We start from the raw sequence: 71,723 nt of genomic DNA on the forward strand, positions 1-71,723 counted from the left end.
GTGTTTCGCAAAGGTGCTCCCCAGGTGCTTTGCGAGTAGATTCAACACCCCACTGACATCAGAGCCACCAGCCTCCACTGCAGGAATTTTTTTTTACATGGATGACTTCTGTGAAGCCCTGTCTCCTGGCACCACCTCCTCCACCCCTCAGTTTGGGGTCTAAATCCCAGCTGTTGTAAGTAATTTATCATGGGATCTCTCATACACGTGCTGTGTTTCTGCTTCCTCCAGCAAGTGCCTCCATTTCAGACTTTCCATCAGCCTATCGCTCGCAGGGAGGTAACGCGCCATGGGGCTGGACTTCAGGAGGCCGTGGATATGCGTGCTGCTTCTCCTCTGTGGCTTGGTGGCCCTTTCTAAAGGAACAAATCCCCCTGGGCCTTTTGTGAAAATTGACCCAATTACAATAGAACACAGTAAGTGAAATGTAAATTGCCCCTAAGCATAGACATACTTCCACTCCTCTCCTTCATGGCTGAGATCTTTCCTGGGAAGATGGAGGACATCCTCAGAAGCACATTATAACGAATCATTGTACCAATTAATTGATTAAAGTTGTATTGACTGATGGCATGTACATACCACCCAGGAATCATGGTTGAAGGAGTCATATAGACATCCCTAAAACAGCCTTCACCACCCTGGAACCTTCTACATATATTGAAATAGAAGTCCCATAATCTCCCAGTGGGTGTTGTTGTCCAACATATCTGGAGACCACCAGGTTAGGGAAGGATGCCTAAAGCAAAAAACCAAAAGCTCATCCCTACTAATTCTTGTCAATAATTTAGGGCCAAGACAAAATGGCCCCCACTTTACCCCCTCGTTCCTAGGCAGTGAAATGAGAGCAGGGGGTGGGAGACATTTCTGCCGTTTTTCTTTTTTGGAGGCAGTGAGATTTGGGAGTGAGGGGAATCCAACCCCCCTCCCACTGCTAGAGTTCCTTCCAGCAGTTGCTGACTGGCCACCCCCACTCTTTTCTCCCCAATGCCCCCTTGGCTGACACACGTTGCTTGGCACCTGCCTGCTCATGCCAAGGCCCTAGAGGGCCCATTGCTATCCCTGGAGCTTCCTGGCTTTGTTGCCCCTCTTGCCCCTTCTGCTGCCTTTTGACCGGCCCTCTCTGGGCGAGTGAGCAGCGACAGGAGAAAGAGCAGCCACCTCTGGACACATCCCCCGCCCCGCCCCCCGCCCTGTCTCTGTCCCTGGGGGATTATTCCAATCAGACCTTGTCGGACAGGGCAAGGACACGGGCAGCAGAAAGAACCATGAGAAGGAAGCAGGCTCCCTGGGGGGGGGGGGCTGCTGCAGGATCTTGAACCCTGGAGCCAGCACGCTGCAGCAGCATCCTGACAGGGGCCTCTGGGGGGGGGGGAATGTGACTTCCCCACTGCAGGGGTCATCCATGCAGTGTTGCCACTCCACAGAGCAGTTGGGAGGGGGGGGGAATGGACCCACCCAGCCAGCTGCTGGCGCTGTTGGGAGGAGCTCCAGCTGTGGGCAGAGATTTTGCCTCTTCAATTTCACCCACACTCCCCATGGCTGGGGGCGGGGGGGGGGGGTTCACCCTCTGGCACTCACAGAAATCTCTACAGAGAACTGTTGGCTCAGTACAGCTAACATTCACCCCAAGGGCTGAGAGCAGGTTACTCCCACTCCATTCCAACTGAGCAGGAAATCCCACTGAAACACAGGGATGGTGTCCTCCACCCCAAAATCAAGGGTTAATTCTAGCTCATCCATGATAAAAACCACCACCCTCTTTGGGGATTAGAGTTCTTTTTTCATTTTCTTTTTCAGATGGCAAATATAATCTTGTCTCCCTTAACTGAAGTTAAACTCCGAGCTCCGACATGAGCCACCAGCTCCCTCCCCACCCCCACCCCAGTGCCTGGAGTAAATTTCCCCTCCCACCATATGCTCCATACTGTCCTGCTGCATGTCCCTGTGCCTCTATTTTGTCCTTGTTTTGCCTGTGGGGGGGATGCCTACTTGAACACTGGCTAGCGTGTGCACACGTATGTCCTGGAAGAGTGCCCATTCCTCTTCTTGCACGCTTCCTCCCCCTCAGCTTAAAACCTCCAAGTGAGAAAGAAAGCTGCATTATAACTGCAGAGTTATAATGTAACTGTGCGCCCATATAAATGCAAACACAAGGACATTAAGGCACCATATAGTACAAAAGAGGCCATCAGAATCAGGCAAGAACCTTTAAGGTGAGAAGAAGAGCGGACGGTATCATTAGTGCACAGTTCAGCTTACACAGGTTCCCAACTTCATCAGGATTTAATATCAGACTATGAAGTGGGTTCACAACCCCAGATGACCTACCTTCACAAACCCTGGTTTTAAATCATGGTTAAGGAGGCAATCTGACTAGACTTAGGACACAGTCCTATGGGTTGCACCCTCGATGATCGTACACCCCCAAACTTGGAGGCTTATGATCATCCAATGCAGGGCAGGAGGAGCGGTGGAGGCTAAATAGGCTTTTCACTAGATGGGCATTTTTGCCTGTCTAGCTGGGGTGCTTCAGAGGGGGAGGGAAGGAGGGTAGAGAGGCCTCAGGATAACTCATATCCTGGCCTCTCCATTCCCCACCCCACCCACTGAAATGCCCCCTTCTGCACCGGCTGAGAGGTGGTGGGATGGGGGCGGAGGTCTGACCCCCCCTCTGAGGCCAGAGCACCGTCTCCTACCTTGGATCGGGAATCTGAAATATCCTGTGACCCCTGGACACTCTCTGGGGACCATAGGATTGCGCTCTCCGTTGCTTGGGGTGGGTGGGTTTAGAGACGGGAGGGTGCACAGCGACAGAGAGAAGGACTCACACTCCACTCCTTCTGTAGTGCTTCATGGAATGCCATGTCACGGCCGCTCTAGACCTGCTGGGCTCAACTATGGCCTGGTGAATCTCTTTCAGCTGCAAAGAAAACCATGACAGAGAGCAACATTCTGGAGGAACTGGCAGAGGCGGCAACAAAAAATCAGGGTGGCGCCAAAGCTATCAAAGGCATCAAAGGGTGAGATGGTTCTCCGTATTCAGGTGACTTGCAGGAACCTACTCGGGAAGGATGGCTGTGTTAGTCTGCAGCAGTCTTCCTGCAGAAGGGTGTCCTCCCAATCAGTCGGACTATAATGCCTATCATTGCCAGGCTGGAAGCAACAAAGAATGAGCATGCCAGTGCTGCAGGACAGCATATTATGCATTCATACAAAAATAAAACCAGTGGCTTTTTCTTGGCACAGAGGACATTCATATGGGAAAAGATGCTCTTGGTAGTGCAAATACTTGGGTAGAAAATTCAGACACAGGGCATCAAACATGAAGTACACAAGCACATATTTTTAGTCCTGTGTGCCCTTAGATGACGTGCATGTAGCCACCAGCCATGGATTAGGCTACTCCTCATGTGAATTTCAAGGAAAACCTGGGCTAAAAGGGCACAGCTGCACATTTCATATTTGAGATGCTGTTCATGTGCTTTACTTTGGGTGTACAAAAAATCTTGTAAGGACTGGCCCTCAGAACTGGCTGTTGGGTCCAGGCTGTAAGAACCCAGTACATCAGCTGGAACGTAGACATGAATTAGTCATGAATGCAGCTGCCACCAAGTTGGTTGAGCGAATGAGCACATTCTTGGCTCTCTGCTCCCACCAGCCCAGACACCTCACCTTCCATGGTGGAGTTTGTGGAGAAATGCAACAGTTCAGCTTAATTCCAGATGCGTTAGAGGAGTCCTCAACTCCACTTACTGCTTGTATTAGCCAGTTGCAATGTTACAGGGGCAGAGGGGGGTGCCCCCTTACCTTTTGTGATAGCCCCCAGAACTACTAATTTTAGAAGGATACTAGTGGGGGAATGATTAGCTAAAATGGGGGGGGGGAAGCAGTGAGGCTTGTGAATGTCATTACCCTTTCATAATAATTAATTTCGTCTTTGTTTAAGATGAGTTTCCCACTGAAGGTTATTCAGCCCCCTGGGCTTTGCCTTTTCAGTTCTCTCCATCAGCAGAACGTATCTCCATCCGTAACCATTGTGTGTCTTTGTCTCGTAGGCTGAAAGTTAAAGATATCCGACCACCTAACGTTACAACGAACTTTATGCTCAACAGTGGAATGGCAATATCTGTATTATCTCAGATAACAATTGCCGGGAAAAGGTGAGTGAGACCCTGCTTTTGTTATAGGTCAAGATCCTGGAGGGTGACTTAGAAAGAGATGAGTCCCAATCCAGAGATCTTGTTTAAGTGTCCTCCGAGGACACACTTGGCCTCTGCCAGATCAAGGTCATTTTTGTCCTGAACAGCACAAGCGCACCCTCTCCACATATTGGCTCAAAAACAGCTTCCTAAAATAAAGTGGTGTTTCTGTGCAGTCCAGAGAACAGTGAGCACTTTTCTTTTTAAAAAGACCCACTGCTAGGCAATTATCTGGATTGGGCATTACATCTGACTGATTCCCTCACTTAAGTTTTCTTTGGTTTATTATCTTCCTTCCACAACCTAGAACACTGCAGATGTGTGGAACTACAGCTCCTAGAATGCCCCAGCCTGCCTTTATAGCTGGTTGAATAGTTCTTATTCCTTGTCTTTTGTAATTTTATCATTATCGAATTGTATGTTTCTTAATAATAGTATGTACACTGCCAGGGATCCCTTGTGGATGAAATGCTGTTTATAATTTTAAAAATAATAAATAAATCCACAGGTCTTTGAGCTTTTCTACATGAGGCTGTTAATCTGCTATACCTACTTTTGGTTTCATCACAGAATTGAGATCTGTGCACTATGAAAAGCATTTCCTTTCATGCTTTTCCACTTCATAACCTCTAGGTGGCAATATGTTATAGCAGAATAGCACAATTACACAAGTAGAAAAAGTATTTTCTTTGTCTTTCACAAATAATACTGCATTTCCTCTGCTTTAAAAAAAACGTGCAGAATGTTCTGTTTAAAAACAGAAGCAAAACTGGAGAGTCATGGCATTGTCTAAAGAACCCATAAACAACTGTGAGTAGGGAATGATGAAAGCAAAATAAATGCCTCATGTAGAAAAGTTCTTTGTTCTCCCAGGGAGCTGTAGCCCAGCTCTGATTAACACCACATGCCTCTGATATACCTCCTTACAGTTTTCCATCTTGTTTCCCCTTGACATAGTGCAAAGCAGGAGATTATAGACTGCAAGACAAGACTTAGGGTGCTTCCAGATGGAGGGCTCCTAGTACTAACCATTAAAAGCCATTGTGCAACCATTCTGTCCTGTTTTCCTTAACAGAATTTTTTTCTGGTAAGAAAAAGAGGGAAGAAGCAGTGGGAAAATATGAGAGGGGATACAAATTGAAAATGTCATCATCTAGAATCCCCATTAAATTCCTTGAATGAGGCAGGATGATTTCACAATAAAAGCCTCATCTGGAAACACCCTTAAATGCTAAAAAGCATCCCTGCTCATGGGGTCAACAACAGATTGGAAGCAAAGCATTTTCTTTGACTTGGGACATTCAGGCATGGAGCCCTTTCATCATCATGAACAACAACAAAATTTCTATACTGCCCCATAGCCAAAGCTCTCTGGGCAGTTTACAAAGGTTAAAACATTAAAAGTACAATATGAAAAATTTAAAATATAAAAAACACACAGACAGTATATACACAAAGACAACATATATCTAAAAACAACTTTGAGCAATCAGCAAAACCATAAAACAAATCCAGGATCAATAATAACTCATCATATGATGCCAAATGCCTGGGAAAAGAGAAAAGTCTTGACATAGTGCCAAAAAGATAACAATGCTGATGCCAGGCAGGCCTTATCGGGGAGATAATTCCACAGTTGGGGGACTGCCCCTGAGAAGGGCCTCTCCCTTGTTGCTGTCTTCCAAGCCTCCCTTGGAATAGGCAGCCAGAGGAGGACCTTAGATGTTGAGCACAATGCACGGGTATGTTTGAGCCGGGAGAGGCGCTCTGCCAGATATTGCAGTCCCAAGCCATATAGAAGACAAGTCCCACCAGGTCCTACATCAAACTAAAAGGCCCATGCTGAAATACATTTGCATTTCAAAATCCCATTTTTAATGCAAATGTAACACTACAGAATATTACAGCACCTAGCAAAGTGTTGGTGGTCTATGTTGTTCACTTCAATAGATTTTGAAATTATACAACCACTCATTCACTGTAGAGTACTGTATAAGTCAGGTAGCTCAGTGGTAGAGCCCCTGATTTGCACACCGAAGGTCCCAGGTTCAATCCCTGGCTTCTCCGGGTAGGGCTGGAAAGACCCCCCGATGAAGCCCCAGAGAGCTGCTGCTGCCAGTGAATGTCAGCAATACTGGGCTAGATGGATCAAGGCAGGTCCGACTTGATAGAAGGCAGCTTCCAATGTGCCTTTATTCCAGGTATTACTGGAAAGGCCAGGCATGTCAGGAACCATTGTCCCAAAGTAACCAGATTTGATTTTGTGCAGTTTTATAGGTGGCACTATGGAGATCACTGTGAAATCCAACATGACAACAATATGTTCCTTAAAATCGGACCCAGTTAAGTACATCATACTTGAAATAAAGAACTGTATTGTGGAACTTATGGGCTGTAAAACCAACCTTCCCAGCAGGTGAGAACCAGAATATGGGCATGTCCTTCCCGTTCAGCCATATTTCATACATATTTTCTGGAGGGGTAGTAATGGGGACAAATTGGAAACAGTGAGGTCAGAGGTAAATGAAATATGGAAAGTATCAAGACTGAGAATTACGATATTAACCGGAGCCATTCACAGAATAGTTGTTAGTGATAAGACAGACATTCTGGAATTGGTAAACTAACTCTAACTAACACATGCAGTGTGATGAGAAAACCTTTATCTTGAGTCACACCACAGGTGTATTTTAAGAAGTTTTTCTTTTAAAAGAAATCACAGATTAATGCAGAAACAGAAAGGAATGGTGTCATGGGCAAAAACATGCAGACATGACACAGACCCAAAAGAGAGATTGGCATACCTCTATTTTTTTGCATCAGAACTTCTTTAGAATTCATATGCACATTTAATCAATCAGTTAATTGATTAATCATTGATTAATACAAGAGGGAAATTATGACTTCATAAGATAGGTATAACTGAGACTTGGTGGGATGACTCTCATGACTGGAATACAGCAATTGAAGGATATAACTTGTTCAAAAAGAACAGGAGGAACAGAAAGGGAGGTGGGGTTGCACTATATGTGAAAAATACATATCTCTGCACAGAAATACAGGAGGAGGAGCTTGGTAGCCCCATCGAGAGCATCTGGATCAAAATAAATGGAGCAAAGAATAAAAGGAACCTGATCGTCGGAGTCTACTACCGGCCACCCAATCAAGGAGAAGATGAGGATGAAACTTTTGAAAAGCAAATAGCCAGTGTTTTAAGGAAGCATGATGTAGTAGTAATGGGGGACTTCAATTTCCCTGATATTTGTTGGGAGACAAATTCTGCAAAACATGGCCCCTCCAGGAAATTCCTGACTTGTGTGGCGGATAACTTCCTCCTACAGAAAGTAGAGGAAGGAACTAGAGGATCGGCTATCCTCGACTTGATCCTAACCAACAGAGATGACTTAGTGGATAAAGTAGCAGTTGCAGGAACTCTGGGGGAAAGCGACCATGTTGTACTTGAGTTCTTGGTTCTAAGGGAAGCAAAAGCCGAGTGTAGTCAAACGCGTACCCTAGATTTTAGGAAAGCTGATTTTCATAAACTCAGAACAATGATCAGGAAGGTCCCATGGCAAGTGACGCTAATGAGAAAAGGAGTCCAAGATGGGTGGGAGCTTTCAAAAAAGGAAATTCTCAAGGCACAATTACAAACCATTCCAACAAGAAGAAAAGGTGGAAGACAACAGATGAAGCCAATGTGGCTTCACAAAAAGCTTAGAGATGACCTAAAAACAAAAAAGGACACATTAGGAAGTGGAAAGAAGGCCAAGTAACAAAGGAATAGTACAGGCAGGTAGTACAGACTTGCAGGGATGGCGTGAGGAAGGCTAAAGCGGAGAACAAGCTGAGGTTAGCGAGGGATGCTAAAAACAACAAAAAGGCTTTCTTCAGCTACGTGCATAGTAAAAGGCAGAGGAAAGAAATGGTGGTTCAGCTATTAAATAAGGATGGCAAAACGATAACAGATGACAAAGAAAAGGCAGAGGTGCTCAATTCCTACTTTGGTTCAGTCTTCTCCCAAAAGAGGGTCTATGACCCCCCTGGCAAAGGCTGAAGGGGCAGGATTGCAGCTTGAGATCGATAGGCAGATGGTCAAGGAACACCTAATTACTTTGAAGGAGTTCACATCTCCAGGGCCAGATGAACTGCATCCTAGAGTAATAAAGGAACTGGCAGAAGAACTCTCAGAACCACTGTCTATTCTCTTTGAGAAATCATGGAGGACGGGGGAAGTGCCAGCTGACTGGAGAAGGGCTCATGTTGTCCCTATCTTCAAAAATGGCAAAAAGGAAGAACCTGGGAACTACAGACCAGTCAGTCTGACATCAATCCCTGGGAAAATTCTGGAGCAGATGATAAAGCAATCTATCTGGAAGCACCTTGAAAACAATGCCGTGATTACTCGAAGCCAACATGGATTTGTCAAAAACAAGTCCTGCCAGACGAATCTGATCTCATTTTTGGATCAAGTAACCTCCCTTGTGGACCGTGGGAATGTTGTAGACATCATATACCTCGACTTCAGCAAAGCTTTCCACAAAGTGCCCCATGATATCCTGATGAGCAAACTAACTGAAAGTGGGCTAGATGAAACAATGATCAGGTGGATCCACAGTTGACTACAGAATCGGACTCAAAGAGTGTTTATCGATGGGACCTTCTCAAACTGGGGAAACGTAACAAGTGGGGTACTGCAGGGCTCAGTCCTGGGCCCAGTGCTCTTCAACATTTGTATTAATGACTTGGAGGAGGAGGTATCCAGCCTCCTTTTGAATTTCATTCTGTTGTTTTCTGCCCAGCACTCCAGTCTGTCAAGATCACCTTGAATTTTGTTTCTGTCTTCCAAAGTATTAGCTATCCTGCCCAATTTGTGTCATCTGCAAATTTGATCAGCATTCCCGGCACCTCCTCCTCCAAGTCATTAATAAAAAAGTTGAAGATCACTGGGCCCAGGACTGAGCCCTGCAGTGCCCTGCTTATTACTTCTCCCCAGTTTGAGAAGATCCCATTGATAAGCACTCTTTGAGTCCAATTCTGTAGCCAACTGTGGATCCACCGGATCATTGTTTCAACTAGCCCACTTTGAGCTAGTTTGCTCATCAGGACATCATGGGGCACTTTGTCGAAACTTTGCTGAAGTTGAGGAATATGATGTCCACAGCATTCCCACAGTCCACAAGGGAGGTTACCTGATCAAAAAAATAAGATCAGATTTGTCTGGCAGGATTTGTTTCCCCCGTCCTCCATGAATGCTCAAAGAGAATAGACAGTGGTTCTGAGAGTTCTTCTGCTAGTTCCTTTATTACTTTAGGGTGCAATTCATCTGGCCCTGGAGATTTGAACTCATTCAAAGTAATTAGCGTAGCCTATCACATATCCTAATTTGTGTAGCCTATCACATGAAAAATAAGCAGGGACGCAAATGGTGTCCTCAATGCTGTTTGCGGCCGTAAAGGTCTTAGTTTAAGCTAAATGCAGCCATTTACGGCTGCATTTACCTTAAACTAAGACCATTACGGCTGCAAATGGCATCCTGGATGCCATTTGTGTCCGCAGTCAATACCCCTCAGCCAGGTTCCTCGCATGGTGGCCATATCGCTGGTGCTCCAGAGTCGGAGGAGCCGGCTGAAGAGGATTCTGCAGGGAGGCAGAGGTAAGTGCTCCGTTCCGCCACAGACTCCAGGGGGGCGGATTCTTTAGAATCCAGCCTCATTAGACTCCATGGCGGAATTCTCCGCCATCCCTAGGATCAAGTCAAGGATATCTGATCCTCTTGTTCCTTCCTCTACTTTCTGTAGGAGGAAATTATTAGCAACACAAGTCATGTTTTGCAGAATTTGTCTCCCAACCAATATTGGGGAAATTGAAGTCCCCCATTACTACTTCATCATGCTTCCTTGAAACATTGGCTATTTGCTTTTCAAAAGTTTCATTCTCGTCTTCTCCTTGATTGGGTGGCCAGTAGTAGACTCCAACCACCAGGTTCCTTTTATGCTTTGCTCCATTTATTTTAATCCAGATGCTCTCGATGGGGCTACCAAGCTCCTCCTCCTGTACTTCTGTGCAGAGATAGGTATTTTTCACATATAGTGCAACGCCACCTCCCTTTCTGTTCCTCCTGTTCTTTTTGAACAAGTTATAACCTCCAATTGCTGTATTCCAACCATAAGAGTCATCCCACCAAGTCTCAGTTACACCTATCAAGTCATAATTTCCTTGCTGTATTAAGAGTTCAAGTTTGCTCTGTTTGTTTCCCATACCCTGGGCATTAGTATATAGACATCGAAGACCATGTGCTTCATGGTCTGGCTTTCTTCCTACATGTTTGTGAAGAATATTATTGGGCGCTATTAGAGCTGTTTTCTCCATTGCGGTGCATGAGCCTTTATCCATTGTTACCCCCCAACTTTACATCTCCCTTCCCCGTAGGATTCAGTTTAAAGCCCTCCTGATGAAGTTTTTCATGCTGTGGCCAAACACATTCTTCCCAGCCCTTGTGAGGTGCAACCCATCCCTTGCCAACAGTCCATCTTCCAGGAAGTATAGCCTGTGGTCCCAGAATCCAAATCTCTCTCGTTCACATCACCTTCATAGCCAGTCATTCACCCGGTGTATTTTCTTTCCCTTTCTATCCATCTTCTGACTGCTGGAAGGATGGATGAGAAAACTATCTGCCCCGAAAGTTCTTGAGTTTCCTTCCCAAAGCTTCACAGTCTGACATGATTTCTTCGTAGCTCCGCTTGGCGGTATCATTTGTTCCCACATGGATGAGAAGAAAGGGATACCTGTCAGTGGGCTTTATGAGTGCAGGCAACCGTTCAGTCACGTCTCTAATCCATCCTCCCAGGAGACAGCATACCTGGAGAGTCCACAGGTCTTCATGACATACTTGGGTTTTGATCCCACGCAGCAAGGAGTCTCCCACTACTACTGCACTTCTCTTCTTGTTGTTGTAGGCCTTGGTTTCATCGCCTTTGCTTGACTGACCTTCAGCCTCTTGCTCACTCTCATGCAGGTTCCCCTGTAATTCTTCTTCTGCAGGCTGTCCTCCAGTCTCATCCTCAAGTACCTGAAAATGGTTCCTTAGTTCCACTGCCTCCACTGATGCAGAGTGGCTTTTAGTTCTCTGCTCCTGTCACCCTTTTCCAAGGAGTATCTTCGACTTCATTTTTCCTCACCTCAACATTTCCCTCTTCTGCCTCAGCTTGCTGTTGCTCTTCTAACTCCTGTACTTCGTTTTGCTGCCATAGTTCCACCATTCTGTCCAAGAACTCTTCGCGTTCTCTTATTCCCTGGAGGGTCGACAGTCGCCACTCCAGTCCACTTACTTTTTCTTCCTGCAGCGTGATCAACTTGCACTTGTTGCAGGTGTAGGCCATGTTGTTCTCAGGCAAGAAAACAAACATGGCACACACCTGGCAGGTCACCACCACTGGCGAGTCTTGTCCTTCCATAGTCTGTTTTCCTTTTTGTGTCTAGCTTTCTGATTGTTCTAGAGTAGCCTGTGCCTGGTCCTCTACTCATTGGAGATTAAAAACAGAGTCCCACTGGAATGGAAGTGTGTGTTACAAGACAAATAAATGAAAAAAAAAGTTTTTTAAAGAAAATGTTAGGGGCCTCCCCCATGACCTCCGCTGCTGAACTCCCCTGTCCAACTCCTGTTTGCTCCCCCTGTTCGCTCCCCCTGTTCGTTCGCTCTGGTCGCTCGCTCTCTGGGAGCTTGCTTGCTTCTGTAGTCCCTGGACCAGCTGGAGCAGCTTGCTCTGCTCTGCTCTGCTCTGCTCTGCTCAGCTGGGAGGTAGGAAATGGACTGAAGCTCCCTGCCCATACAGCTGCTGGGAGTACTCAGATGTCTCTGGAATCACATCTGTTTTGGCCTTGAACTGATGGCTTGTGGAAAATCAAAATAACAAGAAACAGCCTCAGACCCCTGTGATCCATTGATGAGTTGAAGCATTTGGCTGGGTATTGCTGGCATCAAAACAGATGAATGTGGTTGGCAGCTTGAAGTAACAACTCTTCTGAGCTTAGATTTCCTAACCCCTGGTGTTCACATGTCTCTTCCTCCCCACAGCATGCTTCCAAAGATAGTGAATAAGTTTCTGAATTCTACCCTTGTGAAAGTCCTGCCAGGAATGGTAAGTCTCATGGTGTGAAGACAGCAACTGTTTATCATCCAGTAAGTTGCTGGGATGGTGTGTTTACTTTACTGAAGTTGTGCAGAAGCACAGAAAAACAGCCAGAGAACTGTATGCAGTGCAATTTAAATGAAAACATGTTACAGCAGCAGAAACTGCTTCAGTAGCATTTTGGCTGTGGGAGTTTGCTATTCGTTTCCAGCATTGCCTCTCCTCTCCCTTCCAGATGTGCCCAGCAGCAGAGAAAGTGGTCAGCTACTTGCAGGAAAAACTGAAACTCATCTTTGGTGAGCTTAGCTGGCTTCTTCTGTGCCTTTTCCCATCATGCCAAGCAGTGTCACTCTTCTAAACTGCCTCTTCTCAGAATTCAGCTCCTAGGGGTAACTGGTCATCACACGGGAAGGAAGGCCCCGTGCTTGTGCCATGACTGCAGGAAGAAACTGCCCTGCCAAGGCGGGAGGAAAGGGATGGCTAATAACATGGCAGTTGTCGACAGCATGGTGGATGTTCCATAGGGATACAGTATTTCAGAGATATCTGTCAAACCAAAGGGACAAACTGGAATGACTGTTTTGGCACAGTGAAGTCTGGCTTGATGTTAGGAAAGGGTCATAGCTCGGGGCAGAGCACATGGCCTGCGTGCAGAGGAACCCAGGCAGTCCCAAGGGCCCCAGAGATCTCACTCTGCCAGTGGGACATTGCCAGCCAGAGCAGATAACAATACTGGGCGAAGTGGGCTGGTGGTATGACTCAGGGCCAGACCATATGTGATATAGGAGATCTGTGGTAGCATTTTGCCCCCGTGGCAAGTAGCAGCTGGGAGGCCCCTGTAGCCCACCCCCGATGAACTATCAAGACTTTAATAGCAACTGTGAGGACTGAGGCCACTGCATTGGAGGAGAGGGTTGCTTGGCGTTGTCTTCCAACATCAAGTTTGGAAGACAACGCCAAGCGACCCTCTCCTCTCCAGTGCAGTGGCCTCAATCCTCACAGTTGCTATTAAAGTCTTGATAGTTCATCGGGGGTGGGCTACAGGGGCCTTTACATCAGATTTCCCATGTCTAATAAACCTGTTAGTCAAATGTATTCAAGGGAGAAACTATTTTATTTATTCGTTACATTTCTGTGCTGCCCAGTAGCTGAAGCGACTGCGGCAGCACAAGCTTCATATGCCACTTGCAGTCAGATTGACATTAGCTGTTGGTGAATCATTTAGAAGTTGATTTGTTCAATTGTTTTGGATGCCCTAGAATTCAGGTTGCTACACTGATGATGAAAGTCTGTCACTGATAGTCAGCATTCCTATTTTTAGGAGGGGCGCTTGAATTTTGTTGGTTAGCATCCTCCTGTATGGGGGGGGGGGGCAAACCAGGGCTAAGATGACCAGTTGTGATAACAAGCTCTGTGGCGGCAAGGCCCTATTCATTCTGGCCAGCTAGTGTGTGTGAATTAGCTTTTAAATAAATACCCAAGCTCGTGGTTCTCAAACTTTCTGCCTTTGGGGAACCCTTTTTTTCCATTGGCTTACCTGTCAAGGAACTCCTGCACATTGCAGAGGATTCACCACATGCTCTAGGAAGCTCTCTTTCAGCAAACATTTCTTGAATGTAAATCATGGAGAAGACACCAACAACTGAGAAATCCACAGAGAACATGTTCATTCATTTAGCTCAAACTAAACATATACTGAGTCCTTGCTCTGAAACTGGGCTATGTATTTCATTTCATTTTATTTATTTATATCCTTGCTTTCCACTAAAAGTTCAGGCACCTTAGTCCTGCCTCTGGCATCATTCTTATTCTCTCTCAGACCAGTGACACCCTATTCCATTTGTGGAGGGGAAAGACAAAATAGGGTGCTCCATTTCTTTATGTCTTTCTCATGTCTTTTTCCATTGCCACCAGATAAAAATATCTTTTCCCACTGGCTGCCTCCACCAAACAAGACTTAAAACTATCTTTGTCTCAGGTATTCCCTTTTAGGTAGTGTGGAGTTTGGCTAATAGATGTAGGGCAGGCAAATCAATCAGAAAAGAGACCACAAAGTTTCAAACAACAAAGATTAAAATTTTACTGAAGTAAAATCTCGATAGGAGAAAATATTAAAATCTGAAAGCATACACACACACACAAAGACCATATGAGCAACAGGGTAAAAAAGTAACCAGCTAACCTGGTCATATGCATCCAGCTAACATAATCAGACTGTGTTCCTATTCTATCCAGGTCCCTTATCCAAGCAAAATTTTACTGTCATAGGTCCAGCACTATCTCAACCAGTTCTCCAGTTCCAGCAGCTCTGATTATTTCTGTCCTCTTCTTCCCTCTGTTTCTCTTCTTTCTGTTTTCTCTGCTTTTCTGCTATATACTTCTATAGATTAAAATTCATTTCCTCCCTCCCAACTCCAACCAATTGGGGGGCGGGGTCCTTTTCACATTTGCAACCTTAATTTCTATCTCCAAATTTTCTATTTCTGACCTGTTGAAACTTCGGCAAACCTTATTATGTCCTCTTCCTTTTACCTTCTGTTGAACCTCCTGCAAGCTTCATATTTCATCTTCTCTTGACCTTCTGTGGAATCTCCTGAAAACATCTTTTCTTTCCTCCTTCTAAGCAGACATCCTGACTCCTGTAATCTCATTAAAACCTCCCACAAGCCTTTGGCTTCCTGAGCAAACATCCTGATTCCTATAATCTAATTAAACTTTTGACTTCTTGGCCGAAACTGACCAGCACACAATGTCATAATAATAGCTAAATCCCAAACAACAAGGTTTGAAGGCCATCATTATATCAGCCATGGCCATTTGCACTGTGAAATGTTGCAAATAATTATCTGTGTCCTTTCACAGAACTCTACCACATTGGCCAATATGGAAAAATCCAGTATGTCATGAATGGCCCACCAGTAATAGCAAAGGATTTCATCGGCCTGCCTTTCAAGGTAAGTGCGGGTGGCTCTGCTAGTATGTGTATAGGTGTGTGAGAGAGAAAGGGCAAGCATATTCTTGCCAGAGGGGCTATGTGCTGTTTAGATCTTCTTGAACTTGGCGGATACAGAATTATTTTTCGCATGACCTTAAGAACATACAAACATAAGAAGAGCCCTGCTGGATCAGACCAAGGGTCCATCTAGTCCAGCATTCTGCTCACACAGTGGCCAACCAGCTGCCCAAGGGAAACCCACATGCAGAACATGAGTGCTACAGTATCCACCTGCCCATGTTCCCCACCAACTGATGTACATTGGCATAGAGCCTGTGATACTGGAGGTTGCATATAGCCATCAGGACTAGTAGCCATTGATAGCCTTCTCCTCCAGGTATTTATCTAACTCCCTTTTAAAGCCATCCAAATTGGTGTCCATCTTCTAGTAGCGAATTCCATAGTTTAACTATGTGCTGTGTGAAGAACTACTACCTTTTACCTGTCCTGAACCTCCCATCCATAAGATGACCCCAGGTTCTAGTATTGTGAGAGAGGCAGAAAAATTTCTCCTTGTCCACTTTCTCCACACCATCCATAATTGGGGATGGACAGACTCACCTCTGTCTGGAGCTCAGAGGAGCTCAATGAGCTCCCCCCCACCCCCGCAAGTACGGCTCAGGCCTGCTTGACGAGCCTCCGTGTTCACCCTGCCCTTCCCCACGAGCCTCCCCTCTTCTGTGCACTATGGACTCCAGCAGCCAACCCCTTGTGTTTTATGTGCACCAGGGCTTGACTACCAGAGTCCTCAGTACCATGTGTGCCCCAAGCACTCTAGCCAGCTCCTCCTCATGAGGAGGAGATGGCTAGAGCAGGAATGTCATGAGTGTCTGGTTGGAGCTTGAAGCCCGGCGAGAAGTTGCCGGTTTGGCCCCGCCAGCCCCCTAGGCATAATGTTGTGCACCTCTGCCATGTCTCCCCTTACTCACCCTTTTTCCAAGCTAAACAATCCCAGATGTTATAAACTTCCCACATCATTGCTCCAGCCCCTTGTTCATTTTCATTGCCCTTTTCTACCCTTTTTCTAACTCTACAACATCCTTTTTAGGCGCCGTGACCAGAACTGTATACAGTATTTTAAGTGGGGTCTCACCATATATTTTTATGAGGGGAGTATTAAGTTGGCAGTTTTATTTTCAGTTCCTTTCCTAATTATGCCTAGCATGGAGTTTGCCTTTTTCACAGCAGCTGCACACTAGGTTGACATTTTCACTGAGCTGTCCACCTCAGCTCCAAGATCTCTTTTTTGCTCATTCACTTCTAGCTCAGATTCCATCAGCTTATACTTGAAGTTGAGATTTTTTGCCCCAGTGTGCACCATTTTACACTTGCTTACATGGAACTGCATTTGCCATTTGGATACCCATTCTCCCACTTTGGAGAGATCCTTTTGGAGCTCCTCTCAATCCCTTTTTGTTTTAACCACCCTCCCTAAATAATTTGGTGTCATCAGCAACCTTGGCCACTTCACTGCTCACTCCTAATTCCAGATCATTTATGAACAGGTTGAAAAGCACTGGTCCTAATACAGATCCCTGTGGGACACCACTATTTACATCCCTCCATTGGGAGAATTTACCATTTATTCCTGCTCTCTACTTTCTGTTCTTCAATCAGTTACTAAGAGCATCAGTGAGAACTCTTACTGGATCAGAGGATAAGAGGATCAGTGAGATCTATAAGAGGATCAGTAAGTAAGGATCCATAAGACCTTTCTGAGCCTCCTTGCAGTTTTGGGGAACAGAAAAAGAAAGGGCTCAGCATAGGCTTTTTTAGGGACTGGCCAACATGTTCTCCCATTCTGTAGTCTAGCCTTATGCAAACTGATGCCATCCAGATGTGATGGACTGGGGCATGACGGGAGTTGTAGCCCAACACATCTGGATGGTATGAGTTTGGGGAATGTTGCTGTAGCCTATATCCTTTGACTTTAATGAAAGGAGGAGAATGGTAGAGCACATGGCCGTAAGATCAAAATAGCAGTTGCTGCTGAAGCAGATCAACCCAATGCATCTGGGAAGCCCCAAAGCAGGACATGGTGAGGGCAAAAGCCCTCTTCTACTGCAATTCCCGAACAATTGGTGTACATAGGCACATTGTCTCTGATAATGGAGGAAGCATATAGCCATCAGGACTAGTAGCCACTGACAGCCTTATCCTCGATAAATTTACCTAATTTCCTTTTAAAGTCATCCAAATTGGTGGCCATCACTACATCTTGTGGAAGTGAATTCCTTCCACTTTGGGAGGCCTTCTGCTCTGAAAGGTGGCCTAGAAATATTTTCATTAATTTTTTAAATATACACAATGCCATCATATACATTCATTCATTCATTTATTTACAGTACTTTTAAACTGCTCACTAACCAAAGTTCTCTGGGTGGTGTACAATACATTAAAAACAAGGTACAAACATTAAAGCAAGATAAACCATGCAGAATAAAATCAAGATAAAACCAGCAGCAGAGAATAAAACCATTACTATGTCATAAGACCAAATTGAAACCAGTGGTAGAATAAAGGCACTACAAACCATTCTTCAAATGCTCCGGAAAATAGAAAAGGTCTTCATCTGTCACCAGAAAGACTGCAGTATAGGAGCCAGGCAAGCATCCTTGGGGGAGTGCATTCCACAAATGGGGTGCCACCACTGAAAAGGCCCTCTCTCTTTTAGCTATCTGCCTTGCCTCATTTGGCAGAGGCACCTGGAAGAGGGTCTCAGATGATGATCTTAATGTCTGTGTAGGTAAATATGGGAGGAGACATTTCTTCAGGTACATCCTTTGACTATGTGCTATGTGAAGGAAGCCTTCCTTTTGTCTGACTTCCCTACCATGTAACTTCATCGTATGACTCCTTGTTCTAGTATTATGAGAAAGGGAGAAAAAGTTTTCTCCCTGTCCACTTTTTTCAGTCAGTACATAATTTATATACCTCCATCATGCCCCCCTTCACTTACCCCTTTACACACCTTAGACCTCCTCTGATAATCTTAAAGGTTGGCTGGGTATATATAAGGGTTCCAGTGGCCAGGGGACGGGGTTCTAGGCCCTGCATACCTGCTTCTCCCCCACTTCCAAAAGATAGCAGAAGAAGCAGAATGAATCAGGGAGGATGAGAATTTGGTTTCTTCTCGGAGCAGAGGTTAGTTTACCACCACAACGCAGAACTTGGATTGGGGGCAGGAACACAGAATACACAAAGATCTGGGAAGAAGACAAAACCACAAGATGTCAAATGTAACCCATCAAATGAAAAACAGATCTGGCTTAGGTCTTGCATTGCTTTTGAAAACATTCATACCTCCTGCTCTAGGCTATAATTGAGGACAAAGATGGAAGAGAGATAGAAATTCCCACTGATCCACCACTCTCTGAGGATCTGCCCCCGAAAAAGGAAAACTATACTCAAGTCATTGTGCCCGTGAATGTCCTGAACGGTATACTGATACTATTCCAGAGAGACTTCAACTGTGATGTCACCAATGCCATGGTGAGTGATGAGTCTGAGAGTATGGCTGCACCTCAATTTTTGTCTCTATGATAACTTTCTCCAAAGGTGAGAAACCATCCATTCTTTCTTTCAGCAATGTCTCAATATTTCAGCTGAAGTTTGCTTTGCATATGCCACCTCTTATCCCAGACATGGGACATTGCCTTTTAAATTTCCAGCAGAAAGAAGAGAAAATGCCCTCCTCTTTTTTTCTTCTCCCCCTCTCTCACCTGCAGTGGTGAACAGGTCTGCAGGTGTGCTGCAGGTGACAAGAGCAAAGAGGAAATGGGCAGGAGCAGCTACCACTTCCTTCGCTCAGGTGTCAGCTGGTGATATGTAGGTCACTGACCAGTAAGAGCTGACAACCCTATGCTGAGCGGTTCCAAGGAGTTGCCTTTTATTCTATCCTGATTGGCCACAGATATTTCCCAAAGGTGTCCAACAGAGATCTTTCCCTGCCTTGCTGGAGATGCTTTTAACTAGGGAATCTCAGGACTGAACTGAAGATGGAGTTGTTTACACCCAAAGCATGCATGCTACCCATGTACATGGATCCAGGAGCCTGCAACATGACTGGGATCTTGCTTAGTCATGAGAGTGGATAATTTGGAAGTATTTGGAGAACTAGTACTGCTGTAGGGTGGTGGTGGACTCAAACAGCTTGATTTTAGACTCTTGATTTTATCTTGGTAACAGCCATTTGCTTATATTTCTTATATTTCCTATATTTTGAAAAGGCAAACTCTCAACTTAGCTCTGCTAATAATGATTTTCATTGACAAATATTAGACACCAGAATCTGAATTTCTGCTGCTGCGACAGCTATTCACAACAATTCAGTTGCTTTCAAATTTCTTTTCATGGGCAACAAACCACTACCACTTCCTGAGGAAGTGTTGCCTGTGGGCTTCTCCTCATTCCAAAACCTCACCTCCTTCAGCTTTCCTCTACTAATGTGAGCTTTTTTTCCTCACCATCTTATTGGCAGGCTCCTCCACTAACAACAGACAAGCTGAAAGAAATGGTGCCACCGGTGAGTCCTTGCTGCTGGCTGACTTGTGACATTCTTGTTTAGGGGCTTGGAAGAACAAAGACTACATCCAGTCACTCTTCAGGCAGGCAGGCAGGCAGGCAGGCAGGCAGGCAGGCAGGCAAGCGGGCAGGCAAGCGGGCATAAGCAGGTTGACCTCTCAGGGGTAGAAATACCTGTGAAAGTGACGTTGATCTGCAGCTGCAATGTGGTTGGGTGCAACAATTCCTTACTCTGCATTGTGCTGCAGATTCAGTGAGGAATCTTAATTTCTCAACTAGGCTACTGAAAAAAAAATTCTCAAAAAGGCTACTGAACAGCATCTAGGGACAGTGAACTGAAATGACATGGTGGAGAAGCTCTTACATTGCAGGGTGTCCTGTGCAGCCCACAAGAAGAGCCATGAAGCTGGATCAAGCTTCATGGCCATCTAGTCCAACTTCTTGTTTCCCACAGTGGCCAATTAGATGCCTCTGGGAACCCCACAAGCATGAGAACATGCCTGTAGGATCCCCCAGCAACTGGTTGGCCACTCTTGCTGTGGTTCTCCAGCAGATGGTGCCTCTGATCCCGGAGGGAGCATATAGCCTTCGTGACGAGTAGCCATCGAGAGCCTTATCACTTATACGTGTTAAAAACTGTATGGACTGGAGGGGCATATGCATCAGCAAAACTGTCCCAATCCTGGTTGCAGAATGACACCTAAACATTGCAGAACTCTTATTTTGAGGGAATAATGACAGCTTGTTAATGTCAATGTTCCACAAATAAAGGAAGCATTTTCTCATTTATCTTCAGAATGATTGTTCTGAATCAAATGTATATTTATAGAAGTTTAATGTATTGCTTAATCGGTTGTCATTCATATCATTAGGACCGATATAAGAAAGGACCAAGTGTTTATTAATCAGGCAGCAGTCTTAATTTTATCCAGCGACAAAACCGGGGTCTGGTACAGAATACCTATTGTCAGGGAACAGTACAAAAGCACAGCCATGAAATATGAGGTTAATAAAATTTCAGAAATGAAATGTGGGTCATGTTCTCAGAATGCAGTCCAGGATGAAGGGGGCAGTGTTTTGTTTTTTAAAATGAGAAGCTCTAAGAGTTGCTCTGGTCCCCTTCAGCCCTGGAATGCAAATGTGTTGGGGCAGGTGACAGTTGGTTGGTGGTGAGAGCATGGCACTTGGTACATATTCAGAAGTACTTTGCATTATTCTTCCATTGTTTCTCATCTATCTTCTTTTTAAGCAATGGGCTTTGGCAAAGATGAGATTGGCAGCAGTAATAAATGAGTGCTTAGAGGAGGAGAAATGGAGCTTAGGAGACCAAGAACAAGAGTACTTGCAAGAAGTTTTGTTTGTCTGCTTCCTTATATTGCTGGTTTTAATTGCATTCTGCTCTTCCACAGCTTGCAGGTATGCTGCCCTCCTCAAAAGAAGTAAAGGCTGAAATAAGACCTTCAGAACCTCCCACATATTCCTTGGGACCAGAGGAAAGCTACTTAGTCATCCATTCCACAGTAGTCTTCTCATCAGTTCCGGATGGTGAACATCTCCTTACCATGAACATGGTACATATAATATATTTCTCTTTTCCAGAGGCTAACAAGTCTTGACATGATTCACTCACCGTCTTCCTGTGTCCCCCCTGCCCCAGCTAACCCAGCTAAACATGGGTGGAACCCATGTACAATGTAGGGAGACAACTATGCTTTCTTCATCCATTTCAAATATGCATTCAGAAATTTTGGATTTAAAAATTTGACTTGTGAATTGTGTGTGAGTTTTTGATGGATGGCATGATTTAGCTTTCTGGTGTGTGTGTGTGCACGCACACATGTGAATTGTTCAGCTGTTGGCATCAGAAATAACTTCAGGACATGAAGCAAAAGGATTTGTTTGTTTTAAATGCAGACAGCATATTTCCGAAGTGTGTTAGGATTTTGTAAAACATGATGGATTTTGGATAGAAGCGGAATTCCTTTTCACTTCTGAGTCAGGGAATATACATTGCACATGTTCTGCTCTGGGGTCCACTCCCTACAGATGCTCCTCTTGCACATTGATCTTGAATGGGTCACAGCAGGGTTGGAACCACTGCCTATTACAAACATGCATAAATGCAGAATTCCAGATTTAGGACATGATTCGTCAAGCCCCACAGCAGTGGATGGAACCTGAGCAAAAAACACTCCTCCTCCTGCAGAACTGTGACTTAAATACATGCAGGCAGGCTGTGGATGTTCTGTGATTCTGATTGAGCGAAGAAGTCAGATTCCTGAGAATCTCAGCTCTCATTTTTATAAAAGCGACCTACAGAAGATTCCCACAATAAAATCTCACTCAAATGTAGTACAGGAACAGAAATAACAATATGGTGCCCATATGGTACTAGCATTATTAAAGCAGCATCTCCTGTGCTCACCCTTGGTCTTTCCCAGTGTGGCCCTTTGGCCACTGCCAATGAGGGAGAAGTTCCTAGTGACAACCTTTGAGGCAAGAGAGGGGGGCTGAGCTTCTGGTACTTGTTCAACCTCAGAGCCAGATTAACCATTTGGCTCATAAGGCCTTAAGCCCTCATATTTTTAGGCCCTCAGTTTGCCAGCTGAGCCACTAAGCTCACTAGATGACTTGGGGCCAGTCACTCTCTTTCAGCCTTATCTTCCTCACAGGGTGAGTGCAGTGAGGATAGCATGGAAGGGAAATCCATGTAGCTATGGCACCTTGAGCTCCTTGGAGGAATGTAATGAATAAAGCCTTTCTTTCTTTTTTTTAGGGGAGACATGCCTTTAAAGTGCAATGTGTGAAAATGCCCTTTGGCAGTAAGGCTTAGATCTTATCAAAGAATATTTCCTATATGTTATTGCATTGCTGGCTCCTTGCATTGCTCAGCCCTTGTTGATGAGATCAAGGATGCGGTGTATTATTCAGGGTCTGTTGATTCTGTGCCAGATGTCTCACACTGAGATCAGCTGACTGCCATCTTGCTTGATGCTACACAGTAGAGCAGTTAAACATTTCATGACTTCAATAAGCATCACTATCCACACAGGGAAGAAAGGTGATTTGTAGCTAGTCAATTTTCCCACCTAAAAGGGGATAGACATGGGTCTTTGTTGTTGCCAAGGCTATGACATTGGCAGTAATGTGAGTGGTACGTCTTCAGGGATACAGGCAAAGGTAAAAGAGTGCTATGCTTTGGTTGGTAACATATCATGTGGTACACAGCGTATACTTGCTCAGCCTTGTTGGTAAAGGTGCCATGGATTGTTGCACTGAAACATCTTCATTTTGGGATTTGTCCAAGAATTATATGAGTTCCTGTACATCAGCCAGTAATGGGAAGATTCTTAGAGATTCACTACTAAAGAAGCACAAAACCCCTGTCAGGGACACATTGGAATGCCAATACTGAAGCTATTCATGCGCTTGTTTTGGGACACCACAACACCCTGATAGTCCTAGAGAGAATCAAAGGTGATAAATCTCAGAAACAGCAACAAGAAAAGCTGCAAAGACCTTGAGGGATGTAATGCACACTTTGGAGACTGACTGACTGTGTGAGGTTTGGAATGATATCAGCCTTTCAGTTTGGAAACACATGCCTGGGGAGGAATTTCATGTGTTCCTACCTCCAACCCCAACAACAGCTGGGTTCGGAAGGCAGGGGAGAAAGTAAGGAGGCAGTGGAGAACATTGCCTCCCCCTCTCCTGTTCCAAATACAGCCTCTGGCTGGGGGATGGAGGGGCATTTCTGTACCATCTTCTCAGGGCCTGGATGTGGTTTGGGGCTATAGGCAGCAGGGCATGAAAAGGAGGCCTAATCCCATACCTTATTCTGCCCATGACAATTTCTTCAGTGATGGCAGGGATGAGTGGAAGAGCTCTTCACCCTCATCCCCTTTTCATTCTATTCCCCACAGTGTGCTAAACTTGAAAAGCTTTGAAATCTGGCATTCACAGTTTCAAATCCATGCAGGTTACACTGCATTCCAGTTTTAAGTTGGTATACAACAAAACCCAGGAAAATGGCAACTCATGTTACCACTTGTTCAGTCGTTCAGTCGTGTCCGACTCTTCGTGACCCCATGGACCATAGTACGCCAGGCCTTCCTATCCTGTGCTCTCTCCCGGAGCGTGCTCAAGTTCATACTGATTGCATCAGTGATGCTATCTAGCCATCTCATCCTCTGCCGTCTCCTTCTCCGTTTGCCTTCAATCTTTCCCAGCATCAGGGTCTTTTCCAGAGAGTTTTCTCTTCGCATTAGGTGGCCAAAATATTTGAGCTTCAGCTTCAGTATCTGTCCTTCCAATGAGGGTTGATTTCCTTTAGGATGGACTGATTTGACCTCCTTGCAGTCCAGGGGACTCATAAGAGTCTTCTCCAGCACCACAATTCGAAAGCATCAATTCTTCAACGCTCAGCCTTCCTTATAGTCCAGCTCTCACAGCCATACGTTACTACTGGGAAAACCATAGCTTTGATTATACGAACCTTTGTTGGCAAGGTGATGTCTCTGCTTCTTACTATGCTGTGTAAGTTTGCCATAGCTTTCCTCCCAAGGAGCAAGCGTCTTCTGATTTCATGGCTACAGTCACTGTCTGCGGTGATCTTGGAGCCCAAGAAAATAAAATCTGTCACTGCTTCCATTTCTTCCCCTTCCATATGCCAGGAAGTGATGGGGCCAGATGCCATGATCTTTGTTTTTTTAATGTTGAGTTTCAAACCAGCTTTTGCACTCTCCTCTTTCACCCTCAACAAGAGGCTCTTGAGATCCTCTTCACTTTCTGCCATTAGGGTGGTATCATCTGTGTATCTGAGGCTGTTGATAATTCTCCCGGCAATCTTAATTCCGACCTCTGATTCATCCAACCCGGCGTTTCTCATGATGTACTCTGCAAATAAGTTAAATAAGCAGGGCGACAATATGCAGCCTTGTCGTACTGCTTTCCCAATTTTGAACCAATCGGTTGTTCCATGTCCGGTTCTTACTGTTGCTTCTTGGCCCTCGTACAGGTTTCTCAGGAGACAGGTAAGGTGGTCTGGTACCCCCATCTCTTTCAGAATTTGCCACAGTTTGTTGTAATCCACACAATCAAAGGCTTTAGCGTAGTCAATGAAGCAGAAATAGACGTTTTTCTGGAATTCTCTTGCTTTCTCCATGATCCAGCAAATGTTGGTGATTTGATCTCTAGTTCCTCTGCCTCTTTGAAACCCAGCTTGTACTTCCGGTAGTTGTCGGTTCGCATACTGCTGAAGCCTAGCTTGTAGGATTTTGAGCATCACCTTGCTCGCATGTGAAATGAGCGCAATTGTACGGTAGTTTGAACACTCTTTGGCGTTGCCCTTCTTTGGAATTGGAATGTAAACTGATCTTTTCCAGTCTTGTGGCCACGCCACTGTTGAGTGTGCCAAATTTGTTGGCATATTGAGTGCAGCACTTTAACAGCATCGTCTTTTAGGATCTTAAATAGCTCAGCTGGAATACTGTCATCTCCGCTAGCTTTGTTGTTACTCATGCTTCCTAAGGCCCACTTGACTTCACTCTCGAGGATGTCCGGCTCAAGTTCAGTGACCGCACTATCATGGCTATCAGGGACATTCAGATCTTTCCTGTATAGTTCTTCTGTGTATTCTTGCCACCTCTTCTTAATCTCATCTGCTTCTGTTAGGTCCCTGCCTTCTTTGTCCTTTATCATGCCCGTCTTTGCACAAAATGTTCCCTTGAGATCTCCGATTTTCTTGAAAAGATCTCTAGTCTTTCCCATTCTGTTGTTTTCTTCTATTTCTTTGCATTATTCATTTTAAAAGGCGTTCTTGTCTCTCCTTGCTATCCTCTGGAACTCTGCATTCAGTTGGGTATATCTTCCCCTTTCTCCCTTGCTTTTCGCTTCCCTTCTTTCCTCAGCTCCTTGTAAAGCCTCATCAGACAGCCACTTGGCTTTCTTGCATTTCTTTTTCTTTGGGATGGATTGAGTTGCTGCCTCCTGAACAATGTTACAGACCTCCATTCATAGTTCCTCAGGCACTCTGTCTATCAGGTCTAATCCCTGAAATCTATTCCTCACCTCCACTGTATATTCATAAGGGATATGATTTAGATCATACCTGAATGGTTTAGTGGTTTTCCCTACGTTCTTCAATTTCAGCCGAAATTTTGCAAGAAGCAGCTCATGATCTGAGCCACAGTCAGCTCCAGGTCTTGTTTTTACTGACTGTATAGAGCTTCTCCATCTTTGGCTGCAAAGGACATAATCAATCTGATTTCGATACTGACCATCTGGTGATGTCCATTTGTAGAGTCGCCTCTTGTGCTGTTGGAAAAGAGTGTTTGCTATGATCAGCGTGTTCTCTTGGCAAAACTCTATTAGCCTTTGTCCTACTTCATTTTGTACACCAAGGCCATGCTTGCCTGTTACCCTGGTGATTTCTTGACTTCCTACTTTAGCATTCCAATCCCCTAGGATGAAGAGGACATCTTTTTTGGTGTTCGTTCTAGAAGGTGTTGTAGGTCTTCATAGAATCAATCAACCTCAGCTTCTTCAGCCTCAGCGGTTGGGGCACAGACTTGAATTACTGTGATGTTGAATGGTTTGCCTTGGATTTGTACTGAGATCATTCTATCGTTTTTGAGATTGTACCCCAGTACTGCTTTTCCCACCCTTTTGTTGACTAGGAGTGCTACTCCATTTCTTCTAAGGGATTCTTGCCCACAGTGGTAGATATGATGGTCACCTGAATTAAATTCGCCCATTCCTGTCCATTTTAGTTTGCTGATTCCCAAGATGTCGATGTTCAATCTTGCCATCTCACGTTTGACCACCTCCAGCTTGCCTTGATTCATTGATCTTACATTCCAGGTTCCTAAACAACATTGTTCTTTACCGCATTGGATTTTCTTTTCACCACCAGACACATCCACAGCTGAGTGTCCTTTCGGGTTTGGCCCAGCCGCTTCACTCTTTCTGGCGATACTTGGAAATACCCTCTGCTCTTCCCCAGTAGTATATTGGACACCTTCCGACCTGAGGGGCTCATCTTCTGGCATCATCTCTTTTAGCCTTGTGATACGTTCCATGGGGTTTTCTTGGCAAGAATACTGGAGTGGGTTGCCATTTCCTTCTCCAGTGGACCACATTTGGTCAGAACTCTCTGCCATGACCTGTCCGACTTGGGTGGCGCTGCACGGCATAGCTTATGGCTTCACTGAGTTACTCAAGCCCCTTCGCCACAACAAGGCAGTGATCCATGAAGGGGCATGTTACCACTGCAGGGGGGAAAATTATCATGTCACTGAGTCTTGAATCACTTTGGAGGATAATTTGCTCACTGGAGCTCCCTTTTGTTGTCCAATGGCAGGTCCAGAAATGGGATGTTGACTTTTCAGTGGAAGATGAAAAGCTGCAAGTCTCCACAGAATCGGGAGAGGGCAGGTACTGGACTGACAATTCTGGCCATCTTGTTCAGAAACCTGGGTTTCTTCTATGGCTGTTTTCATATATGGGGTTCAAAGCCTTGTTGTTGGGTTGTGAGGCACATGTCTGAGAAATAGTCCAGCTACAATACTTTTGGCTTCCCTTGAAAATTCCCAGCTGTTTTCTCTGAAGATTAAATTGCACGTTCTCTCCCCATATCACTTTACATTAACCTTTGTTGAGAATTCTAGCTGCTTGTGTGGACTTAAAGCCTGCATTGGCCAGAATCCTCATTCACGGGGCAAGTGGTGCTTCCCTGCTCTGCTCTGCTCTTCCCTTCCCTGCTCTGCTCTTCCCTTCTTTGCTCTGCTCCACTCTTCTGTGTTCATGCTGATTTGTCAGAGAGAGGTCACATTTTGTAGTATTTCCCTCCCAGGTCCAGAAGATGAATATGGCAAAGTGGAGTTGGCCATCCTTAGGATTCCACTCACTTGGGGATGAAGACTAAGAGGTTAAGCTTAAGACTTCATGCAGCAGAGGCTGGTGGCTCCGATGTCAGTGGGGCACTGAATCCACTCCAAGTTTCAGTCAGAACTCTAAAGGAGCTATCCAAGGTGTGACACACCTTGGATAGCTACTTTAGAGTTCTGACTGGTTCTGACTGAAACCTGGGGCAGATTCACTGCACCACTGACATCAGAGCCACCAGCCTCCACAGACTTAATGGACAAGTTGGGCTTTGAGGAAGGATTTGAAGGGAGGAGAGTCATGAGGAGAAAGCCTTAGTGGAGAATATCAACTTGACTAGGAAGACTAACAAAATACAGTTTGTAAGACAAAGCAGGCCAAGGAGATCAGGGTGATGTTGGTGGAGAGACTGATATGTGCCTGTGAGCTATTAACCCTCTTCTTCCTCTTCCTCCTCATCCTCATTTTCCTCTTCCTTATTTTGCAGGACAACAGATATAGATGTGACTTCTCCATCAGTTGACGACTTCGATGTAAGTTTAAGTTTGTCTTAGGATATTCAAGAACACACACTGAACTTTGGTCTCATTCTCACAAGGGTAAGACATCCAGATGTGTGCAACAACTGTGGACACAATCCTCCATGTTCTTGCACAGCTGCTATTCATTTCAAGGAGACTCATCATGTTGGAGGACTTCCAGTTACCAGTTCTTGTCCTTCTTGTCCTTTAAAACCCTGGATTCTTTCTTTCTTTCTTTCTTTCTTTCTTTCTTTCTTTCTTTTTTCTTTTACTTTCTCCTATCATGTTATTTAAAACAGAAAAAGGACACTCTAAACTGAAATTCTTGGTAAGACATTACAATGATGATTTTGTGCTAGCTTTGGCTATAGCTGAGTGGAGAATTCATAATCTGGAGACAGGAAATTCTTCTGGAAGTATTAGGGCAAATAGAGTGACACATGCCCCAGTGCAAGTACCAGCAGCATGAAAGAGGGCAGGTCAGAGTGGATTGTGGCCTAACACTCAGTGGTGGAGCCCCTGCTTGGCATGCGGAAGGCCCCAGGTTCAATCCCCAGCAGCAACTCCAGGTTGGGGTAGGAAAGAATCCTGCCTGGAGAAACCCTGGACAGCTGTTGCTGCCAGTCAGTGTCGATGATACTGGCCTAGATGGACCAATGGAATGGCTCAGTATAAGGCAGCTTCCTATGTTCCCATGATCTTAAGAGCTCCTTTAGAGTGACTGAAGGATTTGCCCACCTGCACGCATTGCAGTAATTGTGAGTTGTTTTCTTGTAATCTTCACTCCTATCCTGCACCACCAATGATAGCTCAGTGATCAAAGATGTCCCTTGCATGAAAAAGGCTCAAGCATCTCCACTGTTGAAAGGATCTCAGTTAGCAAGTGCTGGGAAAGAGACACTGGAGAGCTGCTGCCAGTCCTAGGAGATGACACTGGGCTGGAACAAATAATGGTCTCTCTTAGTATATGGCAACTTCATATTTTATTGGGCATGGTGCATTGTATACATGCCTTGTATATAGAAGGTTCCAGCTTCAGTCTCTGGTATCTCCAGTTAAAAAAGATCTTGGAGAGTAGGGCTGGGAATTCATCAGGGATGAGCTATAGCTGTCAGAGGGGAGCCAAGAGTTATGCCAGGGGGTGTTAGCCGAGGGACCAATCCAAGAGTTAGAATCAAGGGATGCACAGGAACACACCAGAGCCAGGGTGATCTTGCTGATCAGGCAAGGCCCCAGCCCAAAGAGGAGGCATGTTACAGTCCTTCCTGTCTAGAAGTGCCCAGTGGCAAACCAGGGTGAGCAGGGCCAGTCTGAAACTTGAGAACAGTCCACTGCCAGGAAGAGGATCCAAGTTGTAGTTCTGGTAAATCTCCATACAGGGCAGCTGTACAGGGAGCCAAAGTTTCCTGGTTCTAGCTCAGGTGCTCTTCAGAAAGACATCGACATCCCTGGAAAGGTGCCACCCAGCAGAATAGAGTGGTCTAGATGGACCAGTTGGGCAACTTAGCATAAGGCAGCTTCATATGTTCAACTGCTTTTGAAACAGCCTCAGGTTTTAAGAGTTATTTGCCAAATTATGGCCTTGAAAAAGTATGATCCCGTGTTGCTTTTATATTTACTTTGGGTATCAAACACAATGAAGACTCCGTTTCTTGTTGTTGCAGGACACACCACTAAAAGAATATATGAAAAACATTGTAGGTTCCATTTGCATGCCAGCAGTCAAGAGTAAGTAAACATCTGTGATGTTGGTTGTCTAACTCTAGCAAAACAAAATTAAAAGGTCTCACAAGGCAAAGTAGTTTTTCCTGACTATGGGATGGCACAGAGTTCCCCAGCTCATGCAGGGTCATTCTCACGGGTGCCATTTAGCATCAGGGGGTCCTAGAACTGGAGGGGGGCTTGTGGGACAACTCGTCCAACTCCCTGCTCAATGCAGGAAATCCCCGATAGATGGCTGTCCACCACCTGCTTGAAGACCTCTTGTGAGAAAGACCCCAAGAGCCCTTTACGTAATTGGTTTCATTGTCAAACTTCTATTATCATTAAGTTTCTCCTAATGTTCAACTGAAATCTACTTTCCTATAAGATATACCCATCAGAACTAGTCCTGCCCTCTGGGGCAGCAGAAGTTTTTGCCTCCTTCTTTGTAACAACCCGTCAGGTGTTTGAAGTGTGCTATCATATCCCCTCTCAGTTTTCTCTTCTCCAGGCTAAACGTACCCCATTCCTTCAAGCTTTCCTTGGACAATTTGCTTTCCACATTGCAGACTACCTTTCTGCCTTCCTTTGAATCCATTCCAATCTGTCTGTCTACATCCTTCCTGAAATGCAGTGCTCAGAACTGGATACTGTACTCCAGATGGGGTCTGACTAGTGCACAATAAAGTGAAACAGTTACATTTTCCCATGATATGGAAACTGTGGTTCTATTAATGCAGCCTAAAATTGCATTAACCCACTTTTTTTGCAGCTTTATCACACTGCTGACTTATGTTCAGCTTGTGACTGGCTACAATCAGATGCTGAAGTTATACCAAGAGGTGTGCCCAGGCGAGCCCCTGAGCTGAATGTTCTCATAGTCCTATGGTTTTTCATGGCTGTTTGCAAATTGCTGCAGTCACTTCCCTGCCCCATCACTTTCTCTCTCTGCTGCTGCTTCCACAGTCATCCCCCCCCACACACACACACCTCCTGAAGTGATCCCAGGCAACTAGGGATCATGTACAGGATGTGATGACATCACCATGTTATGTAACCAACACAATTTAAGCATATGCTGATTTCACTGTAGGGAAATGAAGCCCTTCAGAGTGAGGACAAGGCTTCCTCAACTAATTACTAGCCAATCAGGGATCACTCTGAGAACTGAACAGCTTGTTAGTAAAGGTTGCTGATACAAAATGCCCCCCAAATCTTCCCAAAACGTACCTAAATTTCAGCTCTTCTGTGGCCATCTACTCACCTACAAAAGAAGCATGGTAGGAGAAGCAAGCTGCCTCTTCCTCACAGTTTCCAGTCCCAGCACAGCGTGGAAAGGGAATGGAGCATTGCCCAGTTCTCTAAGCAATGTAGTGTTGTTCCCTTACCTTTCAGTGCTGTGCTGGGGAAAGTGCACAATTCCAGAAGCTAGAGGGTTGCCTTGGCAATGCAAGGCAGCTCTCATCCACCCATGTTCATAGCCTCCACCTGTAGTTGTTTGCCTGAAAAATTGTTGCATCATATTTGCAGCCTTTGAAAGGGGCTTTCAAGTTAGGGCTTATGCACCCTTTTTTCTCAGCCCGTTTGCACTGAGCTCAGAAATGATAAAGGGGAGCCTTCGAAGTCTGATAAACATTTTTCATGAAATGAAATGTCAATTTGGATAGCTTTAAAGGTTGCGCTCATTTCACATGCCAGCAAGGTGATGCTCAAAATCCTACAAGCTAGGCTTCAGCAGTATGCGAACCGAGAACTACCGGAAGTACAAGCTGGGTTTCGAAGAGGCAGAGGAACTAGAGATCAAATCGCCAACATTCGCTGCATCATGGAGAAAGCAAGAGAATTCCAGAAAAACGTCTATTTCTGCTTCATTGACTACGCTAAAGCTTTTGATTGTGTGGATCACAACAAACTGTGGCAAATTCTTAAAGTGATGGGAGTACCAGACCACCTTACCTGTCTCCTGAGAAACCTGTATGAGGGTCAAGAAGCAACAGTAAGAACCAGACATGGAACAACCGATTGGTTCAAAATTGGGAAAGGAGTATGACAAGGCTGCATATTGTCACCCTGCTTATTTAACTTATATGCAGAGTACATCATGAGAAATGCCGGGTTGGATGAATCAGAGGTCGGAATTAAGATTGCTGGGAGAATTATCAACAACCTCCGATATGCAGACGATACCACCCTAATGGCAGAAAGCGAAGAGGATCTCAAGAGCCTCTTGTTGAGGGTGAAAGAGGAGAGTGCAAAAGCTGGTTTGAAACTCAACATTAAAAAAATGAAGATCATGGCATCTGGCCCCATCACTTCCTGGCATAGAGAAGGGGAAGAAATGGAAGCAGTGACAGATTTTACTTTCTTGGGCTCCAAGATCACCGCAGACGGTGACTGTAGCCATGAAATTAAAAGACGCTTGCTCCTTGGGAGGAAAGCTATGGCCAACCTAGACAGCATAGTAAGAAGCAGAGACATCACCTTGCCGACAAAGGTCCGTCTAATCAAAGCTATGGTTTTCCCAGTAGTAACGTATGGCTGTGAGAGCTGGACTATAAGGAAGGCTGAGCGCCGAAGAATTGATGCTTTCGAACTGTGGTGCTGGAGAAGACTCTTACGAGTGCCCTGGACTGCAAGGAGGTCAAATCAGTCCATCCTAAAGGAAATCAACCCTGAGTGCTCATTGGAAGGACAGATAATGAAGCTGAAGCTCCAATATTTTGGCCACCTAATGCGAAGAGAAAACTCCCTGGAAAAGACCCTGATGCTGGGAAAGACTGAAGGCCAAAGGAGAAGGGGACAGCAGAGGATGAGATGGCTAGATAGCATCACGGATGCAATGAATATGAACTTGAGCACGCTCCGGGAGAGAGCGCAGGACAGGAAGGCCTGGCGTGCTATGGTCCATGGGGTCACGAAGAGTCGGACACGACTGAACAACAACAACAACAAGACCAATTAATGGAGAGTAAGGCTATAAATGGCTACTAGACAGCATGGTTACATCCTTGATATCTAGTATCTGAGGTAGGATGCCTCTATATACCAGCTACTGGAAAACATGAGCCGGAGGGTGCTGAGCACTTGCATTTTACTACTGGGCTTTGTACAGGCAGCAGGTTGGCCACTGTGTGAAGAGAATGCTGGACTAGAGAGACCCTAGGTCTGATCCAGCAAGCATGGCTCTTCCTATGTTCTTATGGAACTGCTCACCCATATGACTGAACACAATAGCCCAGACTGCAACTCTCCATATTCAGAACCCCCATCTGCCCAAAGACACACACCGAAATGTGGGTATGACATCCAGACCTTGTCTCCCCTTTGCTACGACAGCAACAGACTCGCGGCTCCTGGTGGCTTCAGCCTAGTCGTTGCTTCCTGTTGGCCAAGGCAACTGGCATCCTGCTGATGTTTTTTTTTTTTCTGGTTGCGATTCTGCTTCTCCAGCAGCTTCTTGCCATGCCCCTCTAGGCTGTGGGGTGGGCTTCAGAGGTCTTGGAATGGGTGAATTAAGCTGGAACATGGATGGCCATGCTTCGTCTACACTGACATGGGCTCAGTCTGTGAACATCCTTTGAAAATGGCCACTTAGAGTGCATGGCTGGCTGGGGAATGCTGGGAGTTGTAGGACTTTTTCCTGTCTAAACATGCATAGGATTGCATTGCGCCCTAATTGATCTCCAGTGTTCTATAGATGGCTGTGTGAGTTGGATTAGACTTAGATTACATTTTCAGATATAAACACCTTCTATAATACTTCCTGTCCACAGGGGTTCTGGGTGGGTAAGGAACCTCATAAAAATGAAAGATCAACATATTGCAACATACTGGGATTTTTTTTTTTTAGAAAAACCCCAGATTAAAAATAGGTAAATGAGCCAGTTTCCCCCATACATTTCTGCTCCTGCCTTTTTCACAAGGTAGTCCTTTCCTAAGAACCAGAATAATATAGAACCATCTCCTACCTCTTGACCTACTAGCTTTCCATAAGCAGGGAGATTTGTGGGTATGGTGAACTTTCAAACAGATGATCCCCACACCTGCAGCTGGATTGGGACGATCCAGCAGGGACCAGGCCAAGTGCAATGGCCAAGTGTCTGAACATGGCCTGGGCTTTGGTGGGCTTCTCATGAAAGGTAATTTGAGCTTTTCCACACAAGTGATTTATTATGCACTTCTGATTCCTAATTCACAGTTGTTTGCAGCCAGGTTCTTTAGAGGATGTCGTGATCCTCCAGTTTTGCTTCTGTTTTTTAAGAGCACACTCATGGGGGGCGGGGGGTTAGAGCAGGGAAAGTGGGGTATTATTTCTGAAAGCAAAGGAACTACTTGTGCATCTGTGCTATTCTGCTGTAGCACAGCTCCACCTAGAAAAGCAGAAAAGGAAAAGCTCTTTGTGTAAAACTTGGGTCTCCATTCTGCCATGAAATGGAAAGTAGGTACAGTGATTAACTACCTCATGTAGAAAAGTTCTAGCATAGGGGTGTGGGTCAATTACCAAGAACATTTCCCTCCATTGCAGGTTGGGGCATAGATAAAAATGGAGAGGAGGAGGACAATTAAAGCTGCTTTGGGTTCCTTGCAAGAGCCAGGATATACATGTAATAATAAGTAACTAACTGATTGAGTCTACGCTACTGCTGCCTGAACATGGTGCAGGGACAGGAGGGTGTGTTCTTGGTAATTTCATTAGCCATTTGGCTTTAGCCATTCAGCAAGATGGGAGGGATGAACGACAGCGCACACCGACTGCCCAGTCTAAAGATCTATTGCTCTGTTTGCATATTGCAGGTGCACTGACTGAGAACCAGATGAATCTTCCAAACATGATGGGGTCCAAGTATGCTGACAGTGATACTAAAATCAGGAAACACACGGTCAGTTTGCTGAAACTTGCTTCCTTACTTGGATTTCTTACGCTGGGGCTCAGGCATGGCTGCAGAACACTTTCTGCCAGGCTGGATCCATCCAGGTTGTCCCCGACCCCAGCCTTCTTCAGCCTGGTGCCCTCCAGATGTGCTGGATCGCAACCCCCACAGCTGTGCTTGCTGTGGGAGTTGGAGTCCACCATGTCTGGAGGGCACCAGCTTGGGGAAGGCTGCCCTGCCCTGATGCCCTGCCCATAAAGCGCCCTGAACGCTATCACGCCTCATCCAGAATGCACCGTGCCCTCTCCAACACAGAGATTGAGCGAACTCTCCCAGATGAGCATTTTCTGGCTGTCCTGCACGTGGTCCCTTTTTCATGCACCCTCAGCACAGGCAGGGACTCCTTTAACTTTGAACCAATCAGTGTTATTGGAAATGGACACCTTGGTATTGGAGGAGTCCAGAAGCCAGCTACAAGGATTTTGAAAAGAATATATGAATTTCATTGAGGATTAGAACAAAAGGAAATGTTAAGCAGTATTTTAAAAGCACTGCATGAGAACTTTATTGGGTTAACACGACCCTCAAATACCATAGACATGTGCGATCCCTGTTATTATTTCACATATACTTGCTAAAACGTAAAACATGCACTGTGTAGTTTCTGTGTGCGTGCATGCATGCGTGCATGCATGTGTGTCCAGCATAATAATAGAGGGGGGCAAAGGAGGTGGCTATGATACAATCAAGGAACTTCGGGGTGGTAGATGAGTGGGTTTTAGGGTGGGTTCTATGGGCGGGTTCTAAGGCCATATGAGTAGCAGAGTAAAGATTGGGTTTTCTGTAGGGCTGTGCAGGGACCCCCCGATCTGACTCGGAAGCCACTTCATGGCTTCCGAGGCAGGCCCAATCCGGCGTGGGCAGATTCGGGCCCCCCCCAACCCGCCTCGGCCCTGAACCCAAAGTGGTTTCCCCCGATGCCCCCACGAAACCTTACCTGGGCTGCCGTCTCCTCTGCCACTGCTGCCACTTTCTCCGTTGCGCCGCCTTCACCGCTGCACGCTGCTGCTGCTGTCTTCACCGCCTCCGCCACCTCCTGTGGCCTGGACACGTGGCGACTTCTTGCAGGAAGTCGCCATTTTTAAAATGGCAACTCCCTGTAAGAGGAGTCGCCGCGCCTCCAGGCCACAGGAGATGGCGGAGGGCAGTGGGCTGTGGCGGCAGGCTGCTCCCCCTTTTGCTGCTGCTCACCCCGCTGGTGCTGCCATCTCCTGAGGCCTAGATTTCAAAAATGGCGACTTCCTTGAAGAAGAGTCACCATGCGTCCAGGCCTCAGGAGTCAGCGCAGCGGTAGAGGCAGCATGGTGGCACAGGTGGCGGCGAGGAGAAGGCAGCTCAGGTAAGGACCTGGGGGTGCCGGGCGGGGGGGCTTGGCTGGGGGCCGAAGCACACTGATGGCCAACCCGCTCCAGGCTGCTTCGTGCCCCCACCGCTTCACCTCGGAGGGGGCACAAAATGGCCTGAAGCAGCCCGCTTCGACTCAGGGTTCAGGCCTAGGGCCGAAGTGGTGCACAGCCCTAGTTTTCAGGGTGCAAAAGTTTTCAGGGTACAAAAAGGATGAGGATTGGGGCAAACAGGAGGGGAGTTCAAAGGCAGGGAAGAAGTATGTTGAAGTAAGGAAAGGAATCATGAAGGGAAGAATCCTGGCAATGATATCAGGGAGTTTCAGATTTAATGAACACTTAGGTGCTTACAGCTTTGCTGAGCCCCTTCCTTCCCAAGAACGAAGGAAAAGGCATGTTTGGCATCTGCTATGAAGTTCTAGAAGAGCCAGAAGAAAATGGGAGAACACAGCCACGGCTACCTAGGGATGTCAGAGAATTTCTCCACGAATCTCCGGGAGCCCGAATGCCAACGCATTCGGCCCCCCGAAATTGGTGGAGAAACGGTCCGCCACCCCCCCGCCACCCCCCCCCGGGATGGGACTTACCTTCGGCGAATGTCCCTGGCGGCGGTGGCTCCCGGCAGCGGTTTGGCGGCGGTGCGGCGGCGGTTTGGCGGTGGTGGCGGCAGCGGCGGTGGCCGGTCTTCTGACCGGCTGCCGCCACCGCCATTTCCAAGTAAAAACAACAAACAAACAACAAACGTGATAGGCTATGTAAAGAGTTACGTAGGCTATTACGGCTAGATTTTCAAAAAACACCGTGATAGGCTACGTAAATCTTTACGTAGCCTACCACGGCTGACTTTGAAAAAAAAAAAAAAAGCGCGTACGCAAATGGCGGCGCCCATGGGCGCCGCCATTTGCGTTCCTTATTTTGGCACGGGTAGCCTATGTAAATATTTACGTATACTACCCGTGCCAAAATAAGGAATGCAAATGGCAGCGCCCATGGGCGCCGCCATTTGCGTACACGCTTTTTTTTTTTTTCCCAAAGTCAGCCGTGAGAGGCTATGTAAAGATTTATGTAGCCTATCACGGCTGACTGCAGGCTAGGGACGCAAACGGCGGCGGCTATGGCCGCCGCCATTTGCGTCCAGGCAGGAGAAGAACTTTCACGGCCAGAGAGGCGGGGCGCTCCCCTCCAGCCAGAATTTTGGCGGGGAGGGACGGGGCGCCTCCCCCCACCCAGAATTTCAGGGGGAGGGACGGAACGCCTCCCCCCCCACCGTGAAGTAAGCTTCAGGATCAGGTAAGTGACTTTTGTCCATCCCTACGGCTACCACATTCCCAGAGAAATGGAAGAAGGGCTGTTTCAAAGCACCCACTTATTTGATCCTCAGGAGAGTATGTCTCCTCAAAGGCAATGAAGGGGAAGGTGCAAGGGTTACTGCTAACGCCCTGGAGCCACCCACAGCAACTCTGTGAAAAGATAGAAAACCTTGGTAAAACATGGTAAAGAAGCAGAGAGACAGAATTCCAACTGGCAAATGGGCCAGTAGGGGAAGTGAGAGGAGTTAGTAGAAAGAATATATCTGTCCTGCTGTTGTCTCTGCAGCTTAGGTCCAAAGAGTTGGGGTGATGGAGGCCTTCAGGAATGAAAATTGACAGAGAGATGGGGGGGGGGGAGACCCAGACAGACAGACAGACAGACCAGAAAGTTTCTCTTGCAGCATTTTAGGAATTCCTATAATTCCTAGCGTTCAAGATCCACCTTTTATCCCTACTTCTGAGTTTCATAATGAAAGTCAATGGGGATTTCTCCACTCGTGGTGTCTCACTGGATCTGTGATTAAAAGTATTTTAAAGGTTAAAAGGTTCAGTCAGAGGTAAACCTCACTGTGTTTTCCCCCCCTTCAATTAAGCTGTGGGAGCTGAGGGAAAGGAGTCCTAAATATACATATGGGATATGGCTGAATACATTTCTGGTCAAACACTGCCTTGGTGGAGATGGGGGCATCTTTCAACTTTTAGCAGGTGATATGGGGGAAGCAAGAGGAAGATGGGGTCAGCCAAAGGGATGCGAAGGTAACCATGTTCACCAGCCTTCCCCAACCTGGTGCCCTCCAGAACTGTTGGAAGGCAACTCTCATGCTCACCTTGGATAACTCCTTTAGAGTTCTGACTGATTCTGACTGAAACCTGGAGGCGATTCACTGCCCCACTGACATCAGAGCCACCAGCCTCCACTACCCATACTTCCCAGCCAGTGTGGCCACTTATGGGGGTTGCTGTCCAACACATCTGGAGGGCACCACATTGGGGAAGGGTGGTCCACACAAACCTCGCGAGGGAGGTTGGAAGCCTTGAAACAGAGGACTTCTCCTTTCCCTCCTGAAGCTCAGGATGGAGCCCTCTCATGCCTGTCCAGTCTCACCCATGGTTGGGGTTTAGGCATTTGGTGGCCCCCGCAACCCATGGGCTTTCACACTAGCTTCAATGCAAGGGGCTGCTCTTCCTGCACACGCCCCTCCTTACCGCTTGTGTTCACTAAATTGCCCCTGCCTGTTCCTCCTCCAAGCTTTTGCCCCTCCTTCTCTCAAGGGCAGGTGCTACTGGCATGGTCCCAATGACACCATCTTTTTGGTTTTTCAATCTTTGCAGAATGCTCTGGTATTGGATGTGAAGACTGAGGCTCCCGACGATGCAATTCTGGTGGGGAAGCTGGGGAAACTGGCTGCTCTCAAAGCCTGAGAAGAATGCAAGAAAGCAGAATGGCCAGCACACCCCTGAGCACCAGCCCCCCAGCTTAGCCACCCAACCACCTGATCCAAACATCTGGACCCTGCAAAAACAAAACATAAACAGCACATGTGCACACCTGCATGTACACATAGAGAAAAGGGAACCCTTATCCTGCTTACAGGAGTCTGGAGTAGGAGTATCATCCACGTTCTGCTTGCTTGCTTGCTTGCTTACCTGATAAAAGTTTACCAAGAAGCCCAGTTCTGCCAGTTCTAACAATCCATCAAAAAACCTAGAGTGAGATTTTGCATGTTTCTCCAATAAAAGATTCTGATTTCATATTCTGTAATTTTGTGGTTTTCCTTTTACTCCAAGCTGAGGTCTGTTGATATTCAGAAGTATGAGAGGCAGCTCAGTGGCCCGCACACCACAGCAGCTATGTAGAAATTAGGACTGAATGAGGAGGCGAAGCGGGCTATTTTGGAGCAAAAGCCTCATGATGCGAGGCAGGTCAGAGCAGTACCGAAGCACCCTGGGGCGAAGCGCCTCCTCTGTCTTGCATATTTAGAGCTGTACTGAATGCCTCAGCAGTCCTGACAAGCTGCATCCAAAATGTATCCACTTCTCAACGCTCATGTGGAGGGGCATGAGGAAGAGGAGGAGGAGGAGGGAGGGGGAAGGCGAGTGGATGCAGGAAGTGGGGGGAGGCAGGGAGGCGAGCGCAGGAGAACGAGGGAGTGTGCTTTGGTGAATAGGAACCCTCAGCCAGAACCGACGCTAGCAGTCTCCAATGACAGAGAGCGGTGGAGGAAGGCTGTATATACTTCAGTGAAAGGCTGCGTTCTGTCATTGCACTAGCTGTGTCTTTGAGAGAGAGGGTTGGTGTGGGTAGATGATCGTTTGTGCATGTGTGTGACTGTGCGTGTGTATTCCTAGGAGTTGTTCCTTCAATTTATTCAATTTTGATCACCATCAGGCTTTCCTCAAAATTTAAATTAAAAGGAAACAGCTTGGTTGTACTGGGTGTGTTCCCTTCCCTTGCTCCTTGCTCATCCTTCCCCATTGGGATGTTGTCTTTTGCAGCACCTCTACCAGCTGCTTTCTCCTATTTCTTTCTACCTCTGGCTCGTTTGTTATTTGTATTTGATTAGATACATCTCCCCTTTCCATATTTGTTCAAATCAACGTAGCTTTTCCTTGCAAGTAGGTGCTACACTCCCCCTCCCCCACCATTCCGGTGTTTATCTCAATTTTGGACTCTGGAAAAGGCTGCGTTTGTTGTGTAACGTTGACCCTTCTGCTTTCTCCATTCTATTTCCTTGTCATTTTTGTCAGTCAACTCTGTCTCTTTTAGATTTTTACAAACCCAGTCTTACTTCGATTTTTAAAAACAAACATTGACTTCTGGGCATGTTCCCCTCCCCTTTTAAGTCATATTCAAGCATTTAGTTTTTCTTTCTTTCTAAATTCTTAAAGAAAGGCATATTAAAGCAGGCTATGCGGGCAGTGTTTGTCCCCCCTCCCGTGCTGAAGTGAAGCATTTGTGTCTTCTCTGTGTTGATCCTCCCAAAACAGAAATTAAAGAAGTTAAAAAAAAAAGGGTTTGATTTGGCTGTTATCTAATCACCTGTGCTGTCGCCCTGTATTCCTTGAAGTTATCCTGCCTTCAATAAAGGAACATGAAATATAAAACAATAAGTTAAAGACACCCATCATTTGCTAGGGAGTTCTGCTTTTCTTTAGCTCTCGGGTGTCTGTGTCTGCGTCCATGTGTGTGCATGCTAGGTTGTAATTCCACCAACTTTGTACATCCAAATTTCAAGGCCGTGTGGAAAAAGCACGAGACACATGGTATTTACATTAATTATTCCAATAACACTCCACTGTATGGCAAAGCAATCCAGTGCAATATGAGGCATCTTTGGGGTGTTGGAAGGGGCAGAGGTGTGCAAGGTGCTGCTGTCAGCAGCAGCACCATTAGACAAGCTGTCTGTACCCTACTCCCGATAGTGCGTCCCGGTGGAGTAAGGCAACAGAGTGCGGAGGCCAGTTGCAGTGCTCGGAGGTCGCTGTTCAAGGAGGCTGGTGTTGGCAGGTGCAGTAGTCGCATCCTTGCCCAAGGCGGAGCAGCATCTCCCTCTGTCGTGGAAGAGGGGAGCCTGCTGAGGGACGTTACGTCAGAGGTGTCTGACGTCCTCAGTATGGTGGAGGGCAAGGAGGAGGAGATCATCCAGGGTGTGTTGGAGGAGAGGCAGCAGGCAGAGGCTCCAGCACCCCACCCCTCTTTCATTGTTCCTCCCGCTTGTGTGGTGCCCCTCCAGACTCAAGGCATTCAGTCTGCATCTCCTCCTCCCCCAAAATGTCAGGGCAGCATCGCATGGGACCACTTTGAGTTGGGAGCGGATCCAGCACTGCCGTGTGCCACCACTGCAAGGCGTCTCTGAGCAGGGGAAACAGCCGGGGCACCACAGCGCCAGCAGCCGTCTCCTGCACTTAAGGAGGCAGCACCAATCGGTCTTGCTCGGGGGAGAGGCTGTCCCAGCAGGCCGTCAGCAGGGGCAAGCAGAAGGCTGGTAGTGCCTCTGGAACTCCTTCAAGCTCTCCGTCTCTCACTCCGAAGAGGCTTAGGCAGGCCACCATGGAGGAGATGGGGAGGGAGAAGTATGGGTCCACCAGGTGGAGGTTTCCAGCTCCCAACCAGATCACCAACTGCATCGGTGAGATGATGGCGTTGGATGACCAGCCATTCTGCCCTGTAGAAAATGTGGGGTTCAAGAGGTTGATGGCCCTACTACAAGCTGCTGTGTTGCACCACTCTTAGCAGGTGGGTGGTGCCCTCCCAGTACCGAGCATGTTGGGAGAAAGTGATGGACCATCTGTGCCAGGTAGAGTTGCAGATTTGGTCCAGAGAGGGTGGAGAGCACGCTTACTTGTCCCTGAAGGCCCACTGGTGGGCAGCCCCAAGGATGGTAGCGGCTAGCACTTCCAGGACAGCCACGAAGGATAGTTATTGCTGGGCCCTCCTTCATGCGCAAGTCATGGACCAGTCCCACATGGCAGCAGAGATAACCGAGGCCATGAACCACATGGTGGAGGGGTAGTTGGCCACTCACCCGCTCACCTGAGGATCCATGGTCACAGAGGGGGGCACCAACATGGTGAAGGCTGTGCGGGACAGCGGACTCGAGGGCATCCGCTGCATCACTCATATCTTCAACCTGACCGTGAGGGACGCCCTCGGAATAGGCAGCAGCAAGGCGTATCCCACCCCCATGGCTGGCATCCGTAACCTGTTGGAGAGCTGCAGGAAGGTGGCTGGGCACTTCCACCACAGCATCAAAGGCAGTAGGCTGCTGTGAGAGAAGCAGGCGGAGTTGGGGCTCCCACATCACAGGCTGGTGCAGGACATGGCAATGTGCTGGAACTCCTCCTACCTCATGCTCAAGCGTATGTTGGAGCAACAGTGTGCTGTCCACAAGGCTGATGGCCCTACTACAAGCTGTCTAGGTGTCTAGGGTCAAGGACATTGGCATCGAGGCACCCCTGGGCAGGAAGCAGTGGGATGCCATGTCCCAGCTCATGGTGGTCCGATGCTGAGCACCAGCACCGCCCTCCTCAGCCAGTTGATCCCTGTGGCCCGGCATCTCCAGAAGCAGATCGGCAAGCTCCTGGAGAGTGGGGATCCCGTCACAGGCAGGCGCTTCCTGCCAAATGTGCGGGAAGTGGTGACAAGGCTGAGGGATGGCTAGGGATGCACGAAAGTCACTTACCTGGTCTCACAGCTTGCTTCGCGGTGGGGGGGAGGCGCTTCGCTGCTCCCCCCAAAGTTCAGGGCGGGGGGGGAGGCTTCCCTCCTCGCCCGGCCGAAATTCAGGCCGGGGGGGAGGCTCCCTGCCTCACCCGGCCGAAATTCAGGCCGGGGAGAAGCGCCCGTCTCCCCGGCCGCGAACTTCAAAAGAAAAAAAAAACGCCCCTGTGATAGGCTACGTAACGATTAACGTAGCCTATCACGGCTAGATCTGCAAAGTCAGCCGTGATAGGCTACGTTAATTGTCACGTAGCCTATCACGGGTGACTTAAAAAAAAAAAAAAAGCGCGTACGCAATAGGGGTGCACGAAAGTCACTTACCTGGTCTCGCAGCTTGCTTCGTGGTGGGGGGGAGGCGCTTCGCTGCTCCCCCCGAAGTTCAGGCTGGGGGGGGAGGCTTCCCTCCTCGCCCGGGCGAAATTCAGGCCGGGGGGGAGGCTTCCCGCCTCGCCCAGCCGAAATTCAGGCCGGGGAGAAGCGCCCCGTCTCCCCGGCCGCGAACTTCGAAAGAAAAAAAAAAACGCCCCTGTGATAGGCTACGTAACGATTAACGTAGCCTATCACGGCTAGATCTGCAAAGTCAGCAGTGATAGGCTACGTTAATCGTCACGTAGCCTATTACGGGTGACTTTAAAAAAAAAAAAAAAGCACGTACGCAAATGGCGGCCCCCATAGGGAGCCGCCATTCGCGTTCCTTATTTGGTCGCTGTAGTCTACGTAAAGATTTACGTAGACTACGGCGAAAATAAGGGCAACGCTATATTGAGGGACGCCTCCCCCCCCTCGCCTGAACTTCGGGAGGAGAAGCGAAGCGCCTCCCCCCCACCGCGAATCCAAGCTGTGAAAAGGTAAGTGACTTTCGTACATCCCTATTGGCCACCCTGTCCAATCCGCGACTGAAAGACGGCCTTTGTGGGGGAAACTCACAGATGCTGGGGATGGAGAAACTAGGGATGGCATGGGCGCCCATTTTGGTCTGCAAATTTGACAGACCGCTGGCACCTGCACCTGCCAAACTGTGCCCACCGAATTCCCCCCTGCTCACTGGCCCTATGGGCTGCAGTCGAGCGCCCCCTCTGTGTTCGATGAGCAGCCTGTACCTTACCTGGGCCTGTTCGTCTCTGTGTCAATCATAGGGATGTACGAATCCCTTACCTGGCTCCGCACCGGGGCATCCATGGTGGGGGAGAGGCGCTCTGTCCCTCCCCCCGGAATCCTTCCCGGGAGGCTTCGCTCCACCGCGGCTCCACAGAACTGCTGGCTGGGGCCAGCCCCAGCTGGACCTCCGGCTGCGGTCGGGCTGCTGTGGCCGCAAATGGCAACCGTCATAGCAGCCGCCATTTGCGTCCTTGCAAGCAGCCGTAATAGGCTACATAAGTATTTACGTAGCCTATCACAGCAAAGAGCAGGGACACAAATGGTGGCTGCTTACGTAGCCTATCACGGCAAAGAGCAGGGACACAAATGGCGTAGCGGCCGCCATTTGCATCCCTGCTCTTTGCCGTGATAGGCTACGTAAATACTTACGTAGCCTATCACGGCTGCAAGAACGCAAATGGTGGCCGCAGCAGCCCGGCTGCAGCCTGCCGGGAGACCAGCCGAAGCTGCCGCCGGAGCCGCCGCCACTGCCGCATCCACCCCAGGTAAGTTCCGTCCCAGGGGGATTACTTGGGGCGGGGGGCGGGAGGCCGTTGCGTCATAGATTTCGTGGCGGAATTCTCTGACATCTCTAGTCGATCACCATGTTGTTGTTTTTTTAAAAAAAAATGGTGATCAGCAGCACTTGCCCATAGAGCTGTATGCAAAATAGCTCTGTGAACTAGAGTCTATGGGTGATTCCTGGCGCTTTTTGTGTACAAGTTTATGTGTTGCCCACTCGCTCACATAGATTTATACGCAAAAAGCGCTGTGAATCGCCCATAGACTCTAGTTCACAGAGCAATTTTGCGTATAGCTGTATGGGCAAGTGCTGCCGATTGCCTTTTTTTTTTTTTTTAAACATGGCTATTGGCACAGAGATGAACAGGCCTGGGTAAGTTGCGGGTGCTCATCGAGCAGGGAGGGGGCGCTTAACTGCAGCCCAGAGGGCCAGCGAGCAGGTGGAAAGCTCGAGGGTGCCCGGAGAAGACGAACTAGGATGTGTTTTCACATCCCTACGAGAAACTGGTGGGGCAAGTGCGGGGGGAACAGGTGAAGAGGCTGGGGCAGGTGCAGGAGGAGGAGGAGGCAGGGAGATGGTTCCCCATTGCTTCCAGTGGTATCACTTCCAGCAGGACCATATGCCAGGGATTATGGGCCAGGGCAGTGCAGTCAGTGGTTGGTGGGAGAGGCACCCAACCCATCTCACAGGATGCTGCCGCAACATCTGTGCAGCATTACCTGGCAGAGCCTCTGGAGGACTGGACTGCAGACCCCATGGCCTACTGGTCATCCCACAGCCAAGTTTGGCTGGACCTGGCTCGTGTGGCCAGGGAAAGACTCAGCTGCCCACCCACCAGCGTCCCAAGTGAGAGGGTGTTCTCCATGGCAGGTGACGTGGTGACACCTCAGTGCTCCTACTTGGATGCCAACTTAGTGGAGCATCTGGTCTTTCTCAGAGTCAACCTACCTCTGCTGGGCTACCCCACCCTCAATCCCTTGCGACTGAGCTGCACATAGAGTCACACTAACTGTGCTGTTTTCCCTAGGGATGGTGGAGAATTCCGCCATGGACTCCAAAGAGGCTGGATTCTAAAGAATCCAGGCCCCCAGAGTCTGTGGTGGAACGGAACACTTACCTCTGCCTCCCCATGGAATCCTCTTCAGCTGGATCCTCCGGCTCTAGATTTCCAGCGATACGGCTGCCATGCCATGTCACTGGCTGAAGGGACTGACTGCAGACACAAATGACGTCCAGGATGCCATTAGCAGCTGTAAAGGCCTTAGTTTAACGTAAATGCAGCCATAAATGGCTGCATTTAGCTTAAACTAAGACCTTTATGGTGGCAAATGGCATTGTGGACACCATTTGCGTCCGCAGGCAAGTCCCCTTCAGCCAGCAATATGCTTTGGAGCTGGCCAGCGGCTCCATGGAATTGCCGTGGAGTGGAGCTGGCCGAAGAGGATTCCGGGGGGAGGAACGGATCGCCTCCCCACTGCGGGAGGATTCCCCATGGACCGGAAGGCAGGGAATCCACCCATCCCTAGTTTTCCCTTCTTTGGGCTGCTTTGTCTTGTCTTTCCTTGAGTCAGGTGCAGCATTCCAGACATTCATTTGTGATAAGTAGGACTTATTTTCTTCCAATTATTCTTTCACTGAGTTCCAGTACACCAACCCATGTCTGCATCTGTAAGGGTCCTCCACTCAGGGCATATATCTCCTCCTCCTCCTCCTCCTCCATACATAATTATGTCAGTCTCTGCACTCAGTGATGGAACCTAGCTCTGAATGTAAGGGGATGCCATAGCATCTGTCTCCCGCCAATTCCACTGAGATGTAGGGATGGAAGAAAGTCCCTTACCTGGTCCCGCAGGCGCCCCATCCCTCGCTGCCGAAATTCAGGCTGGGGAGTAGCGCCCCGTCTCCCCGACCGCGAAAGAAAAAAGTAAAAACTAGGGGTGCACGAAAGTCACTTACCTGGTCTCGCAGCTTTTCGCTGTGGGGGGGAGGCGCTTCGCTGCTCTGCCCCCAAAGTTCAGGCCGGGGGGGGAGGCTTCCCGCCTCGCCCGGCCAAAATTCAGGCCGGGGGGGAGGCTTCCCGCCTCGCCCGGCTGAAATTCAGGCCGGGGAGGGGGCGCCTCGCCTCGCCCGGCCGCAAATAAAAAGTTAAAAAAAAAACGCCCCCGTGATAGGCTACGTGACGATTAACGTAGCCTATCACGGCTAGATCTGCAAAGTCAGCCGTGATAGGCTACGTTAATCGTCACGTAGCCTATCACGGGTGACTTAAAAAAAAAAAAAAAGCGCGTACGCAAATGGCGACCCCCATAGGGAGCCGCCATTCGCGTTCCTTATTTGGTCGCTGTAGTCTACGTAATTCTACGCAAATAGCATTCCCCTTATTTTCGCCGTAGTCTACATAATCTTTACGTAGACTACAGTGACCAAATAAGGAACGTGAATGGCGGCTCCCTATGGGGGCCGCCATTAGCCATACGTGCTTTTTTTTTTTTTTTAAGTCACCCGTGATAGGCTACGTGACGATTTACGTAGCCTATCACGGCTGACTTTGCAGATCTAGCAAAGGGTGCTATCACCGTGATAGGGTGCTATCACCCTATCACGGGTGACTTAAAAAAAAAAAAAAAAGCGCGTATGGCTAATGGCGGCCCCCATAGGGAGCCGCCATTCACGTTCCTTATTTGGTCACTGTAGTCTACGTAAAGATTATGTAGACTACGGCGAAAATAAGGGGAATGCTATTTGCGTAGAATTACGTAGACTACAGCGACCAAATAAGGAACGCGAATGGCGGCTCCCTATGGGGGTCGCCATTTGCGTACGCGCTTTTTTTTTTTTTTAAGTCACCCGTGATAGGCTACGTGACGATTTACGTAGCCTATCACGGCTGACTTTGCAGATCTAGCCGTGATAGGCTATGTTAATCGTCACGTAGCCTATCACGGGGGCATTTTTTTTTTTTTAGTTTTATTGGAATGGCGGCGGCGGCAGCTGGTCGAAAGATCGGCTGCCGCCCCCGCCCCTGACGAAGACCCGACGAACCGCCACCGGGACCCGCCACTGGGAGGGACATTCGGGAAAGGTAAGTCCCATCCCGGGGGGGCGGGGGGTGGGGGGATGCGGAGAATTTCTCCCCGAAACTTCTTCGGGGGGTCGAACACATTGGCGCTCGGCCCCCTGAAGTTTCAGGGAGAAATTCTCCGCCAACCCTAGTAAAAACACACACACACACACGATAGGCTACGTAAATCGTTACATAGCCTATCACGGGTGACTTTGGGGAAAAAAAAGCGTGTACACAAATGGCGGCGCCCATGGGCGCCGCCATTTGCGTTCCTTATTTGAGCCCGGGTAGTCTACGTAAAGATTTACATAGACTACGGCGAAAATAAGGGCAACGCCACCATTTCCAGTTAAAAAAAAAAAAACCCAAAAAAAACATGATAGGCTACGTAAAGATTCACGTAGCCTATCACGGCTAGATTTTTAAAAAACACCGTGATAGGCTACGTAAATGTTTATGTAGCCTATCACGGCTGATTTAAAAGAAAAAGAAAAAAAACGTGCATATGCAAATGGCACTGCCATTTGCGTTCCTTATTTTGGCACGTCTTAGTCTACGTAAACATTTACGTAGACTAAGATGGCGAAAATAAGGGGAACGCAAATAGCGTAGCGTCTACGCTATTTGAGTTCCCCTTATTTTCGCCGTCTTAGTCTACGTAAATGTTTATGTAGACTAAGACGTGCCAAAATTAGGGATGGCGGAGAATTTCTCCACGAATCTTCGGGAGGCCGAGTGCCGACGCATTCGGCTCCCAGAAAGTGTTGGGGAAATTCTCCGCCGCCCCCCCCCCCGGGATGGGACTTACCTTCGGCGAATGTCCCTCTCGGCGGCGGGTCCCAGCGGCGGTTCGGTGGCGGTTCGGTGGGGGCGGCGGCTGGTCTCCCGACCGGCTGCCGCCACCGCCATTACAAAATTAAAAAGTACAGTAAAAAAAAAACCTCATACCCGTGATAGGCTACGTGATCATTTACGTAGCCTATCACGGCTAGATTTCCAAAGTCAGCCGTGATAGGCTATGTAAATCGTCACATAACCTATCACGGGTGACTTTGGGGGGGAAAAGCGTGTACGCAAATGGCGGCGCCCCATGGGCGCCGCCATTTGCATTCCTTATTTGGACCGGGGTAGTCTACGTAAAGATTTACGTAGACTATGGCGAAAATAAGGGAATGCTATTTGCGTTGCCCTTATTTTCGCCATAGTCTATGTAAATCTTTATGTAGACTAGATGTGCCAAAAGAAGGAATGCATTTGCGTACGCGCTTTTTTTTTTCCAAAGTCACCCGTGATAGGCTACGTGACGATTTACGTAGCCTATCACGGCTGACTTTGGAAATCTAGCCGTGATAGGCTATGCAAATCGTTACGTAGCCTATCACGGGTGTGTATTTTTGTTTTGTTTTTTACTTTTTTTTCGCGGCTGGGGAGACGGGGCGCTCCTCCCCGGCCTGAATTTCGCCGGCAAGGGATGGGGCGCCTCCCCCACCAGCCTGAATTTCGGCCGGGCGAGGCGGGGCGCCTCCCCCCCTCGCCTGAACTTCGGGGGGAGAACTGCAGCGCCTCCCCCCCACCGCGAAGCAAGCTGCGGGACAAGGTAAGTCCCTTTCGTCCATCCCTAGCCAAAATAAGGAACGCAAATGGCAGCGCCCATGGGCTCCGCCATTTGCGTATGCGCGTGTTTCTTTTTCATTTAAATCAGCCATGATAGGCTACGTAAACATTGACATGGCCTATCATGGCTGACTGCAGGGATGCAAACGGCGGCGGCTATGGCCGCCGCCATTTGCATCCCTGCTAGCCAGTGGCCGGATGTCCGGCCACTGGCGGTGCCGGCCGGCGGCTCCGCAGAATCCCTGTGGAGTGGAGCCGGCTGGCCAGAATTTTGGGGGGGAGGGACGGAGCGTCTCCCCCCCCGGCCAGAATTTCGGGGGGGAGGGATGGAGCGTCTCCCCCCCCGGCCAGAATTTTGGGGGGAGCGATGGAGCGCCTCCCCCCCCCACAAATGTCACCCTTCGAAAAGGTAAGTGACTTTCGTACATCCCTAGGATGGGCCCTCCTGAATGGCAGGCTGTGTTGTCTTCCGCCCTCAGGGAAAGATTCTCGGGAGAACCAGTTTTGATATTTTATTTTTTCTAATGTCAATGTCCCCACGTTGCGTTGCTGGGTTTATTGTTTCAAAACAGTACCTTCCTGTATTACCTGGGCTGGAAAACAGTGGTTCATTCTCCAGTGTTATGTCCCGGTGAATAATGCAGTGTCACTGTCAGTCCCCTCCCAGTTCCCTTTGGCATATAGGGAGTTCTCTTCCTGCATTGCTCCTGCATTTGCTCTTGGTGTTGGGCCCAGGGCGGTAGACTTCAGTCACCCCTCAGGGTGCTCCCCTATGGAAGCATCCTCTGGAAGGTCTTGGCTTTGGTTTGTTTCCATGTCCAACCGCCTTGACCCTGGCGGGTCCTCCATGCAGAAAATGCCCTGTTGGGCAACTTGCTGTCCCGTCTCAAGACTACCTTTGAATGGGCTAGGCACTGCCCCCTTTACAGCATCGAGTTGCTGCTCTGGGCTAGGCACTCTCCACTTCACAGAATAAGGCCGGCCCTCCGGGCTAGCCACTCTCTGCTTCGAAGAACTGAGCTGGCCCTTCCAGAATCAGATGCCTTCGTGGGCAAGACACTGTCATCCCAGTTACCCAGCACTACCTCGGCGTTGCATTGCACTGCAGTGGATTGGAAGAAACAACCACAAGCCTTTTCACTGCAGCAATTCTGCTACACGTTACAGGAGCAGAACACCACCAAGATTTTATCAAGAAGACAACCCTTATGACTATGTGTACCTGACAGCCAGCACATTCCCCTCCCAAGAGTTGGTTGCTGCTCTGGGCCAGGCACTCCCTGCTTCTCAGAGTAAAGCTGGCCCTCTGGGCTAGCCACTGTCCACTTCACAGAATCGAGTTGCCGCTCCGGGCTAGGCACCCTCTGCTTCTCAGAGTAAAGCAGGCCCTCTGGACCAGGCACTCTGCTTCGAAGAATCGAGCTGGCCCTTCAGGTGCCTCGGTGGGGAAGGCATTATTGGGTTTTGAGGCACTGTTGTCCTTTTCCCACCCCTACCTCCTCACCTAGCTTCTTGAGAGAGCCTGACACTCTTGAGAAAGCACTCCGCTCTCCGGAGCCCGGGTGGGAGGTCTCAGTCTTCTCTTTGGGGCAAAGCATTTCCCAGTTACCCGCCACCATCTCCGCACTACATTCAGTTTTCATAGTACACAATTTTTAACAGCAGGACCATTTTTATATGCTTTTGGAGCAGGAAAAACAGAAGAATGACACAACACATAACTATTGCAAAGCCCCACTGCCTCCCTGGCACCAGAATGGCCCTCCCATTGACGTACCGTAAAGGATTTACTGTGTATTCATCCTGAGAGGGCCCTCTCATGAATGTGTTTTATTCTTAACCTTCTCCATTCCCTTCTCTCACCTGTGGTCATGTCCGGTCAATGAGTCCGTGCTTGTTTTGTTTTCCCCCACCACCTCCTTGGCACTGGGATTGTGCTCCCAGGGATGTTCCCTTAAGGGAACTGTAGTCATACCTTCCAATGACTCAGCCTCGAAAGAGTCCTGCACTGTTATTCGTTGTCACCTTCCCGAGTCACTGGCCGGGCTACCTCACCCTCCAGCTCTCGGGCAACTGAGCGGCACACTCAATCACAGTGCTGTTTCTATTTCTAATGTTTCTGTCCTTCTTCCAGTCACAAAGGGCATCACCTTTTCATTACCAGTAGCTGAGATAACCCTTGGCCCATCCGCCTGCCATCTCCTCCCCAGGCAAAGGAACCTAAATGGGTTTTATGTGATTTGATTTCCATGTTTCACTGTGATGCCCATGTTTATGCATGGCTTGTCTTTCAGACAAGCCTGGCAGGATCAACCAGGTCGCCCGCCACCCCACGGCCCATGAATGTGGCCTGCGTGGAGAAGCAGGGCTTGGTGGCCGGGACCCTACAGGGCTACTGATTATTGGCACCATCCTGCACCCACGGTGTCTTTCTGCAAGCCTCCGCCTGCCTCTGCCTGCCCACCTCCACACAGCTCCTCCAGCCTGGCCTCCTACAATGGCCTATTGCTGCCCCCGCCATCCAAACCGTGCCTCCCTTTGCAGGACTGGCTTGGCCTCTGGCTTTGAGCTGTAGCAGCGAAGACCCACACTCACCCAACAGTGTCATCCTTGAGGAAGGAAGAGGCCCTCTTGGAGGGCGGGAGTTGCTTTGCGTCCACCTTGCTGGCACCAGGCCACTGCTCACTAGAGCATATGCATCGGTGTTGTCTTGTTAGCGGGCCCAGGCTCCTCTTCTCAACACAATATGCCCTATTGGGAAGGGCATGGCAACATGGCCCATCATGCCCTTCTCTTCTGTTCTTTCCTTCTTTTCTTCCTATCCTTGCTCGATCCATCAGTTACGAAAACATGGTACTCATTCCCTGGGTCAATGTCTGCGCCCCAGGCAGTTCCTCCCTACAGCAGGGCTCGTTGGCATGTAGGGGCAGTAGAACCACCACTGGTACTGTCTGGCACAGCTCCTGTGTTGTCCTGCCTTGGGCAAAAGATCCCTGAGAGCATGAGGTCAGCAGAGAGGACAATGGCGTACACAGGACACATTATGCTCCCTTGAACCACTCTGTTCCTTCAGATCCCTAGAATAAGCTTGGAACTCAGCTTCCATGGGTGGGATTTTCCTTTCTTTCAGAACAGTAGATTCAACTAGGGCTTCAAAAGAATGGTCCTTTCTCCACTTTCAAGTCCTCGTGAATAATACAGTGTTAATCCCCTCCCTCTTCCCTTCGGCATGTTGAGACTTCTGCATTGCTCCTTCATTTGCTCTTGGAGTTGGGCCCAGGGCGGTAGAGTGGCAGTCACCCCTCAGAGTGTTCCTCTCTGTGAGTGACCTCTTGATGCTCTTGGTCTTGGGTTGTGTCCACAACTCCACATCCTGCCCCAGGCAGGTTTTCAATGAAGAATATGCTCTGTTGGGCTACTCGCTGTCCTGTCTCAAGACGGGCTCCCACTTTTCTGGGCTAGGCACTCTGCACTATCAATACTCAGTGGCCCTGCTGTACTAGCCACTGCCCTGCTCGAGAAAAAATGGGCCTGCGGGGCTAGACAGTGACCGCATTGAAAATACAATGGCCCTGCTGTGCTAGGCTATGTCTGTGCTCACAAATCAATCGTCCCTCCATGGAAGGTTCCGTCCAGCTTCACATACCAAGGGACAGATGCCCCAGTGGGCAAGACACCATTCTGCTTCCCTTCCCAAATGTTAGATGCCTCGCTATTAGGGATGGTGGAGAATTCTGCCACGGACTCCAATGATGAGTCTGTGGCAGAACGGAAGACTTACCCCCACCTCTGCACGGAATCCTCTTCGGCTGGATCCTCTGGTTCCGGATTGCCAGCGATATGGCCGCCATGCCTTATTGCTGGCTGAAGGGGACTGACTGAGGCCCCAAATGTCATCCGGGATGCCATTTGCGGCCATAAAGGCCTTAGCTTAAGGTAAATGCAGCTGTGAATGGCTGCATTTAGCTTAAACTAAGGCCTTTACGCCCCTTCATGGATCACTGCCTTGTTGTGGCGAAGGGGCTTGCGTAACTCAGTGAAGCCATAAGCTATGCCGTGCAGGGCCACCCAAGACGGACAGGTCATGGCAGAGAGTTCTGACAAAATGTGGTCCACTGGAGAAGGAAATGGCAACCCACTCCAGTATTCTTGCCAAGAAAACCCCATGGAACGTATCACAAGGCTAAAAGAGATGACGCCGGAAGATGAGCCCCTCAGGTCGGAAGGTGTCCAATATGCTACTGGGGAAGAGCAGAGGGTATTTCCAAGTAGCGCCAGAAAGAGTGAAGCGGCTGGGCCAAACCCGAAAGGACACTCAGCTGTGGATGTGTCTGGCGGTGAAAAGAAAATCCGATGCTGTAAAGAACAATATTGTTTAGGAACCTGGAATGTCAGATCAATGAATCAAGGTAAGCTGGAGGTGGTCAAACATGAGATGGCAAGATTGAACATCGACATCTTGGGAATCAGCGAACTAAAATGGACAGGCATGGGTGAATTTAATTCAGGTGACCATCATATCTACTATTATGGGCAAGAATCCCTTAGAAGAAATGGAGTAGCACTCATAGTCAACAAAAGGGTGGGAAAAGCAGTACTGGGGTTCAATCTTAAAAATGATAGAATGATCTCAGTACGAATCCAAGGCAAACCATTCAACATCACAGTAATTCAAGTCTATGCCCCAACCACTGAGGCCGAAGAAGCTGAGGTTGATCGGTTCTATGAAGACCTACAACACCTTCTAGAACTAACACCAAAAAAACATGTCCTCTTCATCATAGGGGATTGGAATGCTAAAGTAGGAAGTCAAGAAATCACCGGGATAACAGGCAGGCATGGCCTTGGTGTACAAAATGAAGCAGGACAAAAGCTAATAGAGTTTTGCCAAGAGAACATGCTGATCATAGCAAACACTCTTTTCCAACAGCACAAGAGGCGACTCTACACATGGACGTCACCATGGTCAATATCGAAATCAGATTGATTATGTCCTTTGCAGCCAAAGATGGAGAAGCTCCATACAGTCAGTAAAAACAAGACCTGGAGCTGACTGTGGCTCAGATCATGAGCTGCTTCTTGCAAAATTTCGGCTTAAATTGAAGAACGTCGGGAAAACCACTAAACCTTTCAGGTATGATCTAAATCATATCCCTGATGAATATACAGTGGAGGTGAGGAATAGATTTCAGGGATTAGACCTGATAGACAGAGTGCCTGAGGAACTATGGACGGAGGTCCGTAACATTGTTCAGGAGGCAGCAACGAAATCCATCCCAAAGAAAAAGAAATGCAAGAAAGCAAAGTGGCTGTCTGATGAGGCTTTACAAGTAGCTGAGGAAAGAAGGGAAGCGAAAAGCAAGGGAGAAAGGGGAAGATATACCCAACTGAATGCAGAGTTCCAGAGAATAGCAAGGAGAGACAAGAAGGCCTTCTTAAATGAACAATGCAAAGAAATCGAGGAAAACAACAGAATGGGAAAGACTAGAGATCTCTTCAAGAAAATTGGAGATCTCAAGGGAACGTTTTGTGCAAAGATGGGCATGATAAAGGACAAAGAAGGCAGGGACCTAACAGAAGCAGATGAGATTAAGAAGAGGTGGCAAGAATACACAGAAGAACTATACAGGAAAGATCTGAATGTCCCTGATAGCCATGATAGTGCGCTCACTGAACTTGAGCCGGACATCCTCGAGAGTGAAGTCAAGTGGGCCTTAGGAAGCATTACTAACAACAAAGCTAGCGGAGATGACAGTATTCCAGCCGAGCTATTTAAAATCCTAAAAGATGATGCTGTTAAAGTGCTGCATTCAATATGCCAACAAATCTGGAACACTCAACAATGGCCACAAGACTGGAAAAGGTCAGTTTACATTCCAATTCCAAAGAAGGGCAACGCCAAAGAGTGTTCAAACTACCGCACCATTGCGCTCATTTCACATGCCAGCAAGGTGATGCTCAAAATCCTACAAGCTAGGCTTCAGCAGTATGCGAACCGAGAACTACCGGAAGTACAAGCTGGGTTTCAAAGAGGCAGAGGAACTAGAGATCAAATTGCCAACATTCGCTGCATCATGGAGAAAGCAAGAGAATTCCAGAAAAACGTCTATTTCTGCTTCATTGACTACGCTAAAGCCTTTGATTGTGTGGATCACAACAAACTGTGGCAAATTCTTAAAGTGATGGGAGTACCAGACCACCTTACCTGTCTCCTGAGAAACCTGTACGAGGGTCAAGAAGCAACAGTAAGAACCAGACATGGAACAACCGATTGGTTCAAAATTGGGAAAGGAGTACGACAAGGCTGCATATTGTCACCCTGCTTATTTAACTTATATGCAGAGTACATCATGAGAAATGCTGGGTTGGATGAATCAGAGGTCGGAATTAAGATTGCCGGGAGAATTATCAACAACCTCCGATATGCAGACGATACCACCCTAATGGCAGAAAGCGAAGAGGATCTCAAGAGCCTCTTGTTGAGGGTGAAAGAGGAGAGTGCAAAAGCTGGTTTGAAACTCAACATTAAAAAAACTAAGATCATGTCATCTGGCCCCATCACTTCCTGGCATAGAGAAGGGGAAGAAATGGAAGCAGTGACAGATTTTACTTTCTTGGGCTCCAAGATCACCGCAGACGGTGACAGTAGCCCTGAAATTAAAAGACGCTTGCTCCTTGGGAGGAAAGCTATGGCCAACCTAGACAGCATAGTAAGAAGCAGAGACATCACCTTGCCGACAAAGGTCCGTCTAATCAAAGCTATGGTTTTCCTAGTAGTAATGTATGGCTGTGAGAGCTGGACTATAAGGAAGGCTGAGCGCCGAAGAATTGATGCTTTCGAACTGTGGTGCTGGAGAAGACTCTTACGAGTCCCCTGGACTGCAAGGAGGTCAAATCAGTCCATCCTAAAGGAAATCAACCCTGAGTGCTCATTGGAAGGACAGATAATGAAGCTGAAGCTCCAATATTTTGGCCACCTAATGCAAAGAGAAAACTCCCTGGAAAAGACCCTGATGCTGGGAAAGACTGAAGGCAAAAGGAGAAGGGGACGGCAGAGGATGAGATGGCTAGATAGCATCACGGATGCAATGAATATGAACTTGAGCACACTCCGGGAGAGAGCGCAGGACAGGAAGGCCTGGCGTGCTATGGTCCATGGGGTCACGAAGAGTCGGACACGACTGAACGACTGAACAACAACAACAACAAGGCCTTTACGGCCGCAAATGGCATCCTGGACGCCATTTGCATCCGTGCTTTTCATTAACGCAATAGGCTACGCAAATATTTGTGTAGCCTATCACGTAAAAGCAGGGACATACCCACAAAGTGCCATCTTTGGCTCATGTATTCGTAGGTCTGCATATGCCATATGCACCATCCAAGAAGGCTGTCTTCCACAGGTCTGCACCTTTGCAAAAGGTGACGGAGGGGGGCAGCAAGAGGAGAAGGAGATGCAGGGAGTGCGGACTGGTGAATGAATGGTTGTCTCTGGCAGTTCCTCGGCTGCTGGCACCTGATTTGGTGACAGCAGTGCTTGGACAGAACGGTGGAACTACAGCAGCAAAGTACAGAAGCTAGAAGAGCAACAGCAAGCTGAGGCAGAAGAGGAAAATGCTGAGGTGAGGACAAATGCAGTAGAGGATACTCCTTGGAAAAGGGTGACAGTTAGGAGCAGAAGAAGTAGAAGCCGCTTTGCACCAGTGGAGCTATAGAACCATTTCCAGGTACTTGAGGATGAGACTGGAGGACAGCCTGCAGAGGAAGAATTACAGGGGAACCTGCATGAGAGCGAGCAAGAGGCTGAAGGTCAGTCAAGCAGAAGTGATGAAACCAAGGCTTACAAGTTACAACACCAAGAAGAGACGAGTAGTAGTAGTGGGAGACTCCTTGCTGTGTGGGATCGAGACCCAAGTATGTCACAAAGACCCATGGACTCACCAGGTATGCTTTCTCCTGGGAGGATGGATTAGAGACGTGACTGAAGGGTTGCCTGCACTCATAAAGCCCACTGACAGGTATCCCTTTCTTCTCATCCATGTGGGAACAAATGATACCACCAAACGGAGCTATGAAGAAACCATGTCAGACTGTGAAGTTTTGGGCAGGAAACTCAAGACCTTTGGGGCCCAGATAGTTTTCTCGTCCATCCTTCCAGTAGTTAGAAGAGGGATAGAAAGGGAAAGCAAAATACTCCTGGTGAATGACTGGCTATGAAGTTGGTGCCAGCACAAGAGATTTGGATTCTGGAACCACGGGCTATACTTCCTGGAAGATAGACTGTTGGCAAGGGGCGGGTTGCACCTCACAAGGGCTGGGAAGAATGTGTTTGGCCACAGCATGAAGAACTTCATCAGGAGGGCTTTAAACTGAATGCTACAGGGGAGGGAGACACAAAGTTGGGGGTAACAATGGATGAAAGCTCATGCACCACAACGGACACAACGGACACAACCACAGCTCTGATAGTGCCCAGTAATAGTCTTCAAAAGCATGTAGGAAGAAAGCCAGACTATAAAGCACATGGTCTTCGATATTTATATACTAATGCCTGGAGTATGGGAAACAAACAGAACAAACTTGAACTCTTAATACAGCAGGGAAATTATGACTTGATATGTGTAACTGAAACTTGGTGGGATGACTCTCATGACTGGAATACAGCAATTGAAGGATATAACTTGTTCAAAAAGAACAAGAGGAACAGAAAGGAAGGTGGGGTTGCACTGTATGTGAAAATTACATATCTCTGCACAGAAATACAGGAGGATGAACTTGGTAGTCCCATCGAGAGCATCTGGGCTAAAATAAATGGAGCAAAGAACAAAAGGAACATGGTGGTCAGAGTCTACTACCAGCCACCCAACCAAGGACAAGACGAGGATGAAACTTTTGAAAAGCAAATTGCCAAGGTTTCAAGGAAGCATGATGTAGTAGTAATGGGGGACTTCAATTTCCCCAGTATTTGTTGGGAGACAAATTCTACAAAACATGGCCCCTCCATGAGGTTCCTGACTTGTGTTGCTGATAATTTCCTCCTACAGAAAGTAGAGGAAGGAACTAGAGGATCGGCTATCCTTGACCTGATCCTAATCAACAGAGATGACTTAGTGGATCAAGTAGCAGTTAAGGGAACTCTGGGGGAAAGTGACCATATTATACTTGAGTTCTTGGTTCTAAAGGAAGCAAAAGCCAAGTGTAGCCAAACACATACGCTGGATTTTAGGAAAGGCCATTTTAATACTCAGAACAATGATAACTAAGGCTCCATGGTAAGTGACTCTAATGAGAAAATGAGTCCAAGATGGGTGGGAATTTTTTAAAAAGGAAATTCTCAAGGCACAATTACAAACCATTCCAACAAGAAAAATGGTGGAAGACAACAGAAGAAGCCAATGTGACTTCACAAAAAGCTAAGAGATGACCTGAAAACAAAAAAAGGACACATTAGGAAGTCGAAGGAAGGCCAAGCTACAAAGGAAGAGTACAGGCAGGTAGCACAGAATTGCAGGGATGGCATCAGGAAGGCTAAAGCTGAGAATGAGCAGAGGCTAGCGAGGGATGCTAAAAGCAACAAAGAGGCATTCTTCAGATACATGCATAGTAAAAGACAGAAGAAATGGTGGTTCAGCTATTAAATAAGGATGGCAAAATTAAAACATATGACAAAGAAAAGGCAGAAGTGCTCAATTCCTGCTTTGGCTCAGTCTTCTCCTGAAAGAGGGTCTATGACCCCCATGGTGAAGGCAAAGTACAGGCTGAAAAGGCAGGATTGCAGCTTGAGACTGGTCAGTAGTTGGATGGGTGACTGCCTGGGAATCAGGCTTCCTGCACTGAGCAGGGGGTTGTTCTATCCCTTCAAATGAGACAACGTTTTACCCCCTTCTTTCCCTGCTTCAGCTTTTTTTTTTTTTTAAATTAAGGCATTACCTTCAAAGAATTGTGATTTCCCCCCCCCCTAATTCAGGCATGATCTTCAAAGATTCGAAAATTTGAAGATTTGAAGCTTCAAATCTTCGAATTTTCAAATCTTCGAATTTGTTTGCCCTGGGCTAGATGAACCAAGGGTCTGACTCCGTATAAGGCAGCTTCTAATGTTTTTGTGAAGTAGCCAGAGATGAATTCCTATTTCATTTATTCCAGGATACAGAGCCCCCAAATCAGATTGCAATGAAATTTTCAGCTAGAAAATGATCTCAGGGCAGTGATGCTCAGTAAAGTCAGGGTGTGTATGTAGGGCATTTCCCCCCAACCTGTTGCCCTCCAGATGTGCTGGACCAAATGCTGGCCAGGAATGATGGGAGTTGTGGTCCAACACATCTGGAAGGTGCCAGGTTGGGGAAGCCTGATATATGACCGCAAAGTTCATAGAAAACAGCATGTTGCAGCCTGGCAGAGAAGTTCCTCCCTCAAGCATGCATCATTCACACTGGGGAGGGTGGGATCCCCAAATTAATCCTTGGTATTAAAATACGGATGTCGGAACAAGCATGTCCCAGTTTTCACCTGTGAAATTGTGGAGGTTTATGCTAATGGAACTCCAAATCTAATCTATGGCTTGAAGCAGTTCCTTCTAGGGATGGCGGAGAATTTCTCCCCGAATCTTCGGGGGGCCGAGCGCCAACGCATTCGGCCCCCCGAAATCGGCGGTGAAATTCTCCGCCCCCCGCCCCCCCGGGATGGGACTAACCTTTGGCGAATGTCCCTCCCAGTGGCAGGTCTTGGCGGCGGTTCATCGGCCTTTCATCGGGGGCGGGGGCGGCAGCCAGTCTTCCGACCAGCTGCCGCCGCCGCCATTACAAAGTGTAAAAAAAACCCCAAACCCCGTGATAGGCTATGTAACGATTAACGTAGCCTATAATGGCTAGATTTCCTAAGTCAGCCGTGATAGGCTACGTAAATCGTTACGTAGCCTATCACGGGTGACTTTGAAAAAAAAAGCATGTACGCAAATGGCGGCACTCTATGGGTGCCGCCATTTGCGTTCCTTATTTGGTCCCTTATTTACGTAGACTACCGGGACCAAATTTATAAAGATTTATGTAGACTACCGGGACCAAATAAGGAATGCAAATGGCGGTGCCCATAGAGTGCCACCATTTGCGTACGCGCTTTTTTTTTTTCCCAAAGTCACCCGTGATAGGCTACATAACGATTTACGTAGCCTATCACGGCTGACTTTGGAAATCTAGCCGTGATAGGCTATGTTAATCGTTATGTAGCCTATCACGGGGTTTTGTGTTTTTTTTTTACACTTTGTTTCGCGGCCGGGGAGACGGGGCACTTCTCCCCAGCCTGAATTTCGGCCGGGCGAGGCGGGAAGCCTCCCCCCCGGCCTGAATTTTGGCCGGGCGAGGCAGGACGCCTCCCCCCCTCGCCTGAACTTCGGGGGGAGAAGCGAAGTGCCTCCCCCTCACCGCAAAGCACCCCTGCGAAAAGGTAAGTGACTTTCGTACATCCCTAGTTCCTTCAACTTGCTATGTAGCAGGGCTGCTTTTCTTGGCACCTGTACAAGCAAGCTAGAATTCCTAATGGATCCATTTGGTTTTTTGCTCCCATAACCTTCTTTTCCCTGTAGTTCAGTGTCTACTGAATCAGGCTAAAGGATTTAGCCTGATGACTGGAGGAAGGCTAATGTTGTCTCTATCTTCAAAAAGGACAAAAAGGAGGAACCTGGGAACTACAGACCAGTCAGTCTGACATCAATCCCTGGGAAAATTCCGAAGCAGATTATAAAGCAATCAGTCTGTAAGGACCTTGAAAACAATGCAGGGATTACTAGAAGCCAACATGGATTTGTCAAGAACAAATCCTGCCAGACTAATCTGATCTCATTTTTTGATCCGGTAACCTCCCTTGTGGACTGTGGGAATGCTGTGGACACCATATACCTTGACTTCAGCAAAGCTTTCGACAAAGTGCCCCATGATACCCTGATGAGCAAACTAGCTCAAAGTGAGCTAGATGAAACAACGATCAGGTGGATCCACATTTGGCTACAGAACCGGACTCCAAGAGTGCTTATCAATGGGATCTTCTCAAACTGGGGAGAGGTAACGAGTGGGGTACCGCAGGGCTCAGTCCTGGGCCCAGTGCTCTTCAACATTGTTATTAATGACTTGGCGGAGGAGGTGCAGGGAATGCTGATCAAATTTGCAGATGACAGAAAATTGGGCAGGATAGCTAATACCCTGGAAGACAGAAACAGAATTCAAAGTGATTTTGATAGGCTGGAGCGCTGGGCAGAAAACAACAGAATGACATTTAATAGGGATAAATGCCAAGTTCTTCACCGAGGAAGAAGAAACCAAATGCACAGTTACAAGATGGGCAATATTTGGCTCAACAATACTACAAGCGAGAAGGATCTTGGAATTGTTGTCGATCACAAGCTGAACATGAGCCAACAATGTGATGTGGCTGCAAAAAAGACAAATGCTATTTTGGGCATTAATAGAAGTATAGCTCCCAAATTCCATGAAGTACTAGTTCCCCTCTACTCAGCACTGGATAGGCCTCATCTGGAGTATTGTGTCTAGTTCTGGGCACCGCAATTTAAGAAGGATGCAGACAAGCTGGAGAGGGTTCAGAGGGCAATGAAGATGATCAGGAGACTGGAAACAAAGCCCTATGAAGAAGAGAGACTGAAAGAACGGGGCATGTTTAGCCTTGAGAAGAGAAGACTGAGCGGAGACATGATAGCACTCTTCAAGTACTTGAAAGGTTGTCACAGAGAGGAAGGCCAGGATCTCTTCTCGATCATCCCAGAGTGCAGGACACGGATTAATGGGCTCAAGTGACAGGAAGCCAGATTCTGGCTGAACATCAGGAGAAACCTCCTGACTGTTAGAGCAATACGACAATGGAACCAATTACCTGGGGAGGCGGTGGGCTCTCCCACACTGGAGGCCTTCAAGACGAGGCTGGACAGCCCTCTGTCAGGGATGCTCTGACTTGGATTCCTGCATTGAGCAGGGGGTTGGACTCAATGGCCTTGTCGGCCCCTTCCAACCCTACTATTCTATGATTCTATGATTCTCTTAAGAATGACTTTCAGTGTTTAAATTTCTTCTTTCTCAAGGGAGCAATTCCTGATCTTCCTCACTGATGACTTTGGATGTTTCCAGATGAGACTTTTGTTGCACTGTTGCCCTTCCTGATTCACAGAGTTTTATTGGGGTGTGTGTGTGTTTCTATGATTCTATTAGTATTATTATTTTTGGTCACACTACATGTATCAATTGTTTGAGTCCTCAGCAGCAACTGTTTTGTGAATGGCCACTGTTAATAATGTGTTTGCACTGAATTTCCTTCTGACACCACTGCTTGCAATGTTCCCCCACCCCACCACCCTCATGTACAATAGATAAACCCAAAGCTCCCTATAAAACTCCATGCATCTAAGGAAGTGGGATATTGTTGTCCACAAAAGATTATGCCAGAATAACTGTGCTCATCGTTATGATGCCAGAAGGCTGCACCTTAAAGGGAGGGCGCTGTTGCGCTCATGTCCTGCCTGTGGGTTTCCCGCGGGCAGCTGGTCGGCCACTCTGTAAACAGAATGCTGGACTGGATGGACCCTTGGTCTGATCCAGCATCAGGGATCTCCTTATGTTCTTATGTTCATTGATTTTGCTGCAGTAGACTAACCCAGCTACCTTCTGGAAAGTACTCCTAAGTTGTACCACCCTTGTGAAGGTGTGCTGCTGCTCTGCTTTGCCCTCGGCTTTTCTCCCGTCTTCCTTCTCCAGCTCGTATTCGGACGTACTCCTCTTCCCATTTGTTGCTGCTGTTCAAGCTGCTGCCTGCTCCCCCGTCCCGCCCCGTTTGCACCAATGCCTTTACCTTCCTGCCATGGATCGCTCTGAGGCTGAGCCCTGGGTCTGGACTGCGGAGACACAGCACATTTCCCTTTGCACAACCTTCGCCTGGGCCTCTGGCTCCGCAGACTTGCTTTTTCAAACAGGAGCTGTCTCCAAAGATCCTGGAAAGGTCACTGGGGTGGGGGATGGGATGTGCCTCTTTGCAATGAGACAGCATCCCATTGTCCAGCTTGTCAGGGCTTGTAACCAGCCCAGCGACCTTTATCAGAGGCTTACTTACCTTGGCTTCATGTTCATGACGTGGATCTGGCTGAAAGCCTGATGTGGATCAAAGGCCTTGATAATACGATCTGGCCTCATTCCCTCCCCCATTGTGTGTCCTGCGCACTCTCTCCCTCTCTGGCACGGAAACCCACTGAGCTTGTGAAGTGGCAGGTTGCATTACACAGCTGGGACAATGGCCGTGTTAATAAGGTCCTTGTCACCCAAGTAGAACTTTGTGGCCAGGATTGTTTGCCTGGGAGATAAGCCCTTCTTCCAAGCCTGAGGACAACAAGCCCGCCCTTAAGGGACCTGGCTGCTGCTTCCCCTCGGAAGGTGAACCAAGCAGGAACGCAGAGAAAGAACCCCTCTCCAGGAAGGTCCTGCAAGACAGGATCAGCCCCAGGGTCCTGGGGGTCCTGGACAACATGCCAGGCTAGGAGAAAAGGAGAGCCCAGGGCAGGTGTCAGTGGTGGGCTCTGTCAGGGTGCTGGGAGTGGGGCCCAGCTCCTGCTCAAGGGTAGCGCATGCTAATGCCAGCCCAGCAGCATGCAGCTACATAGCCGTGACAAGGAGGGGACTAAAGCAGGGGGAAATAGCTAGGGACTGTCTCAAAAGGAGCTGCTGCCACCCCGCCAGCTAGAGCCGATTCTAGAGTCACCACCTGTTCTTTTTTGATCGGCCCTGCTCCTCCTGTGTCCTCAAAGGGTGGCTGGCTGGTTGGCTGGTTGGTTTGTTACACTTTTATTTATAGCCAGTGCTCTCTGGGGGGCTCAGTGGAACAGCCTGGCAGGCCAAGGCAAAGGCGGAGGGTGAAGCTGCTTCCCTGGCCGATTGATCTCCATGCTAGGAAAAGCTTCTGCTGCATTTCCGCCTGCCAGGCTGCTGCCCTCGGATGAAAGGCGGCTGGCTCAGACACCACCCGCCAACCCGAGGGAATTAAAAGCCAGATGTTGGAGCCAGATGCATCACTGCATCACATGTATTTGGATCAATTTGAACCAGAGCTGGGTAAGGTTTAATTCTGGGACCTCCAGACAAAGCTGCAGAGGGCACCATTTATTTATTTATTTATTTATTTATTTATTTACAATATTTATATACCACTCCACATCAGAAGATTTCGGAGCGGTGAACAACATAGTAAAGGAATAAAACAGCAGGTTAAAAGAGTTAAAACGTTTTTTGAAAGACAAACCCCAATTAAGTGGAATTTATTAACAAACTCGGCTGGTCGCGCAAGGAAGGCCTTTCAAAATAACAACGTCTTCAGGAGGCTCTGGAAGGAACACAATGTTGGTGCCTGCCTGACCTCTAAAGGCAGGGAATTCCACAGGAAGGGGGCCACCACACTGAAGGCTCTTTTCCTGGTGGACTCCAACTGGGCTATGGGTCCATGTGGAACAACCAGAAACATGCCCTCTGATGACCTCAGTGACCGGGCAGGTTGGTAAGGGACGAGGCGGTCTCTCAGGTATCCTGGTCCCAAGTTGTTTAGGGCTTTGTACACTAGTACTAATACCTTAAATCTGGCCCAGTAGCGAATAGGCAGCGAGTGCAGCTCCCTCAGCAGAGGAGTTGCATGCTGAAAAAGGGCAGCTCCCAACAACAGCTGAGCAGCTGCATTCTGCACTAACTCCATCTTCCAGACCAGCCTCAAGGCAGCCCCACATAGAGCGCATTGCAGTAATCCAGTCTTGAGTTTACTAATGCATGTACCACCATAGACAAGCTATCCCTGTCCAGGAGAGGCCGTAGCTGGCGAACCAGCCGAAGCTGGTAAAAGGCACTCCAACCCACAGCAGCCACTTAGGCCTCCATCGACAATGATGGGTCTAGGAGTACCCCAAGACCCCCCTAGGAGTACCCCCATTAAAGCCAAATACTCATAGTACCATAATTAACAGACAAACTGGGCAACACAGTCACTCAGGGAAGGCCTGGATAGGGAGATGATGGCTCTTCAACTGGCACCTAAAGCATGCCACAGTTGGTGCCTCCCAAATACCCATAGGAGAGGGCATTCCATAAGGTGGGCACCACCGCGGAGAAGACCCTCTTCTGGGTTGCTGCAAGATGGCAATCTGCAGGTCATGGTAACAACCGGCAAGGCCTCCTCTGATGATCTTAGAGATCCCGCAGGTTTATATCAGGGAAGATGATCCACCAGGTAACCTGGTCCCAAGCTGTTCAGGGTTTTACGCGCCAACAGCAAGACCCTGAACATGGCTCGGTAGCTAATAAGTAGCAAGTGTAGAAAGACCACATGGCACCTGAGAACATAGGAAGAGCCCTGCTGGATCAGGCCAGGGGTCCATCAAGTCCAGCATTCTGTTCACACAGTGGCTGACCAGCTGTCGACTGGGAACCCACGAGCAGGGCACTGGAGCAACAGCACCTGTTACTGGCAAATCATTTACAGCGCACAAGCTTTTGTAGGCAACAGCAACTGTACAGGCTTGGAGGAGCACCCCAGGACCTGTTTAGATGCTTGCAGAGATATCTGGCTGGTTGCTTCAGATCAGTGGCTGTTGCATCCCAGACTCCCTCACTTCTGCAGCTCCTGGCCACTGGCACCTCTTTCTCTGCTTCATTCTCTCCTAACCTTCCCAGATTTCTCCTTCCAGCCACTCCCACTCCCCTCTTCTTGTGGCAGGTAACCTTTTCCCATGCCCCTGGCTCTTGGTTTCCTAGGCCTATTCCTCCACCCTCCTTTCCTAGGCCATTTGGCCTATCATCCCCCCTCTCTCAGGATGGCATGCATCACCAAAAAAGAGGGGGAAAGAAGACACCAATTTGCTTAACATTTGCATATGCAAATTTATAGAGAGAGGTACAAATGTAGAAATAATTATTCCTCCCCACAGCAGAGAAGACTGACCAGGGGACCTGTGTGCCTGCTCAGTCTGCTGTCCAGGTGCTAGGTGGTGATGGGCAATTTCAAGGCCCCTGCTGCTCCCCCCACCCCACCCTGCCTTATGGTTCTTTGTCTTGGACAGTCCTTCCAATAGAGGACACCTGCAAATAGACCACTGTCCTCTGCAAACTCTCCAGTAGAGGACTGTCCTCTGTAATGCAGGACACTAGGAAGACACTGTGATTGTATATGAATGTCCCCATCATACTGAGACATGTGTGATGGGGGGCATTTATATACTTTTCCCTAAAAACTGGGGGCAAGAAGCATGCCCCTAAATGCTTACGATACTCTCAGGCCACCCAGAAACTGGAAATGTGGCACACATTATTCAAGACACACTGGCCACTAGAAAAATCTAGTATTGGGTTATTTCTTGCATCAACAGTCAAAATGTGTGGGATCACTGGGATGGAGCTTACCCCCCTCTGACTGCTGAATGTAAGCAAAATTGGCTAGTCACTAGTTTGTTCGTATGCCCGTAGGGGAACATTGTCTGCAGAAGGACATATGGAAGAGACATTCCATTCACCAGTTTCTTACTTTTCAGGCAATTTATTTTCTAATGTGGGAGCAGCTGCCCTGAAGGTTGTAAAACACAGAGCCATCCAAGGTGTCTTGGAAGGATTGCAGAGCTCCCCATAGGAACTCAGCAGCACTTCAGAATGGAAGGCAGCATGGCCCCATATGCAAATCTGGCCATGGTGGGACAGGAGCATCACAGAAGAGTCACAGAAGATTTGATGAGACATTCACCTTATTACATGTAATGCCAGTGGGCCTCTGTACTCATGGGATGATAGACGAGGTGCTGAGGCCCTCGAGGGTGCTTAAGCGATGCTAGCAAGGTTGTCAGATCTCCAGGTTTGACCTGTTCTGGCCTCCTTCTCAGGGCCTCCAGATAGGTCTTGCAATCTGATCTTTAGGATAGGGGTGAATGCTCCTTCCTTGTTCTCCTCGACCTCTCAGCGGCTTTGATACCGTTGACCATGGTATCCTCCCGGACCGCCTGGAGGGGTTGGGCATTGGAGACATCGTATTGCGGTGGTTCCGGTCCTTCCTCTCCAGCAGGCACCAGAGGGTAGCACTGGGAGAGGAGGTTTCGGACCCATGGCCACTCACTTGTGGGGTGCCACAGGGTTCCATCTTCTCCCCGATGCTATTTAACATCTATGTGAAGCCACTGGGGGCTATCATCAGGAGGTTTGGGGTGCGGTGTCATCAATATGCAGATGACACGCAGCTCTACCTCTCGTTTAAATCTTCACCAAGGTTGGCCGTAGAATCCCTGTCCAAATGTCTGGAGACGGTGAGTGGCTGGATGGGGAGGAATAAGCTGAAGCTGAACCCTGACAAGGCCGAGGTACTTTTGGTGGGAGACAAGAGGAGGCTGGGGGATGTTGACCTGGTGTTGAATGGGGTACGGCTACCCTTGAAAGACCAGGTCTGCAGCCTGGGGGTCATTTTGGACTCCCAGCTGTCCATGGAGGCTCAGGTGTCAGCTGTGAGCCGGACAGCGCTGTATCAACTCCATCTGATACGGCAGCTGTGCCTCTTCCTTCCCGACCATCTGCTCCCATCGGTAGTACATGCCCTGGTCTCCTCTCGTTTAGACTACTGTAATGTGCTCTATGTGGGGTTACCCTTGAAGCCGGTTCGGAAGCTGCAGCTGGTACAGAATGTGGCGGCTCGCCTGATTAAAGGCAGCCGCCGGCGAGATCACATCACTCCAGTGCTGAAGGAGTTGCACTGGTTACCAGTTGTTTTCCGGGCCAAATTCAAGGTGTTGGTTTTGACCTTTAAAATCCTATACGGTTCCGGCCCAACCTATCTTAAGGAGCGCCTCCAGCAACACCAGACAGGCCGCTTAACAAGATCAGCCTTGGATGACCTTCTCTCTGTCCCATCAGCCAGGACAGCTAGACTGGTGGGGACGAGGAAGAGGGCCTTTTCTGTGGTGGCCCCCACTCTGTGGAACTCCCTCCCTCCCTCAGGCAGGCATTTGGGGTGGATTAGAGTATTTTAGAAAACGTTTTTATTGTAGAATTTTATTGTTTTAAACTGTTTCTAATATTGTACATCGCCCAGAGTGGCTGGGTGACCAGCCAGATGGGCGATTAATAAATTTAATAATAATAATATAGGAGACTTGGCCACCCAAACCGCTGCTTAGGGATGTATGAAAGTCCCCTTACCTGGCTCCGCCGGGTTCCATTGGGGGGGGAGGCGCTCTGTCCCTCCCCCCGGAATCCTGGCCGGCTGGGTCCACTCTGCGGGGATTCCGTGGAGCCGCTGGCCGGCTCTGCCAGCAGCCAGACATCCGGCCGCTGGCTACCAGGGATGCAAATGGTGGCAGCTGCCGCCACCGTTTGCGTCCCTGTAGTCAGCCGTGATAGGCTACGTAAAGACTTATGTAGCCTATCACGTCTGGCTTAAAAAAAAAACAAAAAAAACACGCACATACACAAATGGTGGCGGCTACGGCCGCTGCCATTTGCGTTCCTTATTTTTGGCCGTCTTAGTCTACGTAAATATTTATGTAGACTAAGACGGCGAAAATAAGGGGAACGCAAATAGCGTCCGCTACGTTGTTGTTTAACAATAAGGGGAATATAAGGGGAACGCAAATAGCGTCCGCTACACGTGTGTTGTTGGTTTTTTTACGCCAGACGTGATAGGCTATGTAAATCTTTACGTAGCCTATCACGTTGTTTTGTTTTTTTTAAAACAAGACTGCAAATGGTGGCGGTGGCAGCTGGTCGGAAGACCAGCCGCCGGAGCCTCCGCTGCCGAAGCTGCCACCGGAGCCGCTACCGCCCGGAAGATCCGCCCCAGGTAAGTCTCGTCCTGGGGGGGATCCCCGGGGGGGATCCGCAGGGGGGCAGGGGGGCAGGCCGTTCCACCACAGATTTCGGGGGGCCGAATGCACTGGCAATCGGCCTCACCGAGATCCGTGGTGGAATTCTCTGCCATCCCTACCGCTGCTAGTCCGTTTCCACAGGGCAGCAGAATTCCATTGTGCAGCTTTGAGCTGCATCTTCACATACATCCCTCCTGCCCTGGTGTTGTCATGAGCAGGAAATGTTATGGAGCCACCAGATAAACTCATGGAGGAAGATAACTGTATATCCATGGCAATGGGGCAGGATGGCTAGGGATCGGTATAATCAGATGAGATGAAGTGCCGGGAGACGATCCCTGGTTGTCAACGCAGCCAGTCCTGCCTGAGACTTCAGGGGCAAAAAATAAGGATGGAAGAGCCCATGTCTGCTGCTTCTCCACGGGGATGAGGCTCTTCCCCCCTTGAATATTGCTCCCACAGCAACCTTATCCTAGCTAATGGAGTGAAGCTGCTCCACTACATTGCACGGGGGCAGGAGGAAAGAGAGTGCTTTGGTAAAATATGAGGTGGGGGGGAAGCCCACCCCTTATCAGGAGTGCCCTAGCTGCCTCTTGCAGTCCCCTCCAATAGCCAACTCAGGACACAGACAACGACGAGGATTCTTTCCGAGACTTTATTCCTTTATTCCTTTATGACTCTTTCAGATGCTAGTCACCAGCGACTAAGCAAGGAACAGCACTGGGGAAAGACAGCAGAGTAGCCCAAGCTCCAGGTAAGGCAGTTGGTCCCCGTTTGAAGGAGAACCACGGGAAGACCCTGAACTTATGGGCTAGGGAGAGATCCTCCCTCTTTCCCTTGGGTCCTCGGGACGCGACCATTGTTTGCGCGCCAAACAAGCGCTACGCCTCCTTTTGGCGCCCTCCATCTGTCGCCGCTCCCTGCATCTGCGCCGAGCATCCAGCAAGCCCCCCTCCAGCGCTCTCTCGCTGTCAGGGTCACTCTCTCTCCCAGGAATGCTGGCAGGAGGAATCTCTGCCGGCTGCTGTGCATGTGAGAGATGAGCGGACTCCTCTCCCACGGATTGCTGTTCCTCCTCAGAATCAGAACTGTTCTGCGGTCCTATTGGCTCAGTTTCCACCCTGATACCCCCATGGAAGGCCACAAGGGTGGGATTGCCTATGCCACCCACAGATTTGCCACTGCAGTCTCTTTCTACCCCCATGCCCCCATTACAGCTTCACCTCATTTATTTCTAAAGACGTGGATAGAAAGCAGCTCTGATTTTGGGAGTGGCAGGTGGGGTGAAATTTTCCCAGGCCTTTGAATTGGCTCGGGGGCAGGGGGGGGGGAGCCTGAGTTCTTCAGATTCTTTTTGGATGTTTTGGTAATTTGAATCATTTAGTGATTTCCAAGTTAATCCAAGGAGAGCTTTGGAGAGCACACCCGTCTCTACGATAAATAAAGGAATGATTTTTTTAAAAAATTGCGGAGGTTTAAAATGACTAACAGAATCTGCACATAACACAACTGCCAGGCACACCTCTCTGGGGATCTGGCTGGTTCCTGTCATGATCCTATGTGCTCTTCTGTGTGAACTACTGATCTCACCCTTCTAAGGATGTGGGAGAAATTCACTGGGCTCACATTTTAATGCAAACTTACTTAATTTCACACTTCTGAGCTAATACGGAACCGAAACTCAGTTATGAGTTCACATTTCAGTTCATATTTCTCTGAATTTTGCAGTGGAATTCTCCAGTCAAAAATGCATACAAAAATGTGTATATTAGGGGAAAGTGCACACAAAAATGCATATACTGGTGAAAACAATATTAAAATGCATTAAATTAGGAACATTGCTTGCAAAAATGTGAATGTTATGCAAAATTGCATACAGAAATTCATGTACTGGGAAAACTGTGCACACAAAGGCATATGCATTTTCATGTGAGCTTAAAACAATTCCCAGAGTTTCTCATGATCCAAATTTAAGATTGGAAAAATTGTCAACGTTCAGGTTGAACCAAGTGTAAGATTAGAAAACTGAGAAATGGAGACAAACTGAAGTTGACAGGTCCATCCCTCCCTAGGCTCTTCATGGCACTGTGTTCTTATTAAACCTGAAATTAAATTTTAGGACATTTTCAACAAAAATTCTGATTTTACCATTTGGATTTTGATGGTGAAATTTGACTGCAGAATTCAAGATGTTTGACATTAAAATGAATATATCAACAACTTTGGTGTTGGTGTTGGGAGGTTTGATAGATGTCCACCTGATTAGTTGAATGAATGAACGAAATTAGTATAAAGTAGGCTAAATGCTAAATGATAGTGTCGCTGTTGGACCTGTCAGTTGTGGACTCCTGCTACATGTGAGCTGTGACACGCTAACAAACGTTGGCTGCTCTGGTCCTAACCTTCTTTCCTGTCTAGTAAAAGGATTAGACAACTTCATTCACTGGGCTCACATTTTAATGCAAACTTACTTAATTTCACACTTCTGAGCTAATACGGAACCGAAACTCAGTTATGAGTTCACATTTCAGTTCATATTTCTCTGAATTTTGCAGTGGAATTCTCCAGTCAAAAATGCATACAAAAATGTGTATATTAGGGGAAAGTGCACACAAAAATGCATATACTGGTGAAAACAATATTAAAATGCATTAAATTAGGAACAATGCTTGCAAAAATGTGAATGTTATGCAAAATTGCATACAGAAATTCATGTACTGGGAAAACTGTGCACACAAAGGCATACGCATTTTCATGTGAGCT

The 71,723-nt window shown here is 48.0% G+C and overlaps 1 protein-coding gene across 1 annotated transcript; it reads left to right on the forward strand.

The window, feature by feature from the left end:
- Window positions 1-289: 289 nt before the first annotated feature.
- Window positions 290-39,300, forward strand: LOC146349075 (BPI fold-containing family B member 6-like). Its single transcript, XM_084851825.1, has 15 exons — window positions 290-416; window positions 2,924-3,023; window positions 4,059-4,163; window positions 6,472-6,618; window positions 12,277-12,340; window positions 12,567-12,627; window positions 15,194-15,285; window positions 18,642-18,818; window positions 19,807-19,851; window positions 21,260-21,421; window positions 27,211-27,284; window positions 28,222-28,267; window positions 29,920-29,983; window positions 34,751-34,836; window positions 38,873-39,300. Exons 1-15 carry the CDS (start codon window positions 290-292, stop codon window positions 38,960-38,962), a joined length of 1,440 nt encoding a protein of 479 aa, XP_084707951.1. The 3' UTR covers window positions 38,963-39,300.
- Window positions 39,301-71,723: the final 32,423 nt, after the last annotated feature.

This window comes from Heloderma suspectum, chromosome 4 (assembly GCF_057233095.1).
Source record: "Heloderma suspectum isolate Gila_16-S chromosome 4, 16-S_ref, whole genome shotgun sequence".
In the NCBI taxonomy this organism is placed as follows: domain Eukaryota; kingdom Metazoa; phylum Chordata; class Lepidosauria; order Squamata; family Helodermatidae; genus Heloderma; species Heloderma suspectum.

Bases quoted from the DNA above. Each gene is read 5' to 3' on its own strand.
- LOC146349075 (XM_084851825.1), top strand. From the start codon at position 290: ATGGGGCTGGACTTCAGGAGGCCGTGGATATGCGTGCTGCTTCTCCTC. The intron at 19,852-21,259 runs GTGAGTCCTTGC...GCTCTTCCACAG, and splicing joins TGAAAGAAATGGTGCCACCG to CTTGCAGGTATGCTGCCCTC. The intron at 21,422-27,210 runs GTACATATAATA...GTCCAATGGCAG, and splicing joins ATCTCCTTACCATGAACATG to GTCCAGAAATGGGATGTTGA.